This window comes from Callospermophilus lateralis, chromosome 7, assembly GCF_048772815.1.
Source record: "Callospermophilus lateralis isolate mCalLat2 chromosome 7, mCalLat2.hap1, whole genome shotgun sequence".
Lineage (NCBI taxonomy): Eukaryota > Metazoa > Chordata > Mammalia > Rodentia > Sciuridae > Callospermophilus > Callospermophilus lateralis.
This window is the reverse complement of record NC_135311.1, coordinates 61,905,616-61,966,563: the sequence shown is the minus strand read 5'-3', so window position 1 is coordinate 61,966,563 and position 60,948 is coordinate 61,905,616. Positions and strand designations below refer to the sequence as shown.

At 43.0% G+C, this 60,948-nt stretch overlaps 2 protein-coding genes and 1 pseudogene across 2 annotated transcripts in view; 2 read left to right on the top strand and 1 right to left on the bottom strand.

Annotated features, from left to right (window-relative positions):
• The first annotated feature begins 12,136 nt into the window (after nucleotides 1-12,136).
• Nucleotides 12,137-39,714, top strand: LOC143404323 (PRAME family member 6-like; annotated as a pseudogene).
• LOC143403907 (zinc finger protein 350-like) lies at nucleotides 35,040-36,929 on the top strand. The gene is given in 3 exon segments (XM_076862223.1): nucleotides 35,040-35,054; nucleotides 35,347-36,589; nucleotides 36,592-36,929. Coding segments are annotated over 3 exon segments (1,596 nt in total).
• A 20,848-nt stretch (nucleotides 39,715-60,562) lies between the features above and the next one.
• The window catches only part of LOC143403993 (protein arginine N-methyltransferase 6-like), an 8,468-nt gene continuing 8,082 nt past the window's right edge, over nucleotides 60,563-60,948 (bottom strand). The window contains exon 2 of the mRNA XM_076862349.1: nucleotides 60,563-60,908. Coding sequence (XP_076718464.1) covers nucleotides 60,660-60,908 — 249 coding nt within the window. The 3' untranslated portion in view covers nucleotides 60,563-60,659. The remainder of the gene's footprint in view (nucleotides 60,909-60,948) is intronic.

Below are 60,948 nucleotides of genomic sequence, written 5' to 3'. Positions count from 1 at the left end.
GGGATGTTATAGTGAATATTATATTGGATATGATTCAGAGGTAACAGTATAAATTGCTTTTTACAGTCACCTTGGGCCAAGTGTGATGGGAGGATTAGCAACTTGGGAGGCTAAGACGGGAGGATTGCAAGTTTGAGGCTAGGTTAAGCAACCTAGTAGGGCCCTAAGCAATCTAGTAAAAACCTGTCTTAAATTTTTAAAATTGATGGGTTGGGGATATAGCTCAGTTTGTAAAGTGCTTGCCTTGCATGTACAAAGCCCTGGGTTCAATCCCTAGCACCACACACACACACACACACACACACACACACACACACACAAAGTTAATAGTAATAATAGGGTTGGTGATGTAGCTCAGTTGCAGAGGGCTTATCTACCATGCTGGAAGCCCTGGGTTCCATTCCCAGCCCTGAAGAAAGGAAGGAAGAAAGGAAGGAAGGAAGGAAGGAAGGAAGGAAGGAAGGAAGGAAGGAAGGAAGGAAGGAAAGAAGGAAAATTAGTATGGTTCAAGGCAAATCCTGACACTAAGAACATGTTGGTATGTTCCTCTCAAGTCTAAAATTATTCTTTTGTAGCAGTAAATTGCCCACATTGATGTTCAACAGGTGGTAAATTTTTCTACAATACTAAATAATGGGAAAGATATTTTCTGTAAAGATTTCAGTAAAACACGATAGAATACCAGACTCTTCGAATTTACTCTAATCCAATCAAATTCTATGACTGCCAAGAGAAATATAGTCTGCTTTCATACTGTAGTATGAATAATGTGAGTAAATAGAAGTTCTCACCATTTCTGAAAAAAGTTAGTGATAAGAACTGTTAACTACATTCCTGAATTGAAATAAAATATGGATATAAATTTATTCATAGTAAATGGTGTTAGTAAATCAAAAACAAATTATCCAAACAGTGTTATTAAGTAACTAAACATCCAGAGAATCACTTTTCACATTGTACAATAAAACCAAGAATTTTTTCCCCAAGGAACTACGGAACTACATACACAATTTTTTCTACAAATTAATATAGCATTGATATATTAAGAATTTATATATATATTATATATGTGTGTGTGTACAAATATGTGTGTGTGTGTGTGTGTGTGTGTATATATATATATATATTAGTTGTGAGTGGACACAATGCCTTTATTTTTATGTGATGCTGAGGATGGAACCCAGTGCCTCACCCATGCTAGGCCACAACCCCAGCCCTAAGAATTTTTATTGTTTTGACCTAATAATTTAATGTAGGTATATATCTTTTTGAGGAAATAGTGATGGAAACATAGGTCATGTATTAGGATATTTATCATAATCTCATTTACTATGATTAAGTAAACTGACAAAAACTTAAATATCTAATAATTGGAAATAATGAAATAATTTATGATATATCTATAAGATGGAATATCACAAAGCCATTTTAAATCATGCTATCAAAAGGTATTTAAACAGCATTTAATACTTTGTTAAATTTTATGTATCTGAAATCCTTTCTGGAAAAAATTATGGCTGAAACAAGGTAGTAAGGAAGGTAATATACACTGAATAACATTATAAGCAGTAGGGGGGAAAGCAGTTACAAAATTGTTTAAACAATTTTGATCTCAATATTTTTAAACAAAAAGCACAGGAAAAAAAACGTCTTTTTTATACATTCTTATAATTGGTGAAAGTCATTACAGCTACAACATAAAAGAATAGATTAAGAAATAGTTGCATGTAGAATTAAAACATGAAATAAAATACTTAGTGTCTATGAGAATCATCTATAAACCTTTACAAGAATGATTACATTTATCATCAGGAAAATGGTGACATTTTAAGCATGTGCAAATATCAGAGACTAGCCAATTGGACATATTTAAACAAACTGCCACCCATTACATTTATACAAATATTGTTTTTCTAATTACACAAAGACTCAGAGAACTTGCAGTACAAAGGTTAAAACTCATCTAACATCTTTAAAACAGTATTTGAATAAATAGTCTAACTTCAGAAAAAAAGACAAGCATTCCCAAAATGAGTATTTATATAATGTACACGTAAATTCAATAAACTATGTAAATTGTGAAACACCAGAGAAAAATTAAAGGAATAAGATATAAATGAAATAAACACTTTTTAATAACTAATTTTATTTATTAATAAGTGGAAGTCTTTCAACTCTCAGTAAAAATTAATATTGATACTGTCAGTGAAAACAATGTGATTAAATAAATTTCATTATTTTTAAAGGTCTTTAATATTCTGTGATAAAGTGATTCAAAGTTCAAAGTTCTATATTTTGATAAGTGGTTTTAATGGCCTCAAAGGTGGAAAAAATATTGTACAATGATATCCAAATGCAAATAAAAGACAATCTTAGTGCTGTGTTCATTAAACCATATATTAATCTTTTTTCTCAATTGTAGATGGACACAATACCATTATTTTATTTATTTATGTGGCACTGAGAAGTCAAAACCCTGTCCCCATGATATTAATCTTTAATCACATTCACCAACTGTATAAAGACTTTTGCTGAAATGCTAGTGAATTTATATTTTCTCTGACATCAACAATTGTTTTTATAAGCTAATCACACAAAATTCTGAAGCATGACTATAATAAACTAATGATGTGAATACCAATTGAAATGTAAATATATTTCCTCTTATTAAAATGGATTAATTTATCTCAATTCAGAAATTGATAAGGGTTATTTTAAGGTATAAACAAAAAGAGGGATCCATGGATTAAAAAATATTAAAAGGTTCTAAATATAAAAATATGTTTAGTAAAAACATGTTTCAATGTAAGAAAGTCTTTTTGTGGTAAAATATAATTATAATATATCTAAGTAAACAATAGGGTCTATGTAAGTAATATAAACATCTTAAATAAAGGATAAATATTAAAATGTTTTTTATAACTAAGTTGTTGATATATGTAACACAAATAGTTAAAAGTATTCAAGGTTATTTCCTAAGAGAAAATATTAATGTGCTGATATAAACAAAAGTTTGATTCACATGTTAAAATGACAAACACTTCTTAAAATATTAAATACATTGTGTCTGTTAAATTTTATTCTCTAAAGCAACTAATTGGACAAATGAAGGTTTGTACATCTCTGGTGAAACAGCAACTGTTATTTTAGAGTATTCTTCCACATTACAGAGTCTAAAACTTGGTTAATATAAAAATATAAATAAAATTGTAGTACACTACACTTCTCTACATATTCAATTTGCTTGCTTACATTGGCTACACCCGCAAATCTCCCTTTTGTGGTTTTTTGGCTTAAATATGAGGCATAACTAAAGGAGTTATCTTTGCTTTTATTTTATTTTACTTTTTTAATATTTATTTTTTAGTTTTCGGCAGACACAACATCTTTTTATGTGGTGCTGAGGATTAAACCCAGGCCACACCCATGCCAGGCGAGCATGCTATCGCTTGAGCCACATCCCCATCCACTATCTTCGTTTTTAGAGAGGTGAGTGTCTCCTGCTGGCCAGCAATAAAGGCTTAATTGGAATGGCAATATGTGGTCTGAGAGTAATTGGAGGTCTTGGTATTGGTATAACGTTTATCCAGAGGAATTTTGCAGTCTGAGGCTATTATTCTCTTTTAATTATGGCACTTGCTCCCCAGTGCAATGTAAACTCTTGAGGGTTTTAAATGCTCTATGGCCAGGTACTGAGGTGCACACTTAGAATTCTAGTAACTTGGGAGGCTGAGGCAAGAGGATCAGATATTCCAAGCCAGCCTGGGAAACATAGTCAGACCCTGTCTCAAATAAAAATATAAAAAGTGTTGGGGGTGTAGCTCAATAGTAAACTGCCCCAGGCACATAATCCCCAGTACTACACACACATATTGAAAAACACACACACACACACACACACACACACACACACACACACACACACACACACAGAGTTCAGCAGCCTCCTGCAGGCCAAGTGATTGCCATCAGATTCAGACAACTCAAGGGAGCCAATACTGACCATGTAATGGCTTAGAATATTCCGTGGTCACAGTGTCCCAGCTGATGATGCTACTGTGAACGAATGCAGAATCAAAATGAAATTTATGTACCAAAACCTCACAAAAGTGGAGGGCAGGGGACCATGCAGGAGAAGGTCCTTGAGCTTGAGAGTTTGATAATTGACTTTCAGGAGGACTCTGCGAAAACCACAACTTTACACCAAAAAAATTGCTTCTAAACTCCGAACTTTCCAAAGAAGATCATAGGATTTTTATCATTGGCTCTCAAGAGATTAATAAAACACAGAATATGACCTGTAAATTCCAAGAAACTCCACTAGAGACTTTCTTCTGTACTGCAGTGGAGTCTATTATGGTTCATTCTCAAGCACATTTTGAAACCGGTGGGCAAATGATTCCAAAGACAATTAAAAAGAGTAATGGCTTCCACGTGGAATGTTAAGTTGAACATTTCTCAAACAGATGCTCTTTTAAGCCAGGTGAGGTGGGCCATGCCTGTAATTCTAGATTCTCAGGAGCCTGAGGAAAGAGAATGGCAAGATTCAGGCCAGACTTGGCCAATTGGCAAGCCTGTTTCAAAATAAAACAAAGAGAACTGGGCAGGTAACTTAGTGGTAGAGTGCCCCTGGTTCAATGCTCAGTACAGAAGGAGGGGAGAGTAAGTTTTTAGGATTCAAGTTGGTTTTATCAAGTTCTCTGATTACATGGGAAAAGTAAAACTGAATCATCTCTGTTAAAAGTTGACGTATTATTTCATAGGACATAACTTTCTGTATTCACTTTAAATATCTTTCATCACTCTGGTTAAATAACTTATCTTTTGTAATGATCTGGGACCCCAGGTTTCATTAAGTTTTTTAAACCTTTTGAGATTATTGACTAACTTCTCTATTATGAAAGTCTACATAGTCATTTGACCTTGAGCTAACATTGGGATGTTCTAGAGAACTTCATAGTTGCTCAAGGGATTTCAAGAAAAGAGACATTAAGGCAATTAGCCTAATTTGATATGATGGGAAGTCCTGTCAAATATGACATAACTTTTTCAAGTTATATTTATTTGGATACTTTATTAATATTTGCTTTAAAATGGCAAAAATTCATAAAAAATCTCATATGTTTTCAGACATTATTCCGGACACTATATAAAAATGTATTCCAATCAAATCACCTTGTTAATAACTGGTTATTGTAAATTGCCAACAGATTTTAAGCCATGAAGATTCAAAATGTTTATCATCGATAGTTATCATTTGGGCTGGGGATGTGGCTCAAGCCCTTGCGTGCTCACCTGGCATGCGCACAGCCCTGGGTTCGATTCTCAGCATCATGTACAAATAAAGATGTTTTGTCCGCCGAAAAATAAAAAATAAATATTAAAAAATTCTCTTTTTCTCTCTCTCTCTCTCTCTTCCCTCTCTCTCTTTAAAAAAAAAGAGTTATCATTTGGATGTTTTCCCTGAAGAAAACTAAAATCAGATTAATTGATTAAGAAGAAAAAAACCACTAACAAGTTTACTTTAACACAGGTCTCTCATCTATCTATCTGTCTGTCTGTCTATCTATCTATCTATCCATGTATTTGTTTATTCATTTATTTATTGTTTCTAGGGGTCAAACTCAGGGCCTCATGCATGCTAGGCAAATGCTCTCTTTTCAAAATTCTAATTCAAAACAGGGTGTGGTGGTGAACACTTTTAATCCCATCTGCTGTGGTGTGAAGTGATAAATACAATCAATAAGTGTGTCACCGATAGGTTATGTAATAGTAAAAAAATACAGATGATGGATATAAAATTTTGAAAAGTGAGATAAGACAATTATAAAGCAAGAACTCTTATAGGCAGGCCTGAGACTCCATTTTGCTGCCTCCTATGAAAAACTGTTATAAGAGCTGTTTCTGAGAAACTGAAATGGCAGCTGTATTCTTATTTTTAAAAAAAAAAATGCATTTCTGTACTTTGTACCCCACAAATTGTACCCTACTCAGGATGCACTGGTGGACATGAAGAGCTATATCCTGGGTTGAATGCTATTGTGGGTCTACATGACTTTGAAGTAGATTGTTATCCTGATGACTCTCACCCAAATTCAGGATGTGACTGACTAGCACCTGATTGAACCCAAGACCGTGATCAAATGAACTTGAAAGCTAATGTGCTGGCTTGCTGATGGAAAAATTCTGATCCTGCCTAGAGCCCACAGGCCCCACTTATTAATGTTTGAAGTTCTATGATTGGCTAGCTTACATAAAGATAAGCAAGTCACTGAGTTGTGGATTTTGTGCTTATATTGTCTTTGGATGGATCAGAAAGCTGCCATCCTCTCACAGATCTTGAGACTCTGTGGTGGGTGACAGTCCCTAGTCAGGTAAGTAGAGCTCTCTTTTGATTTGAAATTCAGACTTACAATGCTTTCTGGAGGGACTCCCCATAACACCATCTATTTAGCAGGCTAAGGCAGAAGGATCTCAAATTCAAGGCCTGTCTCAGTAATTTAGTGAGAAACTGTCTCAAAAAAAAAAAAAAAAAACTTAAAAAAATGTCCTGGGAATTTAGCTCAGTGGTGTAGTTCTCCTAGGTTCAAACCTTGTTACCCAAACTGAATATATGCATAATTTAGTTAACTAAATAATTAATTAATAAAAATCAAAAAAGGTGAGGAAGCTCTCCTGGGTTTAATCCCCAGTTCCAAAAAATAAAAATTCATAAATTCAGGGCCTAAATATTTTTTTAAAATGATCACCTGTACTCATAAAATTTCTGCAAAAGTCTAACACTTCATAGAATAGTAAAGGCCAAAGCTTGGAGATGAGAAACCCAAGGCCTAATGAATAGGCAAAATTGAATTTAACAGTGATTTCCTGGTGGAGGGACATTGAAAGCCACTCTCTCCAAACCCATGTTGTTGTTCAAATGTGGCTTAATGAGTTTAAACATTGATTCCTAGTCATCTCTTAATTCCCTCCAATGGGGGCTGGACCAACCAGGAAAAGTCCATCCTGGCACTGAGATAGAATCAAACCCTAACCATTATGTGATGCATCCAGAGGAAAAAAATCTTCATCCCAAGGGGGAAACATAAATGGTGCTCAAATCAACAGGATGTAACTGTGTCAAATCCTGATGAAGGGGAAGCAGGGTGCTGCAAAGGGAAGGTCCCTGGGCAGCCCTGCATGATGGCAGGAACTATCACAAACCAGTCAGCCCTATATCCTCAGCTGTGCATAAAATAATCCCAAACCCTCAGCCCCCATATTTTCTAAGAGGATACCTGGCCAGTCACCACCTATTGTCCTTGAACTGAGGCCACCCTTGGTACTGAATCTGTGGAACCAGTGATAATTGATTCAAAGCTGCCTTTGACACCCTGTCTCCCTTTGCCTTCTGGATGGGGCACTGACTCATCTTTCTTGAAGTGTCCTGCATTCCTGCCCTATTATGACTGACTACACTTTTCTTTGGAGAGACACTGTCTGTTGTGATATAGGTTGACTGTAATTTTGACCTGCCTTGTGCACTAAGTCAGGGGTAATAAGAGAAGCCAGGGCTGTGGCATGAAATCACCCTTTCAGCTGGTGACACACAGATAAATTCCAGAGAAACTTAAAATTAAATCAGAGTGTAGATTTCAAATATTTTAGAGCATAAAAACCAGAGATGGTGTTGGATGTAACCTTAATCCTATATATCTGCACACTCACATGAAATTAAATGTGTTTCATTTGTGGTAAGTTAATATCTGAAACAGAAACCAAATATAACCTTAGCCAATTGTAATTATCCAACTTACATATGACTATGTGATGTGAGCTGGGACATTTTCCAACAAGATACCCCCAAAAGACCATCACGGTTTAGATGCTGTGTCTCTTAACAGCTCACATGTGACAATGTTTTGGAGGATAAATGATGGTTTATAGCCATAACCTAGCCAGTGAATTAATCTCTGGTGGGATTAACTGGGAGATAATGGGGGCAGGTGGGCTGTGGCTGGAGGAAGCTGATCTTTGGGGTGTGAATATGGGTGTAGAGTTTGTATCTGCAAGTGGCCATCTCTCTCTCTGCTTTCTGGTAATGTGAGCCTCTTCCCTCTGGCACAAGCTTCTGACATGATGTTCAGTCTCAACTTGGAGGTGCTGTCTCTGGATTGAGGCCACTGAACCCAAGCCAGCCAAATAAATATTTCCTCCTCTGTAGTTGTTGTCCTTGGGTCTTTTAGTTACAGCACCATAAAGCTGACTAAAACAAAAAGACCAAAAAAACAGAAATGCAATTGTCTAACCGCCACCCATGAAACCATTCCTTTTACATGTTCCCTGGAAGTGCTCACCTCACATGGCTCATCCAAGCATTCCATCTCTTTCTGTCTCTCCTTCCTCAATTTTAGAATTTCATTTTACACAGACTCTTGAAGTTTTCCTTTGCTTGTGTTCTTCTCCCAGGCTAAAGGCCTTGGAAAGTGCCTGGGGCCAAGGTTTTGTGGGAGAAGTGCCCTGAATAAGTCCCTGATTCTGAAGGAAGGCTCTCTAATTGGTGGCCTCCCTGAAGTCAAGGACACCTGCTGTCCAACCCTGTGTCTTTCACTCCAATATCCCAAGTTGCCCACCTTCCACCCTCAGTGGCTTTCAGACTTTGCCAAGTCTGATGGGGCATGGTGGCCCATTCCTGTAATCACAGCAACTCAGAAGACTTGATAAATGGGGATGGCAAGTTTGAGGCCAGCCTCAGCAACTTAGGGAGGACCTAAGCAATTTTGTGAGACTCTGTCTCCAAATAAAAGCAAAAAATAAAAAAAAGGGCTGGGCATGTGGCTCAGTGGTAGAGATCCAATGTGTTTCATCCCTAGTACAAATAGAAGACATCTTGCCCTAAGTCTAGAAGACTGATTCTACCTTCCCTTGTGCTCTACCTCCCTTAGTGTGCTCAGATTTACTGCAAGTTAACTTGACATTTGTGTGACTGTTGGAAACATGGTTTCCATTCTGTAATCTTTGTGGATGAAACTACTGTCTTCAAAAAGCTGTTTTCTCTCTGGAATTTTCAACTATTTTTGAAAATTATTTTTTCAAATAATTTTGATATGGCAAAGATCCCTGTAGAAAGGTATTTTCCAGTAATGTTTTTCTTACGTTAGGGATTAAGTACTTTTATATCTCACAGTAGAAACAGGAGGGTCACATATGGACAAAATTGAGTCCATGATGGGGAGTGCATGGACAAAAGCATCACTGACTCTCAAATCTCCCTGATTCTGTGCTCTTGCATGACCATCAGATTCAATGAACTAATGCAAGGAAGAAAATCCCAGCATTATTAAGTGGGTGGAGATTTTGGAAGGTGATCACATACTGCTTTCTGATTGGATGCTGATCAATCAGGTGGAGGTGGGGGCGTGGCCAGAGAAGTCCTAAAAGTTTCTGCAGAGCCAGAAAAGAAGCACAAGAGTCTTGCAGCCTAAGGAGACACATCCTGACCTGCTGAAGTTCAGAGCACCTGCACACCTGGCCAGATCCCGTATGTACCTCACTGGCCTAAGGACCAGCGCCTTCCCTCCTCACCTGTGTGGATTCAGGAACAATTTTGTTACGGTATTTTCTCATGAACCAACTTAGGCCTTCGATTTTGCCTCTTGGTGTGGTTTTGCCTTTATGCTAAATATTAGGATTTTCATTTTGGTTTATGTAACTTTCAAATTTCCTTTTTCATTTTTTTTTTTTTTTTTGGTACCCGGTATTGAACTCAGGAGCACTCCACCACTGAGCCACATCCCCAGCCCTGTTTTGTATTTTATTTAGAGACAGAGTCTCACTGAGTTGCTTAGCACCTGCTCTTGCTGAGGCTGGCTTTGATCCCTTGATCCTCCTGTGTCAGTCTCCAGAGCCCCTGGAATTATAAGTGTAGGCTCACACGCCCAACTTTTATTCATTTGTTTAATTTTTGTTTTTTAAGGTTTATATGGACAATATAATTTATTTATTTATCTATTTATTTATTTGGTTGTGTGGTGATTGAACCCAGGGCCTTGTATATTGGAGGCAAGCACTCTAATAACAGAGGTATATCCCCAGGTCACCATTTATTAATTTTTATGTGCTGCTGAGGATCAAGCCCAGTTCAAGCCCCAGCCACTTTTTTCACCAAGGAGATTGGATTTCTATTTTATTCTAATTGATTGCAATTCTATTTTCTGGTGATGGAAATATTTATATTGCCTATATTTTATTGTGCCTATAAATTATACTCTATTGCTGGGTGTGGTGGCACACACCAATAATCCCAACACAAGAGGTTGAGGAGGCTGGAGGACTAGAATTCAAAGCCAGTCTCAGAACACGAAATTCTACACAAATCAGTATGACCCTGTCTCCATCTGAAATACAAAATAGGCTTAGGGAAGTGGCTCAGTGGTTGAGTGTCCGAAATTCAGTCGCCAATATCAGCCCCTAAAAGACTATAATGTATGGCCTATGTGGTTTTGTAATTTATAATTTGTTTAAACAAAATAAACCAAAAGCTTAAAATAATCTCATGGAATAGTTCATAGACTCTGCTCTGATCTGTTTGTTCTCTTCAACATCCCCCTAAGATGCCAGCATCTCACATGTGTAACAGATATTCATGAGACTCTGTTGTAATTTCCAAGTGTTTTATAATATGGCCACAAGCTTTATAAATGCTCATTTTTTTAAAAAAATTAAAATGAATGTCACCCATATAAGGGCCAGTCCATTTCCAGCCATATAGTTGTTGAATCTAAAAGCCTACTTTTTAGGTCACATGACACTCCAATTCCCCTTTTAAAAGGACTAAATAATAATCCAAAGCTTTCAACCATAAGAGTGAGGTGTGTTTATAGACTTCCCAGTACCCCCTTCCCAGAGGCTGGCAATGGATGGGATAGTGGCCTTTTCTCTGAACCATTTTCCAGAATCTTTCTTCTTTCAGACTCCCCAGGATGAGCATCCAGTCCCCACCCACGCTGCTGGAGCTGGCAGGGCGCAGTCTGCTGAGCAACAAGTCCAGGGCTGTCCTGGATCTGGAGGACCTGCCCATAGAGCTCTTCCCACCACTCTTTGTGGAGGCCTTCAGCAGGGGACACACTGAGGTCCTGAAGAAAATGGTGCAGGCCTGGCCCTTCACCCGCCTGCCCCTGGGGGCCCTGATGAGGAAGTCACAGCTTGAGATGATTCGAGTGGCTCTGGAAGGGCTGGACATGCTGATTGCCCAGCAGGATCACCCCAGGTGAGGGGGACCTAGGTGGCCTGGAAGGGAGCACCCTTGGGGCCAGGGAAGGGATGGGTATAGGAGGGAGAATGGGTGCTGAATTGTGCACCACAGGCTTCCAGTGCTGCCAGAAAGGAGGGGTGGAGAGGCCTTGGCCATGCTGAGCCCCATCTGGGAAAGGCTTCCAGATGTGGACGTGCTTGTGGCAGCTGTGGTGACCCATGAAGGAGGCTGTACCTGCCCCTGCCTCAGTCTGCACAAGTAGGGACACCAGGCTGCATTGGATGGAAGTGGATGGAGAAAAGTGAGACAGAAGGAAGAGGTGGAGCAGGGGGCAGCAGCTGAGAGGTGAAGGAAGGGGCCTCAGGGCTGAGACTCTGCTGTCGTCCCTGTAGGAGGTGGAAACTGCAGGTGCTGGATTTGCGGAATGTTCCCCAGAACTTCTGGAGGATGTGGTCTGGAGCCGTGGTTGATGCCTGCTCCCCAGAAGACATTAAGAAGAATCGAACATTGAAACTTGGTCCAGCAATGGCAGCTAAGCAACCCTTCAAGGTTTTCATAGACTTGAGCCTCAGAAAAAGACCCCTAAATGAATTCCTGACCCACTTGTTCCTGTGGGTCAAACAGAGAAGGGACAGGCTGCACCTGTGTTGCAATAGGCTGAAGATCTTTGGGAAACCCACCAGCCACACCAGGAAGGTCCTGAGACTGTTGCAGCTGGACTCTGTCCATAAGGTGGAAGTGCACTGCACCTGGGCAGCCTCCACCTTGGCTGCTTTTGCTCCTTTCTTGGGCCAGATGAGGAACCTGAGGAAGCTGCTTGTCTCCCAGGTCTATGTGCCTGCCTACACCTCCCAAGAGGAGCAGGAGCAGCTGCTCGCTCAGCTTACCTCATAGTTCCTCAGGATGGACTGCCTGCAGAAGTTCTGTGCCAATGCTGTCTTCCTCCTCAAGGGCCACCTAGAACAGGTGCTGAGGTGAGTAAGGGGGGGTGAGCACCCTCTGCAGACCAGTTACAGGAAATTTGCACCTACCAGCCACTGACACTCTCATGGTTAATAAGTCACTGGAAGGTAAATAACCTATCCTTTTGTTCCTATTCAATCCTGAAGCTAGATCCCATAATGTGCACTGGAACAGACTCCTAAGTGAGTCCATAGTAGGGGAAGTGCCACCATGCTGGGAATCCAGTTGGGAAAGACAGGAGCTAGGGATGGTATTGATGTTTCCTCCATGGGAGGCCTGTCCAAATAAGGTGGTGGAAAGTGGGTAGAGAAGAGGGCTTGGAAGGAGGGAAGCCCCCACACTGACACCTGTCAACAGGGAAGCTCTGTGATCCCCAGCTGGGAGCAGAGGACCTGCCTCTATACCCACTTGGGGAAGGCTGTTCTGAACTCCAGGTAGTGATCCTGGGTATAAGGGTCAGGAGCAGGGGTGGAAATCTTGCTGAGGATATAGGGTGTGAGCCTCTCAGATGGTTAACCCCAGGGGATTTTGTTACATCCTGCCCAAATTTGTTCTTTATACATGACTCCCCATGACCACCTGTGGCCAGACCTGTGACTTTCTGCTTGGCAGTGAGGAGGGGACACAGAGATGTGGACTCATCTGTTCACAGGAGATGTGGTGAAAGGCTCACCCTGACATGGGGTGATGTGAATGACCAGATTCTGCAAAAGGCAGCATTCTGATTGTCAGATCACCAGGGTGACTTTGGGTTTGGGCCAATTTGTCTTCTCCCTCCTTGACATTGCTCCTCAGTACTAACTGTCTGGTTTTTCCTTAGGCACCTGAAGACCCCCCTGAAGACCCTCTCAGTAACCAACTGCCCACTGTCAGATTCTGACTGGAATTATCTTTCCCGATATCCAAACACCAGGCAGCTCAGACACCTGAAACTGAGGGGCATCAAACTGACCAATTTCAGTCTGGAGCCCCTCCAAATCCTGCTGGACAGCACTGCAACCACCCTGAACATTCTGGACTTGGAAGCTTGCGGGATCACTGACTCCCAGCTCCAGACTCTCCTGCCTGCCCTGAACCGCTGCTCCCAGCTTGTGGTCTTGAGCTTCCATGGGAACTGCCTCTCTATGTCAACCCTGAGGGACCTGCTGCTTTACACTGCCAGGCTGAGCCAGTTGAGCATAGAGCTGTACCCTGCCCCTGTGGAGAGCTATGATGCCTGGGGTATCATCCACCCAGGGAGATGTTCCCAACTCTGTGCTGAGCTGACAGCAATAGTGAGGGACTTTAGGCAGCCAAACATCCTTGTGTTCTGTACTGTCCCCTGTCGTCATTGTGGCTCCAAGTTCATGTATAACCAGGGCCTCATTCACTGCTCCTGTCCAACACCTGCCTAGTTGGGTGTGTTTCAAAAGCGTACTTCTAGGCAATTGGAGTTATAACCAGGATGTAAGGTCACCTTATAGGGAACACAGAGTCCTCCATTTCAGACATTGCCTGGAGTGTGGATGGGGAAAGGAAAGTACAGCAGGGGGCTCCATTGGAGGGAAGCCTGCCAAGGACAGGACCTTTAGGACATGTGTTTTTATAGAGACATACATAGGGACCTGGATTTCTAGAATGGGATTTAGGCTTGATGGGCACAGAAAGAAGCTATTGTGTTTCATGACTGGTCCATAAATAATCAGAAATGAACAGAATCTCAAGGTTAGTCTTCTGACGTCTTCTGCATTGGATTTACCTGGCTTCTTAATGAAACACTGGGATTCTCCAGGTGCTGTGGAGAAAGAAGGCATGGAGTGCTTGGTGAACAATGAGTTCAGCCCCAAGAAGTCAAGGTATCAAACTGAAATCTGGTCATGATATGTGGTTACTCTGTGGCTTAACACATGCAGATTCACACAGATGGATTGGAACATGAGCCATTGCAAGAAAACCTCTTCTCAGTGGACCTCAGTGCCACCCAGACATGGTGGCCCTTCCTCATGGGTCTCCATGTAGACCCAGAAAACTCAGGTCCCAGTCTCTTGATGTGCTGGGCAAGGGTATCTGTGCACAAGACAGGCCCAATTGTCTCACTCCCAATGCCTGCAGGAGGTGTCCATGCTGTACATTGATCAGAGCCTCTGGGCCTCACCAAACCTTGCCTGTAATCCACCTAGGTAGTCTGTCCTCATTTAAACTAGTGGTGCCCCTTGAAGGTATCCAAAATACCTTTCAGCAAAATAGTAGAATCATATATGTAGATAACACTTGAAAATATTTCAAAATGAAACTGAATCAATTACAAGCTCTGGTGGGTGGGAGTTGCACATAACTGACAGATCTTGCCCTAACACTTCCTTCCACTGAGGACTGCACTGATGGTGTTGTGGAGCGACCTTAGCCTTAGTTTCCCATCCAAGGATGAGAAGGAGGTCTACTCAGTCTTCATGTGAGGTGTTCTAAAGCTGTTGTGGACATGTTTTAATTATGGTTAGAATAATCCCCCACACATAGTGAACTGCAACCCACTTTGATGTGTAAACAGAGTGCAGCTCACTCTTGGAACTGGTAGCAGAGTCTGGGCCAAGCACAGCTGGCCTCTCTGTCACCCACAGAGTGATCTTTGTGCCTTGATCCTTCTTTATGGCACTTTCTTTTCTTGGGCTCTAAGTCTAGCTTGCACTTGTGGGGCAGGCGGAAAGTTCTGAATGGCATTCAATTTGTTGGATTCTAGGATCAAATAAATTCAAGGAAAATCTGCATAATGAGACCTGTCATCGTGTGTTTTTTTAAGAATTATCATGACTAAAAGGGGTCTTGAAGATATTCTGGTGCCTCCAGACCCCTTGAACACTGGAAGGGTTGTGAGGGCACTTTGTTTTCCCAGATGCCTAGGGATAAGGCACTCAACTCCCTTTGAGTTCCTCATCTTTTGACTCTAGGTTGATTTGTGCTTTGAGATAGCACACAACTATAGGAAGTCATAACAAACAGGACCGGGTTTGTAAGGGAGGCCGGGTCAGGAAGTGGGGACTGCGTTTCACTCCTTGGCTACTGAATAATGCAGAGTCCTTTGTGCACCTGTATCCAAAGACTCTACAGCCCCTTCTGGAACACTGGCCAATTTTACCTCCACAATTTAGAAACCCAGAAACCTTGATATTCTAGAGAAATGAGTGAACTTCATCAAAGCTAACTTAGGGAGCTGGAGACATTTCTCAGTGGTAGAGCACTTGCTAGCATGTGTAAGGGCCTGGGTTCCATCCAAGGCATCAAAGAAATAAGTAAACAAATAAATAAATCCAAAAATCATGTGACTACATTGGGAAGGTTTAATTGGAATAGAGCTGTCTATCTTTTGGAAATATTCAAAAAGAAAAATCCAGAACCCACATGAAAACAATGGAATGCATTTTTTAATTGGTCTGGACAGGTGGGTCAAATTGATGTTCTGAAAGATTCTCTGCCAAAAACAACTGCAAAAGCTGGCTTGGTGTTGCTCAGCTGTAGTTCCAGCAGTTCAGGAGGTGAGGCAGGAGGATGGTGAGTTAAAAGCCAGCCTCAACAATTTAGTGAGGTTGTAAACAAGTTTGTGAAACCCTGTTTCAAAATCCTACCTGGGGATGGGACTCATTGTTGTGGCACCCTTGAGTTCACTGCCTGGTCCCCCAAACAATAACAAACAAGTCTGAAAAGCCGGTTGCAGTGGCACATGCCTGGGATCTCAGCTACTCAAGAAGTTTTATGATTTTATTCCTTCTCTCAATTTTACAAACTGGGGAATGACTTATCCTTATTTTTTCCAGTCCCTTGAGATGCAATATCGGGCCATTTATTTAAGATCTATTTTCTTAATAAAGGTATTTCTTGCTGAGGACTTCCCAGTTAGAATTGCTTTTGATGTATCCCCAGGTTTGAATATGTTGTGTGGTCCTGTTCACTGGTCTGCAGGCATTTTACACTTTGATTTTAATTTTTATTTATTTTTCTTATTTCTTACATACATGACAGACAATGTTTTGATTTCTTCAATGACCCATTGGTTGTTGGGAAACACGCTGAAGAACTCTCATGCTTTGTAACTGTCCAGGTGTTCCCACTGCTATGGATTCCATTCTTATTAAATTTATGGAGATTTATTTTCAGAATAAATGGAGAATGTGTCTGTGCTGTTGAGAAGGATGTTTGCTCTGCAGTGGTTGGGTGGGATGGTCTGTAAATGTCTACTGTGTGCAGAGATGATCTGTCCAGTGCTGAAAAGGGGAGTTGGAGCCCCCACTGTTCTTACTGTGTTGTAGTTGACTTCTTCTTTTACATTCCAGTAATATCTGTTTTGCACATGTGGGTTTTCGGGGGTCAGGTACATGTATGTGTACAATTGCTGTCTCGTGTTGCTGAATTGACCACTTTATCATGGTGCCATCACCTTGGGTTTTTTGTTATTGTGTTTTAATCTGTAGTCTATTTTATCTGTCAGGAGTCTAGCCATTCCTGCTCTAGGTTCATTTTCTTCATGTGGAATATTTCTTCCATCCCTTCACTTTCACTCTGTGTGTGTCCTGAGGTGAAGTGACTTTCTTATAGACAGCAGGTAACTGAGTGCATTAAAAAAAAGAAAATACATTCTGTCACTTTACATCTTATAATTGGGGAGTTTAATCCCTTTAAATTCAAGGTTTTTGATTGAAAGATACAGAATTATTTCTGACTGGTCTTATTCATTTTTAGTTACTTTTTCTGATTTCTCTTTAGATCATTTTCTCTGTTTTCCTCCCTTACACTCTAGTCTGTTTCTGTGGGTTGGTGTTTTCTTCTGGGATAAGTTTGGATTTCCTTTTTTGTCATTTGTGAACATGCTGTCATTTTTGTTTTTTCCTTTGGGCTTCCTCTGGGATTTAGAAAATTTTTATAGTCACCAAAGAGCATTTTAACCTGAACAGAACCCGCTCTGCTCTGATACCACTACTCTGGATTCCATCTTTTTCCTTGTAACATTTGCTTTGGTTGCCTTAGTTTCCTTCTCCTGGTTTTGTGCATTCCTTAACCTCTTACTGTGGCCATGCTTAACACTCACCATTTTGTTTTTAACTTTTCTATTAGTTATTTGAACGTTTAAATGTCCCTGATATGTAAGTCAGGCACACTGCTGTATGCATGTAATCCCTCAGGAACCTGAGGCAGAAGGTCCTAATCAGGATGTCTGTGGGGTCTCCAAGCTGTGGTCCAGGCTAGCTGTAAGGATGGCCTTAACCTAAAAATGGCCTAAGCCTAAGAAATTCCAGTTGAAAGTGAACCTGCAGGTCCACCAGGCACAGCCTCCCGAGCCCTCTAGTATGAATCAGGCACAGCCCGATAAAGACAACTCTGTGCACGACCCAGTCGACACTCAGAGTGCAGTCATGGTAATTTGCCTTCACCCTGATGGGAGTCAGAGGTGAGAGGTCAGGGCAGAAATTGACAAACCAGAGGTCGTGACCTGAGAATGTAAGAGGTCACTATGAAACACAGTAATAGCTGATAGGGACTGAAAAGGTGAGCAGAGCCCCAACATTTAGTAGAAATTATGGAGCAAGTGAACAGACATTCAGCCAGCTGCACTCATGGCCACATGCTGGAGAGCCTGATGAGGTCCTGCACTAATATCCCAACTTTTGTCATTATCTGCCTGATCCTCTGCATCGTCCTCACCGCTCTCAAACTCTACAGCCACATCTTTACCCTGGTGAGAATGGTGACTTCCTCTTAGTCTCCTTAACCAGCTGTCACATACAGCCCAGGAGAAGCCTCCATCGGTTTCTGACCTGATCACTGTGGTCTGAGTGAATGAGCATCTGCTGGACTTCAACCCTAAGACTTGAGACTCTAAACCTGGCGCTTGAGCTGAGCATGCAGAGTGAATGTCGTTCAAGAGTCTGGCATGATTAAGTGTTTGCTGTGCTCAGAGTTAACTTAGAATTTTTAGTTTTGAATTGATTGTGTGTATTGCAGTGCCCAACATTAAGGATTATCATTTTCTTGATTAAGAACCTATACAGTAAAATTGTATTGAGTGATTTGAGTGAATAAGGCATTGAAAAAAGCATTAGTGTGAGAATATGATTTATTTCTCCCCTCTTCTGCAGATGTCACACCTTTGCCCATCCCAACACTAGCCAGCTTCCCTTGGTCCCTGCCCACTTCCACAGCATTGTCCTAACTCTGCCAATAATATTGTGGGCTTTACAACATGCTTACTGTACATTCTTTCTGCTTAAATGTACCTGGGTTAGTTTTTGATACTAAGAACCATGGTTGCCAGTCACAGTGGCACATGCCTGTAATCCCAGTGGATTAGGAGGCTGAGATAGGAAGATCATGGGTTCACAACAGCCTCAGCAATGGCAAGGCACTAAGCTCATCAGGGAGTTCCTGTCCCTAAAATATACTCACAATTGTGCTGGGGATGTGGCTCAGTGGTCAAGAGCCCCTGAGTTCAATCCCCGGAACCCACCACAAAACCAATGATTGTTGATGTGTGAAAATATGTAGGGTTCAAGTGACATAGAGAGTAACAAATAAGTGAAAATTATACTCCCTAGCCCAAGGCCAAGTACAGTGTTCATTTAGTACCCACAGTAAATTGATTCCAGAACCACCCCTTTGTATACCAGTGCACATGTTCAATGTCCAGGTATAAATGATGCACTGTTTGAATATAACCTATGCATATCCTCTGGTGTGCTTAAAACCATCTCAAGGTTTTTTATAACATTTAATACAATGGGAACATTATATAGCAGTTTACACTGTGCTGTTTAGAGAATAATGACAAGAAAAAAAGAGTCTACACATTCAGCACAGATGAACGTATTTTCAATCATGTTTAATCCAAGGTTGATTGAGTCCAAAGATCCAGACCATACAGCCTCAGAGTCCAGATGAGAGACACAATAGCACAGAAGTGTGAGCAGAGGCAGAAGCAAACAGAGACATAAGTTACAGAAGATGATCAAAATACCAGGAAGAGCAGCCTTGAGAATTAGAAGCACTGCAGCTCTGACATCTGCTTGGTGTTGGCACAAAGAGACCTACACCCCTAAGGCCACCAAGGGCATTTCTGAGAGACAAATAAGACTAGCAAAATGCACCTGGTATATTATATTCAGTGCCTAGGTTTCAATAATAAAGGGAATTGTGTCTCTATTAATTTTTCAATGAAACATTCCAATGTTTCATCTTACCTCAAAGCAATAAGCTTCAGAAATCAGGAACTGAACAAATAGGAAAGGCATAATTAGCCAACATGTTGTATAAACAAACTATTCATTTCCTATAACTTGAATTTACTGAATTTAAAAAAATGCTAGACTGTGGCTCAGTGGTTTAGTGTCCTTGGGTTCTACTCCTGGTACCAAAGGGAGAAAAAAAAGAAGAGGAAAAGAAAAAGAGACTTGGGTACCTTGTTCTTTTGCTGAATAAAATTTTGGTGGGGAGTTTTAAAAAATGTCGATTGTTGTGTACACAGTTGCACATGCTCTAATTCCACCAACTCAGGAGCTGAGGCAAGAGGATTGAAAGTTCACTGACATCCTGAGCGAGTTAGTGATAACCCCTCTCATTTTAAAAAATAAAATATACTAGGGATGTGGTTCAGAGTTAAAGTACCCCTGGGTTCTATCCCCAGCTTCTCCACAAAAGCGGGAGTTTGGGATGTGGTTCAGTGTGTAACAGGGGTTTGCTTGATGCTTTCACTAAATCCCTTGTGGCTTTGAATCTTACATATTTTTTTTTCTTTCTTCCAAGTCTTCTCCTTAACTTTCTCCTCCCTGATCTTCTTGTCCCTTATGTTCTCCTTCCTGGTTTCTTCTGTCTAATCTAATTTTCTCAGAATCTCCTCTTTAAAAACAACCTGTTCAGCACTAATCTCTAGGGTATATAAAGAACTCAAAAAGCTAAGCACCAAAAAAAAAAAAAAAACATGTAATCCAATCAACAAATGGGCCAAGGACCTGAACAAACACTTCTCAGAAGAGGATATAGAAACAATCCAAAACATATGAAAAGATGTTCATCATCTCTAGCAATCAGAGAAATGCAAATCAAAACTACTCTAAGATATCATCTCACTCTAGTCAGAATGGCTCCTATTATGAAGAGAAACAACAATAAGTGTTGACGAGGATGTGGGGGAAACGGCACACTCATATATTGCTAGTGGGACTTCAAATTGGTGCAGCCCATACGGAAAGCAGTATGAAGATTCCTTAGAAATCTGGTAATGGAATTACTATTTGTCAGTGTTATTACTCTTCTCAGACTATACCCTTAGGACTTAAAAACAGCATCCTTCAGGGACACAGCCACATCAATGTTTATAGCAGCACAATTCACAATAGTTTAACTGTAGAGCCAACCTAAATGCCCTTCAGTGGATGAATGGATTAAAAAAATTGTGGCATATATACACAATGGAATTTTACTCAGCATTAAAGAGAATAAAATCATGGCATTTACAGGTAAATGGATGGCATTGGAGAAGATAATGCTAAGTGATGTTAGAAAATCCCCCCCAAACAAATACCATATATTTTCTCAGCTTTAAGGAGACTTACTCATAGTTGGGTAGGGTGGAGGACCATGGGAGGAATAGATGAATTCTAGATAGGGCAGAGGAGTAGGAGGGAAAAGAAGGGCACAGTGGATTAGCAAGGATTGTGGAATGTGATGGACATCATTATACAAATACATGGATGAAGACAAGAATTGGAGTCAACATACTCTATATACAACCACAGATATAAAACATTGTGCTGTATACATGTAATAAGAATTGTAATGCATTCCGCTGTCATCTATTTTTTTTAAATCAATTTAAAAAATAACAACCTGTTCCTCTGATAGTCATAATGACAGCCTTTGGGACAGAAGACCATCATTTTTTTTTTTTTTGCTACCAAAATAGTAAACATTCCCTTTCCTTTTTCTCAAAACTGTGTCCTCATTATTACATTAGCATCAGGGATGAGAACAGAGCAATTGGCAACAAGTGCTTTAGTGGTATAGGGAAACTGAGCTCAAAACAGAACCTTTAGAGGGTCTACACTCAGACAGTCTTCCCTAGTGACCTACAGCCAAGTAGTAGCACATGCCTGCAAACCCAGCAATGCCAGATGCTGAAGCAGGAGAAGTACATGTGGAAGGCCAGCTTCAGCAAGTTAGCAAGATCCTGTCTCAAAATAAAAAAAAAAAAAAAAAAAGGAGGGGGAGATGTAGCTCGGTGGTAGAGCACCACTGGGTTCTGTCCCCAGTACCAAAAAAGAAGCAAAAAATGGTGGCACATTGTTTTTGATGCAAAGAGAATATCACATTTCTTTCTCTTCAAATGACCAGAGGTCTGGACTTAGTGTCTCTACATGCAGTTTCCCTTTATCACAATAGTTTTGATTTCTGCTTTGGTTTAGATCATATGAAACTTCTTTCCTTCTGTTTTTCTTTTCCTTTTTCTGTTGTATTTTTTGTTTTGGTTTGGTTTTGGTTTTGGTTCTGGGGATTAAATCCAGGCACACTACACCACAGAGCTACATCTACTTTTAATTTATATATTTTCATTTTAAGAGAGGGTCTCAATAAGTGGCTTAGGGTCTCATTAATTTGCTGAAGCAATTTAATCCTTGCTTAAGCGATTTGATCTTCCTGCCTCAGCCCCAAGTCATTGGAATTACAGACATGTGCCACCACACTGTGCTAAATTTCTTTATTTCCCCTTTACAAATATGTGTGGGTGTTTTACCGGGTATTGAAGCCTAGGGATCTCTGTTACAGCTATATCCCAGGCTTTTTCATTTTGTATGACAGTGTCTTGTTAAATTGCCAAGGGCATTGCTTGAACTCATAATCTACCTGCCTCAGCCTCCCAGGGAGTCAGGATTACAGGTTCAGGTTACCAAACCTGGAATGACACAATATTTTTCATAGGCTGGACTCTATTCTGATCTATTTCTTTCCCAGGACTCCACTCCAAAGTGGCACGCTGTCACGTGTATAACAAAAACATGACAATGGAGCCTCATCTCAGAGTTAGCATTTTCCATCTATACTTGAAAATGTTATCACATACTATATGTGGCTTTTAGCATTGCTTACATTTAAACAGAGGATGTTGGTACCTCTCTGTAATCCATCTATTCAAGAGGCTGCAGCAGGATGATCATGAGTTTGAGACTAGTATGGAAAATAAAGTGAGATCCTGTCTCAGCATAAGACAGGCCTGGATCCAGATGTGGTGGGCCATGATTGTAATCCCAGTGGTTTAGGAGGCTGAGGCAGAAGGATCACAAGTTCAAAGCCAGCCTCAGCAAGTTAACAAGGCCATAAGCAGCTTAGTGAGATCTTGCTTCCAATAAAAATTGAAAAGAGCTGGGATTGTGGCTCAGTGGCTAAGTACCCTTAGTTCAAACACCAGTAACAAAAATAGAAGAAGATGAAGAATGGAGAGGAGAAAGAGGGGTAGAAGGAGAATAAGGAGGAGGAGAAGGAGAGAAAGAAAATAAAAACAGCTAAGGGCGAATGGACAACCCTGACTAATGACAGAGTCCACCCACAAGCTGCCCATTCCCTCTACTGGGCACAATGACATCTGGCTCTAGAACCCAGCAGTAGATAGTTAATAAAAAGTTATTTGCTAGGAAAAGGGACACAATGGGAGAAGCCTGCTAGCTACTGGCTCATATGACACTAATTTCTAGGTGGCTCTTGCTTCAGATTACACTTTTCTGTGATTGGCACTGACTGTGGAGAGAACAGGCATGAAAATTAATTCAAAACCAATCTCCCCCACCCCCAAAAGTGATTTTCTGTTTGTTTGTTTTTGTTATTGGACAGTGTAGAGGCTGGTGGTGCACCTGGGTAGAGGCAACTTGGAGACCCCTGGGGAGATGAAACTAGAAACTGGACCCTGGTTGTTGGTGAATCTAGCTTTCCTGCTGGGTGTTGTTTCCTCCTGGACTAGAGCTCCTGTGATCTCTGGTGCAGGCAGAATCTGGATGCATGTGACCTCTGGGAACTCTGGGCCTCAACTCCCCAAATCCCCCCAAGGCCAGTCTTACTACCCTTGCCATTGCAGGTCTCTTCCCTGCCCAGGAGAAGCTTTACTCCTCTGTGTGGTGCAAAAGAGCGACCTTGGGTCAAGTTGCCCAGGGCCACCTCCATGGTCTACCAAGCTGCCTGTGGTCACTCAAGTAAAAGCCAGTCTTTTTCACCTTGGTGGCAATGATTCCTCTGATGGTGTCTCTGTTTCTTGTTAATTCCATCTAGGGAGCATGGTCCTCTCAACAGCCTTCTGGAAATGGAAACAAACCTCAGGCCAAGTTCCAACCCTGCCCATGCCTGCCAATTGCCACTTATCAAGCCCTGCCTGGGGCCACCGCTCCAGCCCCAGCTCCCTGCTCTCCTCTAGTTCCAGGTGGACTCCTATGAGCCTTCGGTGGGAACCTCCCAGCCAAACATCCTGGTCATCCCCCCACACCTTCTTTCACTCCAGTGGCTTGGGTCATAAGATTATCTCCAGAGTCCTGACAAGATATCAGACTGAAAGACTGTAGGACAGAAAGGACAGGACACTTGGGATTTGGAAAAAGCCTGGACAAACAAAAACTTCAGAGAAGACCCAGGAAGACCCCTGAGGAGGAAAGTTGAATTGTGTTCTGGTTGGGATGGCACCTACCTGGGTTATGGCAACCCTGCTAAAACCAATCATTGTCAGAGGACCTTAGCAGCCAGAAAGGGCTTCTGAATCTGCATTTTGTCAATGGTTTTTTATAATTGAAAACATGCTAGTTATCAGAATACACACACACACACACACACACACACACACACACACAGAGAGAGAGAGAGAGAAATATATCCATTTGAAGGATTAATTGGATTATAGCTCTCATAATCTGATCACTTCACCTCTTGCATTAACACAGAGGCTTTGGAGGACAACTTATATCCAAACCATATCAGAGACAGTTGCCTTTGACACTTATCTTCTGCTCCCCAACTTCCCAAAGAACTCACAGTTCCCATCTCAGGGGATTATGCAGACTGGACTCTCCTATTTAACATACAATGGGACCCCAACCTGGGTGTTGAGGTCCTGAGGAGACCAATGGAGTTCCTCTTTCAGAAGTTCCTCAGGGAGGAATAAGGCCTTGTCATTTGTCTATGTTCCATTAATTCTTTTCATCTTTGATGAGCAGGACCACCTCAGGAAGAAGGCCAGGAAGGTTTTGTAAAGTCTATATTTGTTAAATTCATGATTTTGATCTGATACACCTAGGTTAATATGCTTTTCTGATTACATTCTGCTTTGTTCTAAGGCCAATTTACAAGGGTTAATTCTCAGTCTAATAGGTTTTTAACAAATACCTACAAGGCTTTTGTTTGTCTGTTTTGTGCAGGGGCACCAGTGTACTGTCCATCTACATATATTGCCATGTCCACATATATTTAGTACTAAAAATTGACATATGAGCTCATAAATTAAAATTTAAAAAATGGATCCAAATACCTTTGCTTCATATGATTTAAAAGGTTCAATTGAAATTGGGTGAATAAATAAAAGTCCAAATTTTTTTAAAGTTACTAATGCACAGTTTCGTTTCTAGGTGGTCAAACAGTAAATAAAATGTTAATGTCTCTTAAGTGTCTAATATCCATTGTCGCTAGGATTTTTCTTCAATGGGAAAAATTACAAATGCTCTTCAATGCACTTGTCTTATACCTTTTTTAAAAAAAATGTAAATTAGATTTGACCTATATGAAATTAATCATGGATGTGTTTGTTAGAGACATCTGATTGGTTTACAAAATTTAAATGTTAACTATTAAATGTAATATCAAATAATCAAACTTTTTAAGTTCCATAAGGTAAAATATTTAAGCATTGTTGGTGTTTTCATATTTTGGTAAATTTAAAAAAATTAAATTTACTTTACATTATCCCCAAAACAAGGTTACTAAAAGTTAAAAGTCCCAGCGGGTATAATTCTATATACAAATAGCCAAGAGGTTTCAACTGCATTTCAATTAGAGTACTAAAAATATATTTCCTCTTGTTAAAATGGATTAATTTATCTAAATTCAGAAATTGATAAGGGTTATTTTAAGGTATAAACAAAAAGAGGGATCCATGGATCAAAAATTATTAAAAGTTTCTAAATATAAAAATATATTTAGTAAAAAACATGTTTCCAGGTAAGAAAGTCTTTGTGTGTTAAAACATAATTATAATACATCTAAGTAAACAATAGGGTCTAAGTAAATAATGTAAACATCTATAAATAAAGGAGAAATATTAAAAAAAATTTTTATAACTAAGTTGTTTATATATGTAATACAAATAGTTAAAAGTATTCAAGGTTATTCCCTAAGAGCAAATATTAATGTACTGATATAAACCAAAGTTTGATTTACCTATTAAAATGAAAAACACTTCTTAAAATATTAATTACATTGTGTCCCTTAAGTTTTATTCTGTAGAGCTACTAACTGGACAAATTAAGGTTTGTATACCTCTGGTGAAACAGCAACTGTTATTTTAGAGTATTGTTCCACATTACAGAGTCTAAAACTTGGTTGATATAAAAACATCAATAAAATTGTAGTACACTACTCTTCTTTACGTATTCAATATACTTGCTTACTTTGGCTATACCCCCAAATCTCCCTTCTGTGATTTTTTGGCTTAAATATGAGGCATAACTGAAGGTGGCATGCTACTCTGACCATCTCACTTTTATAGAGTAGAGTGCTGCTGGCCAGCAATAAAGGCTTAATTGGAATATCAATGTGTGGTCTGAGAGTTATTTCAGGGTCTCGGTATCGGTATAACATTCATCCAGAGGAATTTTGCAGTCTGAGGCTATTATTCTCCTTTTAGTTATGGCACTTGCTCCCAGGTGCAATGTAATCTTTTGAGGTTTATAAATGCTCTATGGCCAGGTACTGAGTTGCACACATTCAGTCCCAGTTACTTTGGAGGCTGAGGCAGGAGGATCAGAGATTCCAAGCCAGCCTGGTCAACATAATCAGACCCCCTCTCAAATAAAAAAATAAAAAGTGTTGGGGGTGTAGCTCAGTTGTAAACTGTCTCAGGTACATAATCCCTGGTACTACACACACACACACACACACACACATACACACACACACACAGTCCAGAAGCCTCATGCATGCCAAGTGATTGCCATCAGATTCAGAAAACTCAAGGGAGCCAAGACTGACCATGTAATGACTTAGAATATTCCGTGATTACAATATGCCAGCTGATGATGATACTGTGAAAGATTGTCAAATCAAAATGAAATTCATGTACCAAATCCTTACAAAAGTGGAGGGCAGGGGACCATGAAGGAGAAGGTCCTTGAGCTTGATAGTTTGATAATAGACTTTCAGGAGGACTCTGCCAAAACCACAACAATACACCAAAAAATGGCTTCTAAACTCTTAACTTTCCAAAGAAGATCATAGGATTTTTATCATTGGCTCTCAAGAGATTAATAAAACGCAGAAGGGTACCTGCAACTTCCAAGAAACTCCAGAGAGCCTTTCTTCTGCACTCAGTGGAGTCTATTATGGTTCATTCTCAAGCACATTTTGAAACTGCTGGGCAATGATTCCAAAGACAATTAAAAACAGTAATGGCTTCCACGTGGAATGTTCCAGTTGAACATCTCTCAAACAGCTGTTTTTTTAAGCAAGGTGAGGTGGACCATGCCTGTAATTCCAGATTCTGAGGAGCCTGAGGAAGGAGAATGGCAAGACTCAGGCCAGACTTGGCCATTTGGCAAGACTGTCTCAAAATAAACCAAAGAGAACTGGGGAGTTGGTACCTGGTACAATGCTCAGTACTGGAGGAGTGGAGAGTAAGTTTTTAGGCTTCAAGTTGGTTTTATCAAATTCTCTGATTACATGGGAAAAGTAAAACTAAATCATCTCGGTTAAAACTTGAAGTATTATTTCATAGGACATAACTTTCTGTATTCACTTTAAATATCTTTCATCACTCTGGTTAAATGACTTATCTTTTATAATGATTTGGGACCCCAGGTTTCATTAAGTGCTTTAAACCTTTTGAGATTATTGACTAACTTCTCTATGATCGAAGTCTACATTGTCATTTGACCTTGAGCTAACATTGGGATGTTCTAGAGAACTCCATATTTGCTCAAGGGATTTTTAGAAGAGAGACATTAAGGCAATTAGCCTAATTTGATATGAGGGGAAGTCCTGTCAAATATGACATGACTTTTTCAAGTTATATTTATTTAGATATTTTATTAATATTTGCTTTAAAATGGCAAAAATTCATAAAGAATCTCATATGTCTTTAGACATAATTCTGGACACTATATTAAAATGTATTCCAATCAAATCACCTTGTTAATAACTGGTTATTGTAAATTCCCAACAGATTTTTAACCATGAGGATTCTAAATGTTTAGCATCAATAGTTATCATTTGGGTGGGGATGTGGCTCAAGTGGTAGTGTGATCACCTGGCATGCACGAGGCCCTGGGTTCGATCCTCAGCATCACATACATATAAAGATGTTGTGTCCGCCAAAAAATAAAAACAAATAAATATTAAAAAACTCTCTCTCTCTCTCTCTCTCTCTCTCTCTCTCTCTCTAAAAAAAAGAGTTATCATTTGGATTATTGCCCGGAACATAACTAAAATCAGATTAATTGATTAAGAAGACAAAAACCACTAACAAGTTTACTTGAACACAGGTCTTTCATCTATCTATCTATCTATCTATGTATTTATTTATTCATTTCTTTATTTATTGTTGCTAGGGTTCAAACTCAGGGCCTCATGCATGCTAGCCAAATGCTTTATCTTTTCAAAATTGGAATTCAAAACAGGGTGTGGTGGTGAACACTTTTAATCCCATCTGCTGTGGTGTGAAGTGATAAATACAATCAATAAGTGTGTCACCGATAGGTTATGTAATAGTAAAAAAATACAAATGATGGATATAAAATTTTGAAAAGTGAGATAAGACAATTATAAAGCAAGAACTCTTATAGGCAGGCCTGAGACTCCATTTTGCTGCCTCCTATGAAAAACTGTTATAAGAGCTGTTTCTGAGAAACTGAAATGGCAGCTGTATTCTTATTTAAAAAAAAAATTGCATTTCTGTACTTTGTACCCCACAAATTGTACCCTACTCAGGATGCACTGGTGGACATGAAGAGCTATATCCTGGGTTTGAATGCTATTGTGGGTCTACATGACTTTGAAGTAGATTGTTATCCTGATGACTCCCACCCAAATTCAGGATGTGACTGACTAGCACCTGATTGAACCCAAGACCGTGATCAAATGAACTTGAAAGCTAATGTGCTGGCTTGCTGATGGAAAAATTCTGATCCTGCCTAGAGCCCACAGGCCCCACTTATTAATGTTTGAATTTCTATGATTGGCTAGCTTACATGAGAATAAGCAAGTCACTGAGTTGTGGATTTTGTGCTTATAATGTCTTTAGATCGATCAGGAAGCTACTGTCCTCTCACAGAGCTTGAGACTCTGTGGTGGGTGACAGTCCCTAGTCAGGTAAGTAAAGCTCACTTTGATTTGCAATTAAGACTTAGAGTGCTTTCTGGAGGGACTCCCCATAACACCATCTATTTAGCAGGCTAAGGCAGAAGTATCTCAAATTCAAGGTCTGTCTCAGTAATTTAGTGAGAACCTGTCTCAAAAAATAAATAAATAAATAAAAATGGGCTCAGAATGTAGCTCAGAGGTGTAGTTCCCCTGGGTTCAAACCTTGGTACCCAAACTGAATTCATGAAAAATTTAATTAACTAAATAATTAACTAATAAAAATGAAAAAAAAAAAAACCTGAGGATGTAGCTCAGTGGTAAAGCTTTCCTAGGTTCAATCCCCAGTGTCAAAAAATAAAAATACATAAATTCAGGGCCTAAATATTTTTTTAAAATGATCACCTGTACTCATAAAATTTCTGCAAAAGTCTAACACTTCATAGAATAGTAAAGGCCGGAGCTTGGAGATGAGAAACCCAAGGCCTAATGAATAGGCAAAATTGAATTTAACAGTGATTTCCTGGTGGAGGGACTCTGAGAGCCACTCCCTCCAAACCCAACTTGTTGTTCAAATGTGGCTTAATGAGTTTCAACATTGATTCCTAGCCAGCTATTAATTTCCTCCAATGGGGGACTGGACCAACCAGGAAAAGTCTATCCTGGCACTGAGATAGAATCAAACCCTAACCATTATATGATACATCCAGAGAAAAAATCTTCATGCAAAGGGGGAAACATAAATGGTGCTCAAATCAACAGGATGTAACTGTGTCAAATCCTGATGAAGGGCAAGCAGGGTGCTGTGAATGGAAGGTCCCTGGGCAGCCCTGCCTGATGGCAGGAACTATCACAAACCAGTCAGCCCCAACCTCAGCTGTGCATAAAATCCACCCAAACCCTCACCCCCCTCCCATGTATTCTAAGAGGAAACCAGGCCAGACACCACCTATTGTCCTTGAACTGAGGCCACCCTTGGTACTGAATCTGTGGAGCCAGTGATAATTGATTCAAAGCTGCCTTTGACACCCTGTCTCCCTTTGCCTCCTGGATGGGGCTCTGACTCATCTTTCTTTGGGGGTGCTGCATTCCTGCCCTATTATGTTTGAGCACACTTGTCCTTTGGAGAGCCACTGTCTGTTGTGACTTAGGTTGATTGTCATTTTGACCTGCCTTGTGCACCAAGTCAGGGGTAATAAGAGAAGTCAGGGCTGTGGCATGAAGTCAACCTTTCAGCTGGTGACACATAGACAAATCCCAGAGAAACTTAAAATTAAATCAGAGAGTAGATTTCAAATATTGTAGAGCATAAAAACCAGAGACAGTGTTGGATGTAGCCTTAATCCTATATAGCTGCACACACAAATGAAATTAAATGTTTTTCATTTGTGGAAAAGTATTATGTGATACAGAAACCAAATATAACCTTAGCCAATTGTAATTATCCAACTTACATATGATTATGTGATGTGAGCAGGGATATTTTCCAACAAGATACCCCCAAAGACCATCACGGTTTAGATGCTGTGTCTCCCAACAGCTCACATGTGACAATGTTTTTGGAGGAGAAATGATTGGTTTATAGCCTTAACCTAGCCAGTGAATTAATCCCTGGTGGGATTAACTGGGGGATAATGGGGGCAGGTGGGCTGTGGCTGGAGAAAGCTGATCTTTGGGGTGTGAATATGGGTGTAGAGTTTTTATCTGCAAGTGGCCCTCTCTCTCTCTCTCTCTCTCTCTCTCTCTCTCTCTCTCTCTCTCTGCTTTCTGGTAATGTGAGCCTCTTCCCTCTGCCACACGCTTCTGCCGTGATGTTCAGTCTCAAATTGGAGTTGCTGTCTCTGGATTGAGACCGCTGAAACCAAGCCACCCAAATAAACATTTCCTCCTCTGTAGTTGTTGTCCTTGGGTCTTTTAGTCACAGCACCATAAAGCTGACTAAAACAAAGACAGACCGAAAAAACAGAAATGCAGTTGTCTAACCGCCACCCATCAAACCATTCCTTCTACAGTTTCTCTGGAAGTGCTCACCTCACATGGCTCATCCAAGCATTCCATCTCTTTGTGTCTCTCCTTCCTCAATTTTAGAATTTCATTTTATTCAGACTCTTGAAATTTCCTTTTGCTTCTGTTCTTCTCCCAGGCTAAATACCTTGGAAAGTGCCTGTGGCCAAGGTTTTGTGGGAGATGTGCCCTGAGGAAGTCCCTGATTCTGAAGGAAGGCTCTCTAATTGGTGGCCTCCCTGAAGTCAAGGATACCTGCTGTCCAACCCTGTGTCTTTCTCTCCAACATCCCAAGTTGCCCACTGCTTCCACCCTCATTGGCTTTCAGACTTTCCCAAGTCTGATGGGGCATGGTGGCCCATGCCTGTAATCACAGCAAATCAGGAGACTTGAGGAAGGGGGATGGCAAGTTTGAGGCCAGCCTCAGCAACTTAGGGAGGACCTAAGCAATTTAGTGAGACTCTGCCTGCAAATAAAAGCCAAAAATAAAAAGGGATGGGGATGTGGCTCAGTGGAAGAGAGCCAATGGATTTCATCCCCAGTACAAAGAGACAAAAGAAATCTTGCCCTAAGAAGACTGATTCTACCCTCCTGTGTGCTCTACCTGCTTAGTGTGCTCAGATTTTCTGCAAGTTAACTTGACACTAGTGTGACTGTTGGAAACATGATTTCCATTCTGTAATCTTTGTGGATGACACTACTGTCTTCAAAAAGCTGTTTTCTCTCTGGAATTTTCAAAATATTTTTAAAAATTATTTTTTTTCAAATAATTTTGATATGGCAAAGATCCCTGTAGAAAAGTATTTCCCAGTAATGTTTTTCTTACATTAGGGATTAAATACTATTATGTCTCACAGTAGAAATAGGAGGGTCACATATGGACAAAATTGAGTCCACGGTGGGGAGTGCATGGACAAAGGCATCACTGACTCTCACATCTCCCGATTCTGCGCTCTTGCATGACCATCAGATTCAATGAACTAATGCAAGGAAGAAAATCCCATCATGATTAAGTGGGTGGAGACTGGGGAAGGTGATCACATACTGCTTTCTGATTGGATATTGATCAATCAGAATGAGGTGGGGGCGTGGCCAGAGAGGTTCATAAAAGCTTCTGCAGAGCCAGAAGAGAAGCACAAGAGTCTTGCAGCCTAAGGAGACACATCCTGACCTGCTGAAGCTCAGAGCACCTGCACACCTGGCCAGACCCCGTAAGTCCCTCACTGGACTAAGGACCAGCACCTTCCCTCCTCACCTGTGTGGACTCAGGAACAATTTTGTTCCGGTCTTTTCTCATGAAACAACTTAGTCTTTCGATTTGGCCTCTCAGTGTGGTTTTGCCTTTATGATGAATATTAGAATTTCCATTTTGGTTTATGTCACTTTCAAAATCCTTTTCTTTTTCTTTTTTTTTTTTTTTTTTTTGGTACCCGGTATTGAACTCAGGAGCACTCTACCACTGAGCTACATCCCCAGCCCTGTTTTGTATATTATTTAGAGACAGGGTCTCACTGGTTTCCTTAGCACTTCTCTTGCTTAGGCTGGCTTTGATCCCTTGATCCTCCTGTGTCAGTCTCCAGAGCCCCTGGAATTATAGGAGTAGGTTCACACGCCCAACTTTTATTGATTTGTTTAATTTTTGTTTTTTAAGGTTTATATGGACAATATAATTTATTTATTTATCTATTTATTTATTTGGTTGTATGGGGATTGAACCCAGGGCCTTGTACTTGTGAGGCAAGCACTCTAATAACAGAGGTATATCCCCAGGTCACTATTTATTAATTTTTATGTGCTGCTGAGGATCAAGCCCAGTTGGAGCCCCAGGCACTTTCTTCACCAAGGAGATTGGATTCCTATTTCATTCTAATTGATTGCAATTCTATTTTCTGATTATGAAAATATTTATATTGTGTGCCTATAAATTATACTCTTTTGCTGGGTGTGGTGGCACACACCAATAATCCTGCCAACTCAAGAGGTTGAGGAGGCAGGAGGACTAAAGTCCAAAGCCAGCCTCAGAACACGAAATGCAACACAAATCAGTAAGACCCTGTCTCCATCTCAAATACAAAATAGGGCTAGGGAAGTGGCTCAGTGGTTGAGTGTCCGAAATTCAGTCGCCAATATCGGCCCCTAAAAGAGTATACTGTATGGCCCAGGTGGTTTTGTACTTTTATAATTTGTTTAAACAAATTAAACCAAAAGCTTCAAATGATCTCATAAAACAGTTCACAGACTCTGTTCTGATCTGTTTGTTCTCTTCAACATCCCCCTAAGATGGCAGAATCTCACATGTGTAACAGATATCCATGAGACTCTGTTGTAATTTCCAAGTGTTTTATAATATAGGCACATGCTTTATAAATGCTCATTTTTAAAAAAATTAAAACGAATGTCATCCATATGAGGGCAAGTCTATTTCCAGCCATATAGTTGTTGAATCTAGGAGCCTACTGTTTAGGTCACATGACTCTCCAATTCCCCTTTTAAAAGGACAAAATAATGTTCCAAAGCTTTCCCCCATAAGGGTGAGGTGTGTTTGTCGACTTCCCAGTACCCTCTTCCCAGAGGCTGGCAATGGATGGGATAGTGACCTTTTCTGTGGACCATTTTCCAGGATTTTTCTTCATTCAGACTCCCCAGGTTGAGCATCCAGTCCCCACCCACGCTGCTGGAGCTGGCAGGGCGCAGCCTGCTGAGCGACAAGTCCAGGGCTGTCCTGGATCTGGAGGAACTGCCCATAGAGCTCTTCCCACCACTCTGTGGAGGCCTTCAGCAGAGGACACACTGAGGTCCTGAAGAAAATGGTGCAGGCCTGGCCCTTCACCCGCCTGCCCCTGGGGGCCCTGATGAGGAAGTCACAGCTTGATATGGTCCAAGTGGCCCTGGATGGGCTGGACATGCTGATTGCCCAGCAGGATCACCCCAGGTGAGGGGGACCTAGGTGGCCTGGAAGGGAGCATCCTCGGTGCCAGGGAAGGGATGGGTATAGGCAGGGAGTATGGGTGCTGAATTGTGCACCACAGCCTTCCTGTGCTGCCAGCAAGGAGGGGTGGAGAGGCCTTGGCCATGTTGAGCCCCATCTGGGAAAGGCTTCCAGATGTGGACGTGCTTGTGGCAGCTGTGGTGACCCATAAAGGAGGCTATACCTGCCCCTGCCTCAGTCTGTACAAGTGGGGACACCAGGCTGGATTGGAGGGAAGTGGATGGAGAAAAGTGAGACAGAAGGAAGAGGTGGAGCAGGGGGCATCAGCTGAGAGGTGAAGGAAGGGGCCTCAGGGCTGAGACTCTGCTGTCGTCCCTGTAGGAGGTGGAAACTGCAGGTGCTGGATTTGCGGAATGTTCCCCAGAACTTCTGGAGGATGTGGTCTGGAGCCGTGTTTGATTCCTGCTCACCAGAGGACTTTAAGAAGAATCGAGAGAAGCTGGTCGCCCAATTGCAGCGATGAGACCACCGTAGGTCTGGAGAAAGTCACGTCGTAGCTGCTGGCCGACCTGGCCGTGGCCTTCAGATCTCAGTAGCGACTCTGCTGCCCTCCCGCCTGACAGCCGTGCTTTCTGCTCTGCCAACAGAGTCTGTCACGCTGAGGGACCTGGCCGGGTGACCACAGCACAATTTATTAGCAGTTCTTGCTCGGCCACGATCCTGACTCCTCAGAACCAAAACAATTACATGAAGGAGGAAGTTTCAAGACTGCAGTCTACCATGCGGCCAGCGCAATGGTTTCATTAATGAGGTTCTTGGCATAAAAGTTAGCTAGCGAGATCGAAATAAACACACAGACTCAGTTACCTTTTTCTATGACCAGGTCCGAGACGGCTCCCCTCTCTGGTTCCCTCCTCTAACCGCCCGGCAGGGCAGCAAGGATTACTCAGGGCTAGCAGGAGAGAGAGAGAGAGAGCACGCCAGGGAGTAGCCTTTTATTGGGGAGCAAGAAATTCAGGGGATAATTCCATCCAATGAAGGTTGAAGGGGGGGCCGCACTCCAAGGTCAGGGTCAGTGATTGGGCCTCCGGGGTCAGTGGTCAGTTACACCCCCACATGGACAGGTTCTCTCAACAGGAGAGGGCCGGGAAAGCTCCGACACAGCCAGAGCGCCTCAGACCCTAACCGGGAGTCACCCAGTCACGTGTGAGAATGGCTTCCGACACTGCAGCATTAGCATTTCTGGGGACAGCTTTGATTGAAGAGTGAGGTTTCTGAATAAGCATTTAGAGCAGGTCTGGAAGACCCCACAGCAGAGCATCCCAGTGACCAGCTATTTTCCAAGAACAGAAGAAAATGATCCAGTCCCAGGTCCAAGGGCTTGTCCGTGCAGAGATGTGTCTGGCCACTGCCCTGAAGAGCCAATCATCGCCCCTGACCTTGGAATGCTGCCCCCCTTAACCTTCATTGGATGGGATTTTCCCTGGAATTTTTGTTCCCCAATAAAAGCCCACTCCCTGGCATGTTCTCTCTCTCTCTCTCTCTCTCTCTCTCTCTCTCTCTCTCTCTCTCTCTCTCGCTAGTCTCTTCTGTAAACCTTGCCTCCACATTAGGTGGCTGGTGGCAGGAGCTAGCAGAAGCCGTCTCGGAGCTGGTATTAAAGGAGTTGCTGATGATGGAGGATGTGACCGTGAAGTTCACCTGGGAGGAGTGGCAGCTCCTGGCCCCTGCTCAGAAGGACCTGTATTGGGACGTGATGTTGGAGAACTGCAGGAACCTGGTGCCCATGGGGTGTCAAGCCAGCAAGCCTGATGCCCTCTCCAAGTTGCTAGGAGGAGAACCAAGGACAGTGGAAGTTGCAATCCATGAGGCAAACAGTCCAGAAATCTGGGAAATTGATGATCATCTACCAAAACTCTTACAGAGAGAAAGCAAGGTGAACAAGATGGTACAGTGGCATGAACACAGTGCCTTTGAAAATTCTGCTCATCAGCACAGAGCTCAGTTTCTACTAAGGCAAAAGCATGGTATATTTAACTTACATGAAAAAAATATGAAACCAAACTTACCTTTGGTTGACCAGAGCAGACACTGTGAAATAAAGAACTTTGCTGAGATTTCTAGAAATGGGGAATCCTTTCTTCATGTTTCTTGTGAACAACTTCATACTGAAATTAAATTCCCTGCAAATGGAAAACTCATCGGCACTAAATCTCAGTTCACTTGTCCCAAGCCTCAGAACACTCAAAAAGTAGAGAAACCTCATGTATGCAGAGACTGTGGGAAAGCCTTCATCAAGAAGTCTTGGCTGACTGATCATCAGATCATCCACACTGGTGAGAAGCCCCATAGATGTCATCTGTGTGGGAAAGCCTTCTCCAGGAAGTTCATGCTCACAGAACACCACAGAACCCACACAGGTGAGAAACCTTACACATGCACTGAGTGTGGCAAATTCTTTCTCAAGAAATCATGGCTCAACATACACCAGAAGACTCATACTGGAGAGAAGCCCTATATATGCAGCGAATGTGGAAAGGGCTTCATCCAGAAAGGAAACCTCATCGTTCATCAGCGAATTCACACAGGTGAGAAGCCTTACACATGTGGTGAGTGTGGGAAAGGCTTCATCCAGAAGACCTGCCTCATAGCTCATCAGAGATTTCACACAGGGAAGACTCCCTTTGTGTGCAGTGAATGTGGAAAGTCCTGTTCACAGAGGTCAGGGCTCATCAAGCATCAAAGAATTCACACAGGAGAGAAGCCCTTTAAATGCAGCGAGTGTGGGAAAGCCTTCACCACAAGGCAAAAGCTCATTGTCCATCAAAGAACTCACACAGGAGAGAGGCCCTATGGCTGCAGCGAGTGTGGGAAGGCTTTTGCATACATGTCTTGTCTGGTTAAGCACAAAGAATACACACAAGGGGAAAACAGGGAGATTCAGGCAAGGTGGAAAACCCCACAGATGGAGACAGCTCATTGCATACCTGTGATGACCACCAGGAGAAGAGCCCTGTTAACTCACTGACTACTCAGGTGCCTTCTGAGGCCCCTCAGACAGCAGTGAACGTCAGTGGGCTCCTCACTAACAGGAATTTGGTCTTTGGGGGAGAGCCAGTGGCCAGATGTACACCCTCAGGGGACAGCATGGAATTCACACAGGAGAGAAACCTCACAAATGCAGTGAACATGGTTGTTCCCCCAGTAATAAATTATGTATTATTTTATGTCACAGAAAACCCATAGGGAGAAGCTCAGATTCATTTATGTGGGAAAGGATTGAGCAGAAATTTCTAGTTCACTAAATGGCTGAAAGTATATACAGAGACCAACTATAAAATGCAAAGCTGGGAAAGAGTGATAGATTCATCCTTCCTAAATGCTGTGTTGTTACAGAGGCACAGTGTGATGCTAACCACTCAGACACGTAGGTACCAATTGCTGTTTTGTCAATTAAATGAGTGAAGGACGACTGAGTTTATTTAAATAGAGAAAATACGTACAGAAATGTTTAAATCAACATCTCAAATGTTTCCATGAATGAAAAATCATAAGAGATGGTTGAAGGAAAAGGGTTAGAATTGATGTAGGACACACACATCATCTCACTTTCCCCTGACCAATGTGAAGGAGTAACTGAAAACCAGAAAGTCCATGAAACTTGTAGAACTTCTACAGAGGGACCTGTGAAGTGTCAGCCTTCCCGTGAGTTAATGTGTTGACCTAGCAGGTATTTGACACTTACTTCCTTTGTACCTGAACCTGTCCTGGGAGCTGAGGTTACAGAGGCAAACAAAACAAAACGTTTTGTCCCTGGGAGGAGCACTGTGGTAGTTGGGTCATCCTTAAGAGGTATCTTCACACTCCAGCTGTTCTAGTCAGAGAATGTGAACATCTGCATAGGTGACATGGACACGATTCAACTGATGCAAGGGGACACAATGACTTATAGCTCAAAGAGCATCTCATTTTGAGGGATGAGATGGACTATTTTTTAAAATGTATATTTTGTTAGGGCATTATAATTATATATAGTATTTATAATTATACATAGTTGCTTTATATAATTTTGATCAGTACTTTCTATGTATACATGAAGGTGAAATTTTCTTTGGTACCTTTTAAAAAAAATTTTTTTTTTTTAGTTGTAAAAAAGAAGAAGAATCGAACATCGAAACTTGGTCTAGCAATGGCAGCTAAGCCACCCTTCAAGGTAGTCATAGACTTGAGCCTCAGTAAAAGACCCCTGGATGAATTCCTGACCCACTTGTTCCTGTGGGTCAGACAGAGAAGGGACAGGCTGCACCTGTGTTGCAATAGGCTGAAGATCTTTGGGAAACCCACCAGCCACACCAGGAAGGTCCTGAGACTGCTGCAGCTGGACTCTGTCCAGAAGGTGGAAGTGCACTGTGCCTGGGTGCCCTCCACCTTGGCTGCTTGTGCTCCTTTCTTGGGCCAGATGAGGAACCTGAGGAAGCTGCTTGTCTCCCAGGTCTATGTGCCTGCCTACACCTCCCCAGAGGAGCAGGAGCAGCTGATTGCCCAGCTAACCTTGCAGTTCCTCAGGATGGACTGCCTGCGGAAGTTCTGTGCCAATGCTGTCTTCCTCCTCGAGGGCCATCTGGAACAGGTGCTGAGGTGAGTAAGGGGGGGTGAGCACCCTCTGCAGACCAGTTACAGGAAATTTGCACTTACCAGCCACTGACACTCTCATGATTAATAAGACACTGGAAGGTAAATAACCCATCCTTTTGTTCCTATTGGATCCTGAAGCTAGTTTGCATAACGTGTTGGAGCAGATTCTTAAATGAGGGTCCAGAGTCTTGGAAGTGCCACCTTGCTGGGAATCCAGTTGGGAGGGACAGGAGCTAGGGATGGGATTGATGTTCCCTCCGTGGGAGGCCTGTCCAGCAAAGGTGGTGGAAAGTGGGTAGAGAAGAGGGCTTGGAAGGAGGGATGCCCCCACACTGGCAACTGTCAACAGGGAAGTTCTGTGCTCCCCAGCTGGGAGCAGAGGACCTGCCTCTATACCCACCTGGGGAAGGCTGTACTGAACTCCAGGTAGTGATCCTGGGTGTAAGGGTCAGGAGCAGGGCTGGAAATCTTGCTTTGGATATAGGGTGTGAGCCTCTCAGAGGGTTAACCCCAGTGGATTTTTTTACATCCTGCCCAAATTTGTCCTTCATACATGACTCCCCATGACCACCTGTGGCCAGACCTGTGAATTTCTGCTTGGCAGTGAGGAGGGGACACAGAGATGTGGACTCATCTGTTCACAGGAGATGTGGTGAAAGGCTCAACGTGACATGGGGTGATGTGAATGAGTAGATTCTGCAAAAGGCAGCATCCCAAGTGTGGACCATTGTCAGATCACCAGTGTTACTTTGGGTTTGGGTCAATTTGTCTTCTCCCTCCTTGACATTGCTCCTCAGAACTAACTGTCTGGCTTTTCCTTAGGCACCTGAAGACCCCCCTGGAGACCCTCTCAGTAACCAACTGCCCACTGTCAGATTCTGACTGGAAATACCTTTCACGATATCCAAACGCCATACAGCTCAGACACCTAGAACTGAGGGGCATCAAACTGACCAATTTCAGTCTGGAGCCCCTCCAAATCCTGCTGGACAGCACTGCAACCACCCTGAACAGCCTGGACTTGGCAGCTTGCGGGATCACTGACTCTCAGCTTCAAGCCCTCCTGCCTGCCCTGAGCCACTGCTCCCAGCTTGTGATCTTGAGCTTCCATGGGAACCACCTCTCTATGTCAACCCTGAGGGACCAGCTGCTTCACACTGCCAGGCTGAGCCAGTTGAGCATAGAGCTGTCTCCTGCCCCTCTGGAGAGCTATGATGCCTGGGGTACCATCCACCCAGGGAGATGTTCCCAACTCTGTGCTGAGCTGACAGCAATAGTGAGGGACTTTAGGCAGCCAAACATCCTTGTGTTCTGTACTGTCCCCTGTCGTCGTTGTGGCTCCAAGTTCATGTATAACCAGGGCCTCATTCACTGCTCCTGTCCAACAGCTGCCTAGTTGTGTGTGTTTTAAAAGCATACTTCTAGGCAATTAGAGGTATAAGCAGGATGTAAGGTCACCCTAGAGGGAACATAGAGCCCTCCATTTCAGACATTGCCTAAAGTGTGGATGGGGAAAAGAAAGTACAGCAGGGGGCTCCATTGGAGGGAAGCCCTCCAAGGATAGGACCTTCAGAACATGTGTCTATAGAGACATAAATAGGGACCTGGATTTCTAGAATGGGATTTGGGCTTAACGGGCACAGGAAGATGCTACTTTCTTTTGGCTCGCCCATAAATTGTTAGAAATGAACAGAATCTCAAGGTTAGTCTTGTGACATCCTTTGCACTGGATTTACCTGACTTTCTAATGAAACCTTGGGATTCTCCAGGTGCTGATGGAGAAAGAAGGCATGGGGTACTTAGTGAACAATGAGGTTTAGCCCCAGGAAGTCATGGTATCTAACTGAAATCTGGTCATGATGTGTGGCTACTCTGTGGCTTAACACATGCAGGTTCACACAGGTGGATTGGAACATTCTATGTAGGCATTGAACATGAGCCATTGCAAGAAAACCTCTTCTCAGAGGATCTCAGTGCCACCCAGACATTCAGTACTGGTTCTTCCTCATGGGTCTCCATGTAGACCCAGAAAACTCAGGTCCTGGTCTCTGTGTGTGCTGGGCAAGGGCATCTTTGCATAAGACAGGCCCCATTGTCCCACTCCCAGTGCTGCAGGTGGTGTCCATGCTGCACATTGATCAGAGCCTCTGGGTCTCACCAAAACTTGCCTGTCATCCACCTAGGTAGTCCGTCCACAGTTAAAACTTTGGTGCCGCTTGAAGGTACCCAAATTCCCTTTCAGCAAAATAGTAGAATCATATAGGTAGATAACACTTGTAAATATTTCAAAATGAAACTGAATCAATTACAAGCTCATTTGGTGGGGCGTGGGTAGCACATAACTGAGAGATCTTCCTCTAACACTTCCCTCCACTGAGGACTGGGCTGATGGGGTTATGCAGCAAACTTAGCCTTACTTTCTCATCCAAGGATGAGAACAAGGTCCACCCAGTCTTCATTTGAGGTATTCTAAAGCTGCCTGTGGACATGTTTTAATTATGGCTTGAATAATTCTCCACACATAGTGAACTGGAACCCACTTTGATGTGTAAGCAGACTGCAGCTCACTCTGGAACTGGTAGCAGAGTCTGGGCCAAGCACAGCCTGCCTCTCTGTCACCCACAGAGTGATATTTGTGCCTTGCTCCCTCTTTATGGTACTTCCTTTTCTCGGGCTCTAAGTCTAGCTTGCACATGTGAGGCAGGCGGAAGGTTCTGAATGGCATTCATTCTGTTGAATTCTAGGATCAAATAAAGTCAAGGAAGATTTGCATAATGAGATCTGTCATCATGTGTTCTTTTAAGAGTTATCATGACTAAAAAGGGACTTGAAGATACTCTGGTACCTTCAGACCCCTTGAACACTGGAAGGATTGTGAGGGCACTTTGTTTTCTCAGATGCCTGAGGATAAAGCACGCACCTCTATTTGAGTTTCTCATCATTTGACTCTAGGTTAATTTGCTCTGTGAGCGAGCACACAACTGTAGGATGTCATAACAAACAGAACCTGGTTTGTAAGGGTGGCCAGGTCAGGAAGTGGGGACTGGGTTTCACTCTTTGGCCTCTGAAAGATGCAGAGTCCTTTGTGCACCTCTATCCAAAGACTCTACAGCCCCTTCTGGAACACTGGCCAATTTTATCTCCACAATTTAGAAAGCCCAGAAACCATGCTATTCTAGAGAAATGAGTGAACTTCATCAAAGCTAACTCAGGGAGCTGGGGACATTTCTCAGTGGTGGAGCACTTGCTAGCATGTGGAAGGGCCTGGGTTCCATCCAAGGCATCACAGAGATAAGTAAACAAATAAATGAATCCAAAAATGATGTGACCACATTGGGATGGTTTAATTGGAATAGAGCTGTCTATCTGTTAAAAATATTCAAAAAGAAAGAACCACAACCCACATGAAAACAATGGGATGCATTCTTTAATTGGTCTGGACAGGTGGGCCAAATTGATGTCCTGAAAGATTCTCTTCCAGAAACAACTGGAAAAGCTGGCTTGGTGGTGCTCAGCTGTAGTTCCAGCAGGTCAGGAGGATGGTGAATTCAAAGCCAGCCTCAGCATTTTAGTGAGGTTGTAAGCACGTTTGTGAGACCCTGCTTCAAAATCCTACCCGGAGATGGGGCTCACTGATGTGGCACCCTTGGTTTCACTGCCTGGTCACCAAAACAATAACAAACAAGTATGAAAAGCCAGCTGCAGTGGCACATGCCTGGGATCCCAGCTACTCAAGAAGCTTTATGATTTTATTACTTCTCCCAAATTTACTAACTGGGGCATGACCCATCCTTATTTTTTCCAGTCCCTTGAGATGCAATATTGGGCCATTTATTTGAGATCTGTTTTCCTAATGAAGCTATTTCTTGCTGAGGACTTCCCAGTTAGAATTGCTTTTGCTGTATCCCCAGGTTTGAATATCTTGTGTGGTCCTGTTCACTGGTCTGCAGGCATTTTACACTTTCTTTTTTATTTTTATTTATTTTTTTATTTCTTATATACATGACAATGTTTTGATTTCTTCAATGACCCATTGGTTGTTGGGGAACATGCTGAAGAATTCCCATGCTTTGTAACTGTCCAGGTGTTCCCCCTGCTATGGATTCGATTCTTATTAAATTTACAGAGATTTATTTTGAGAATAAATGGAGAATGTGTCCTGTGCTGTTGAGAAGGATGTTTGCTCTGCAGTGGTTGGGTGGGATGGTCTGTAAATGTCTACTGTGTGCAGAGATGATCTGTCCAGGGCTGAAAAGGGGAGTTGACTGGGCTGGGCATGTGGCTCAAGCAGTAGCGTGCTTGCCTGGCATGCATGCTGCCCAGATTCCATCCTCAGCACCACATACAAACAGATTGTGTCCGCAAAAAAAAACTAAATAATAAATATTAAAATTTTCCCTCTCTCTCTCTCTCTCTCTCTCTCTCTCTCAAAAAAAAAGGGGGGGGAGTTGAAGCCCCACTGTTCTTACTGTGTTGTGGTCGACTTCTTCTTTTCCATTCCAGTAACATCTGTTTTGTACCAAAAAAAAAAAAAAAAAAAAAAACAAGTAACCCAATCAACAAATGGGCCAAGGAGCTGAACAGGCACTTCTCAGAAGAGGATATACAATCAATCAACAAACGTATGAAAATATTTTCATCATCTCTAGCAATCAGAGAAATGTAAATCAAAACTACTCTAAGATATCATCTCACTCCAATCAGAATGGCAGCTATTATGAAGACAGACAACAATAAGTGTTGGCGAGGATGTTGGAAAAAAGGCACACTCATATATTTCTGGTAGGAATGCAGATTGGTACAGCCAATACAGAAAGCAGTATGGAGATTCCTTGGAAATCTGGGAGTGGAATTACCATTTGACAAAGCTATTACTCTCCTCAGACTATACCCAAAGTACTTAAAAACAGAATCCTACAGGGATACAGCCACATCAATGTTTCTAGCAGCACAATTCACAATAGCTAAACTGTGGAGCCAACTTAGATGTCTTTCATTGGATGAATGGATAAAAAAAATGTGGCATATATACACAATGGAATTTTACTCAGCATAAAAAGAGAATAAAATCATGGCATTTACAGGTAAATGGATGGCAGTGGAGAAGATAATGCTAAGTGATGTTAGAAAATCCCCCTCAAAACTAATACCAAATATTTCTCAGCTTTAAGGAGGCTGACTCATAGTGGGGTAGGGAGGGGGACCATGGGAAGAATAGATAAATTCTAGATAGGACAGAGGAGTGGGAGGGAAAATAAGGGTGCAAGGGATTAGCAAGGATGGTGGAATAGAATGGACATCATTATACAAATACATGTATGAAGACAAGAATTGGTGTCAACATACTTTATATATAACCAGAGATATAAAATATTGTGCTGTATACATGTAGTAAGAATTATAATGCATTCTGCTGTCATTTATTTTTTTAAAAAAATCAAGTAAAAATATAACAACCTATTCCTCTGATAGGCAGAATGACAGCTTTTAAAACTCCGCACCCCAAAATTTTATTCAGCAAAAGAACAAGGTACACAAGTCACTTTTTCTTTTTCTCCTCTTTTTTTTCCCCCTTTGGTACCAGGAGTAGAACCCAAGGACACTAAACCACTGAGCCACAGTTCTAGCATTTTTTTTTTTAATTCAGTAAATACGAAGTAGTGGGGAATTGCTCCTCCAGGCAGGAGACCCCTCCCACATGGGTGTCAGAGGGAGATCTTATACCACTGTAGCCATGGTAGAGGGTACTTTCTCCTTCAGGTGGGTGACCCCTCTCATCTGGGTGGCTGGGGAGTTCCTATACCACTGCAGGCGGGGTAGAGGGAACTCTCCCCTCCAGATGGAGACCCCTTCTATCTGGGTGTCCTGGGTAGAGGGGACTCGAAGCTCCAGGAGGGAGACCCCTCCCACCTGGGTGTCTGGGTGAGCTCCTATACCTCTGCGGCCAGGGTAGAGAGGACTCGCCTCTCCAATCGGGAGACCCCTCCCACCTGGGTGTCCAGGGGAGCTTGATTACTTCAGCATCCAGAGTAGAGGGGACTCGCTCCTACAGGCAGGATCCCCACCCAGCTGGCTGTCAGAGGGAGCTCCAATACTGTTACAGCAAGGGTAGAGGGAACATGCTCCTGCAGGTAGAAGATCCCTCCCACCTGGGTGTACTAGGAGCTCTTATATGGCAAAAGGTAAAGTAGAGGGGACTCGCCCTTCCAGGCGGGATACCTCTCCCACCTGGGTGTCAGGGAAGCTTGTATACCGAGAAAGCCAGGGTAGAGGGGACTCTCCTGTCCATGCAGAAGACTACTCCCACCTGTGTGTCTGCAAGAGCTTGTATATGTTCACAGCCAGGGTAGAAGGGACTCACTGCTCCAGGAGGGAGACTCCTCTCACCTGGCTATGGGGGGCCTCCTATACCCCCTAAGCCAGAGTAGAGGGGACTGGACTCTCTAATCGGGAGTCACCATAACCTGGGTGTCAGGGGGAGCTCCTATACCACCAGAGTCAGAGTAGAGTGCACACGCACCTCCAGTTGGAAGACCGCTCCCACCTGGGTGTCAGGGGAAACTCATATACTGCTGCAGCCAGGGTAAAGTGGACACGCACCTCCAGGCGAGAGACCCCTCCCATCTTGGTGCCAGGGCGAGCTTGTATTCTGCCTTAGCCAGGGTAGAGGTGATTCGCCCCTCCAGGTGAGAGACCTCCTTTCACCTGGTTGTCAGGGGGAGCTCTTATACTGTTGCAGCCATTGTAGAGGGGACTCACCCCTCAAGGCAAGAGACCACTTTCCCCTGGGTGTGGGGAGGAACTCATGTATCTCCACAGCCAGGGTGGAGGGGACTCGCCCTTTCCAGTGGAAGACACCTCCCATCTTGGTATGGGGGGGAGCTCGTAAACCACAGCATCTAGAATAGAGGGGATTCGCCCCTCCAAGCAGGAGACCCCTCGCACCTTGGTCTTGGGAAAGCTGGTAAACCCCTGCAGCCAGGGAAGGGGAAAATCACCCTTTTAGGCCAGAGACCCCTCCCACCTGGGTGTCAGGTGGAGCTCATATTTCCCAGCAGCCACGGTAGAGGTAACTTGCACCTCCAGGGGAGAAACACCTCCCACCTATATCACCTTAGCCAAGGTAGAGGGGACATGCCCCTTCAGGCAGGAGATCCCTGCCATCTTGGTTGGTAGGAGGGATCTCTTAAACCACAGCAGCCAGAATAGAGGGTTTTAAGCAGGAGACCACTCCCACCTGGGTGTCTGGGAGAGCTGGTAAACCCCCAATGGGTAGTGGGAAGTCACCCTTCTAGGCGGGAAACCATTCCCACCTGGGTGTCAGGGAAAGCTAGTATACCCTTGCAGCCAGGGAAGTGGAGACTCACCTTTTCAGTCAGGAGACCCCTCACATCTGGGTATGGGGGGTGCTCCTATACCAAAGCAGTCAGAATAGAGGAAACTCACCCCTCTAAGCAGGAGACCCCTTCCATCTGGGTGTCTAGGAGAGCTGGTACACCCCCTCAACTAGGGTAGAGAGAAGTCACCCCTCTAGGTGGGAGTCCCCTCCAGCCTGGGTGTCAGGGGAATCTCCTTAACCGCTACAGCCAAGGTAAAGAGGACTCGCCCTTCCAGGTGGAAGACCCAATCCACCTGTGTGTCAGGTGGAGCTCATATACCCCAGCAGCCATGGTAGACGCGACTAGCACCTCCAGGCGAAAGACACCTCCCACCTGAGGGAATGGGGGTAACTCCTATACAGCCTTAGCCAAGGTAGAGGGGAATCACCCCTCCAGGGGGAAGACACCTCCCACGTGGGTGTCTGGTGAAGTGGGGATCTTATACACCTGCAGATGGGGTAGCAGCAAATCACCCCTCCAGGCGGGATACTCCTCCCTCCTGGGTGTCTGGGGGAGCTTGCATACCACTGCAGCCAAAACAGAGTGGACTCGCTTCTCCAGGAGAGAGACCCCTTCCACCTGGGTGTCCTGGGGAGCTCCAATACCACTGAAGCCAGGGTAGAAGTGATTCCCACCTCTAGGCGGGAGATCCTACCCACCTTGGTGTCAGGGGGAGTTCCTATAACCTTTGTAGCCAGGGTAGAGAGGAATTGCACTTCCAGTTGGGCGACCCCACCCATATGGGTGTCTAGGTGAGCTCCTATATCTCCACAGCCAGGGTAGAGAGGACTTGTCCCTCCAATAGGGAGACCCCTCCCCCCTGCGTGTAGGGGGGAGCTCCTACACCATCACAGCCAATGAAGAGAGGACTCACCCCTCCAGGCGGGAGACCCCGCCCACCTGGGTGTCAGAGGAGTTCCTATACCACTGCAGTTGGGGTAGAGGAAACTCTATCCTCCAGAAGGGAAACCACTTCCACCTGGGGAGCTCCTAAACCGCTGCAGCAGGGTACAGAGGACTCTAGCCTCCCGGCCGGAGAATCCTCCCAATTGGGTGTAAGGGGAGCTCCTATACTGCAGCAGCCAGGGTAGAGGGGACTCCCAAGTCGAGGCAGGAGACCCCTCTCACCTGGATGTCAGGGGGAGATTTTAAACCACTGCAGTCAGGATAGAAGGGACTTGTCCTTCCAGTCGGGAGACCCTCCCACCTGGGTGTCTGGGTGAGCTCCTATACATCCGCATCCAGGATAGTGGGGACTTGCCCCTTCAATCGGGAGACCCCTCCCTCCTGGGTGTCCAGGAGAGCTTGATTACTGCAGTAGCCAGGGTAGAAGGGACTCGCCCCTACAGGCTAGAGACCCCGCCCACCTGGGTGGGGGTGGGGGCTCCTATACAGCCACAACCAGGGTAGAGGAAACACGCCCCTGCAAGGGCCACTCCTCCCACCAGGGTGTACTGGGAGCTCTTGTCTGGTAAGAGCTAAAGTAGAGGGGACTCGCCCTTCCCAGCGGGATACCACTCCCATCTGGGTGTCTGGGAGAGCCTGAATATTGCTACAGCGAGGGTAGAGGGGACTCATTACTCCAGGCAGGAGACCGTTAGCATCTGGGTGTCTGGGGGAGCTCATATACCCCTGCAGCCAGCTTAGAGGAGACTCGCCCCTCCATTCTGGAGAACCCATATCCTGCAAGTCCTGGCAGCTCCTATACAGCCAGAGCCATGGGAGTGGGGACTCGACTCTCCAGGTGGAAGATCCCTCACACCTGGTTGCCATTTGAGTTCATATAGAGGACTTGCCATTCAAGGCGGTAGACTCCTCCCACCTGGGTGTAGGGGGGACCTCCTATACCACTGCAGCCAGGATAGAGGGGACTCGTCCTTTCAGGCGGAAGACCCCTCACATCTGGTTATGGGGGGCCTCGTATACCACAGCAGCCAGAACAGAGGGGACTCTCCCCTCCAAGCAGGAGACCCTTCCCCTCTGGGTGTCTGAGAGAGCTGGTACACCCTCTCAGCCAGGATAGAGGGACTCACCCCTCTAGGCGGGAGACCTCTCAAACCTGGGTAACAGGGAAAGCTCCTTAACTGCTGCAGCCAGCATAGAGTGGACTCGCCCCTCCAGGCAGAAGACCCCTCCCTCCTTGGTATCAGAGGGAGTTCATATACCCCAGCAGCCAGGGAAGAGGCAACTCGCACCTGAGGCAAGAAACACCTCCCAAATGGGAATGGGAGTAACTCCTATACCTCCTTAGCCCGGGTAGGGTAGAGGGGACTCCCTGCTCCAGGTGTAAAACCCATCTCACCTGGGTGTCAGGTGGAGCTCATATACCCTAGCAGGCAGGGTAGAGGCGACTAGCACTTACAGGCAAGAGACACCTCCTACCTGGGAATGGGGGTAAATCCTATACCGCCTTAGCCAGGGTTGAGGGGACTAGCCCCTGCAGGCAGAACACCCCTCCCACCTGGGTGTCTGGTGAGCTCATATATCCCAGCAGGCAGGGTAGCGGCAACTCGCACCTCCAGGCGAGAGACACCTACCACTTGGGGATGGGGGTAACTCCTATACCGCCTTAGCCCGGGTAGAGGGGACTCGCCCCTCCAGTCTTGTGACCCCATAATTTGGGTGATGGGGGAGCTCCTATACTGCCAGAGCCAGGGGAGAGAGGACTCGACCCTCCAGGCGGAATATTTGTTCTACCTGGTTGTTCAGGGGAGTTCATATACTCCCACAAGCAGTGTAGCGGGGTCTCGCAACAGGAGGCAGGAGACCCCTTCCATCTGGGTGTAGGGGGACCTCCTATACCACTGCAGCCAGGGTAGAGTGGCCTCGCCTCTCCAGGCTGGAGTCCTCCCACCTAGGTGTCAGGGGGAGATTGTTTACCAAAGCAATGGTAGAGGGAACTCGCCCCTTCAGGCGAGAGACACCTCCCTCCAGGGTGTCAGTGAAAGCTAGTAAACACTTCAGCCAGTGTAGAGGGGACTCGCCCCTTCAGGCGGGAGACTCCTCCCATCTAGGTATCGGGGGAGGAGCTCATATACCTCAGCAGCCAGGTAGGGGTAACTGGCACCTCCAGTCCAGAAACACCTCCCACCTGGGAATGGTAGTAGCTTCTATACCGCCTTAGCCAAGGTGTAGGGGACTCGCCCATCCAGGCGGAAAACCCAATAACCTGGTTTTCGGGAGGCGGGTGGGAGCTCCTATACCGCTAGACCCAGGGGAGAGGGGACTCGACCCTCCAGGTGGAAGATTCCTTCCACATGGTTGTCAGAGGAGTTCATATACTGCCACAATCAGGGTAGAGGGGACTCTACACTCAAGGTGGACGACCTCTCCCACCTGGGTGTAGGGAAACTCTTATACCACTGCAGCCAGTATAGAGAGGACTCACCTCTTCAATCCAGAGACCCTACCAGCTGGCTGTCAGGGGGAGGTCCTTTACAGCCACAGCCAGGGTAGAGGGGAATCATACCTCCAAGAGAGAGACCATCCAACCTGGGTGTCAGGGAAAGCTAGTAAACCACTGCAGCCAGGGTAGAGGGACTCACCCCTTAAGGAGGGAGACTCCTCCCATCTGGGCATGGAGGATGGCGCTCCTATACCATAGCAGCCAGAATAGAGGGGACTCACTCCTTCAAGCAGAGACCCCCTCCCACCTGGGTGTCTGGGAGAGCTGGTACACCACCTCAGCCAGGGTTGTGGGGAGTTACCCCTCTAGGCGGGACACCCCTCCCACCTGGGTGTCAGGGGGAATTCCTATACTGTTGTAACCAGGGTAGAGCGGACTTGCCCTTTTAGTTGGTAGACCCCATGTGGGTTTCTGGGTGAGCTCTTATCCCTCTCCAGGAAGTGTAGAGGGGACTCACCCCTCCAATCGGGAGACCCCTCCCACCTGGGTGTCCAGGGAGGCTTGATTACTGCAGCAGCCAAGGTAGAGGGGACTCCTCCTTCCAGAAGGCAGACCCCTCCCACCTGGGTGTGAGAAGGAGATCCTATAACGCCACAGCCAGGGTAGAGGGGACTCGCCCCTCCAGGCGGGACACCTCTCCCACCTGGGTTTCTGGGGGAGCACTTATTCTGCTGCAGCCAGGGTAGAGGGAACTGGACCCTCCAGGAGGGAGATCCCTTCCACCTGGGTGTCCTGGGGAGCTCCTATACCGCTGAAGCCAGGATAGAGAGGACTTGCCCCTCCAGGCAGGAGACTCCTCCCACAGGGTGTCAGGGGGAATTCCTACGCTGCTGCAGCCAGTGTAGAGCTGCCCTTCCAGTCGGGAGACCCCTCCCACCTGGCTGTCTGGGTGAGCTCCTCTACCTCTGCAGCAAGGATTAAGGGAACTCCCCCATCCAATCAGGAGACCCCTCCCATCTGGGTGTCAGGAGGAGCTCCTATAACCCCTCAGCTAGTGTAGAGAAGACTCACCTCTCCAGTCAAGAGACCCCATAACCTGGGTGTTGCGGGGACCTCCTATACCTCCAGAGTCAGGGGAGAGGGGACTCGACCCTCCATGCGGAAAATCCCTTCCACCTGATTGTCAGGGCAGTACATATAGTGCTACAGGCAGGGGAGAGGAGACTCCCACTCGAGGCGGGAGACCCCTCCCACCTGGGTGTAGGGGGGACCTCCTATATCACTGCAGCCAGGGTAGAGAGGACTTGTCCCTCCAGGCGCAAGACCCTTCCCACCTGGGTATCTGGTGGAGCTCTTATACCCCAGCAGCCAGGGTAGAGGCCACTCACACCTCCAGGCGAGAGACACCTCCCACCTGGGAATGGGGATAACTCCTTTACTGCCTAAGCCTGGGGAGAGGGGGCTCGCCCTACCAGGTGGAAGACCCCTCCCACATGGGTGTCTGGCGTGGGAGGGTTCTTATACAACTACAGCTGGGTAGCAGCGACTTGCCTCTCCAGGCCGGTGTCCTCTCCCTCCTACAGTTAGGATGGGCCTCTTATACCCCCTCAGCCAGGGTTGAAGGGACTCGCCCCTTCAGGCTGGAGACCTTCCCATTAGGGTGTGTATGGGGCGGGGGCGGAACTCATACCACAGCATCCAGGGAAGAGGGATTCGCCCCTCAAGGCAGGAGACCCCTCCCACCTGAGTGTTGCAGGGAACTTGTATACCACCTTAGCCAGGGTAGAGGAGACTAGCCCATCCAGGCGGGAGACCCCTCCAACCTGGCTGTCAGCAGGAGCTCATATATCACCACAGCCAGGGTAGAAAATACTTGCCCCTCCTGGCAGGAGATCCCTCCCACCAGGGTGTCAGTGGGAGCTCATACAGCCACAGTCAGGCTAGAGGGGACTCGCCCCTCCACGTAGAAGACACTTCCTACCTGTGTGTCAGCGAGATCTCATATACCACCACAGCCAGGGTAAAGGGGGCTGGCCCTTCCAGGCAGGAGACCCCTCCTACCTGTGTGTGGGGGGAAGATCCTATACCAACACAGCCAGGGTAGAGGGGATTTGCTCCTCCAGGTGGGAGATCCCTCCCACTTGGGTGTGGTGGGTGGAGCTCCTATACCCCTGAAGCCAACGTAGTGGGGACTCCCCCTCCAGACAGGAGACCACTCCCACCTTGGTGTCAGGGCGAGCTGTTACACTACCACAGCGATGGTAGAGGGTACTTTCCCCTTCTGGTGGGAGACGCCTCCCTCCTGGGTGTCTGGGTGGGGAGCTCCTATACCCCAGCAGCCGTGTAGAGGGGACTCGCCCCTCCACGTGGGAGACCCCATAACCTGGGTGTGGGGGGGGAACTCCTATGCCGCCAGAGCCAGGGGAGAGCGAGAAAGTCAGCACTATTCAGATGACCTCCTTGGCCATGGAGGACCTCCAGAGTGTCATGGTTGGGACTCCCGCTATGGCTGGGGTGCTACAGCTCTGACAAGAGGATGACCGAAGGCCGGGGCCTCCCCCCATCCCCAGAGGGGGAGGAGTCTGGGCCACGCACAACCCGTGGCTGGAGGAGCATCAGGTCCGGGACTGGCAGGGTGCCTTGGATGCCAGCACCTTGGGCTGGGAGAACTCCATGGAAAGGTGCTGAGAGGGGCCTGTCTGGGGCTTCGGGGCCTGGGCATGGCGGGCCAAGGCGATGTAGCTGGGTGTGGCGGCTTCACACATGCTAGACATTCCCAGGGTCATGTGGTGCCTGGAGGCAGACTGGATGGTGGCGAAGTGGCCAGAGGACATGGCCAGCAGAGTCCCACACCCCACCCTAACCCCCACCCATACCCCCCACTTCACCAGAAGCTATTGAAGCCCAGACACCAGGGCTCCGCAGGAAGGTGGAGGCCCCGCGAACTGGGTTGAGGGGGAGAATTTTTTTCCATTTGCAACAATGTAGATAAACCTGGAGGATATTATGCCAAGTGAAATAACCCAGACACAGACAAATACTGCTTGATCTCACTTATATAGAGTCTAAAAGTCAAACTCATTGAAGAAAGTAAATTCATTTGGCTACAGCTATAAAAATTCATCAATTCCACACTTTCTAGAAAGAACAATACAGACGCAGAAGACACAATAAAAAATGAAACAAAAATTGCTAGATTAATCCAAGGAAAGAACTCATAATGAAATTTTGAGAACACACACCCAGTCTAGAAAAACAAAACACCCCAATTTCAATAAGATTAAAAATCCTGCATGTCCAGAGCCACAGTTTAGTCGGAATGACTCCTGGCATTTTGCCAGAGGGAATGGTTGAAAGGTGACCTTGCCCGGAATAGGGCTGCTCTGGGATTAGGGCGAATCCTGCTGCCTCTGGCACTTTGGAGTTCCTATGGAGTTCTCTTGGTTTCAGGAGAATTGGCACAAGGACCCCGGTGGAGGGAGTGTGTTCCTGGGACGTGAGAGTAGAGTGCTGGTGAGAGTTCTGGAATAAAGAGTTGCTGTTTGAACCTACAAGGCTATGTGGCGGCTTGGTTATTTTGTGCCCAGCCAGACTTCCGCACCTGCGAGGACATAGGAAATTAAAATCAATTTATGAACTGTGACCTACTGAAAAAGGTAAAACTAAAAAGAAAGTGAAAGGAAATGGGGTTGGAGTAGAGGAAGGAAGACAAGATGGTACATAGTGGATTTTTAGGGCAATGGAACTATTCTATCTGGCACTACATAGTAGTACTGGATGGTGGATACATTCTGCATGGTACTGTATGATGGATACATCTCATCACACTTGTTAAAAGAGTTGGGAATGTAGCTTTGTGAATGAAGGATGACTAAGCATGAGATTCAATCCCAGTCCTGCAATTATAAAAAAAAATGGAGAAAGCAACAAGGGAATATAGAACTCAGAAGTTGATGTGAACTGTGGCGGCTATACCTAGTCCAAACTATGCCTTTCAGAAGAAGGTAAAAATGTTTCTCAGAGATGCATAAAACTAACACCTTTCTGAATAAGACAAAGAAATGTACAATAACATGAAAAAAAATAAATAAAAAAGTTAGCTCTTAAAAATTAAGAAAAACTGACGTTATCTGTTATTTAAAAAGTGCTGTATATTTGAACAAAAAGTCTTTTTGCCCTTTGTGAATATTCTAAGAACACAGGTGAAAATAATAGCTGTGAACACTTTCTATAGTCACATATTTTATAATTTTAAGGGCAGTTTCCTCAAGAAACTTGTGGCTCTTAGTGTATATACCACCGTGTTAACTGAGGCATTGCTTGCAATAGCCAAGATACAGAAATAACCTAAGTGTCCCCCCACACATGAAGGGATTCTTTAAAAAGGTGATATGGTGGAATACATCCACAATGAAATACTATTCACCCTACAGAAACAGGAAATTCTGCATTTATAACAATATGGATGACAGTATGTTAAGTGAGGAGATTATGTTAAGTGAAATAAGCCAAGTAGTGGGAGAAAAAAAAAACCTATGCTCTCACTTAACATGTGGAATCTAAGAGTCAAAATCATAGAAGTGGAGAGTACAATGGTGTTTACCAAGTCTCATGTGTGTGGCAGGGAGGCAGGAGGCAGCCAGGAGGGTAGATGGGGAAAAGGGGAGACTTTGGTAAACAGGCATGAGGTTAAGTTAGATAAGAGGAGGGCTATAGTTAGCAATAATGTGTGTTTCAAAATAGCTAAGACAGAATTTTTAAATGCTCTCATCACAAAGAAATGACAAATACTGAAGTGACGCATATGCTAATTTATCTGAAACATCACATGGTACCCCATAAACATATGTGAGTAGTTTATTAATTAAAAATAAATCTATAAGAAGGAATATTTACTGGTTATTTTAGATACACATAAAGCATTACATAAACCACAAAATGTTATGATTTAAGACTTCACTCCAAAGCTTTCCTTATGTCCCTGCTTAACATATTTCTCTTGTTCTGCTAAACTCCTGGAGTCTTCTACCTGTAGGTCTGTAGTAGTTGCATTGTAAAGAAAAGATACAAGAGCAAGGGATAAGAGTTCAATGTAATTTTGATATGTATTATGAAAGTATTTTGCTGGCATTACCACAAAAGTTCTTATCAAAAGAGAAATACATAATTCTAGAGGAATAAAATGTATGGGGTTTTTCTGTAACAGCAATATTAAGTAGTGAAGTCAGAAAAGCCTGTATGGGCCACCAAGACATTCTTGGAGAGACAGATAAGGAAAAGAATGCAAAAGGTTTACATTTTTGAGATTAAGAATGAAAGAGCTAATATGACACAGTTGGAGCATGACAAAACAGCACAAAGAATGCTGCACACTTTAATGTGAAGCTCCATTCTGGCTGTATGGGTTATCCTTACAATAATGATATCACAAGCATACAAACTCCTGCAGCTGAAGTAAATTACCATCAAAGAAACAGCAACACTTCTAGCTAGCTCTACTTTGAAAGAAGGTCTGGGGAGGAGCCTGGAAGGGCTCTATCTACACATCTGTGAAAGGATGAGATTCCAAGGATGCTATATATAAAAGGCCTATACTGAGCGTACATGCTGGGGTATTTCTTTAGTGGCACAGTTTTTTTCCTTTTTGTGTCATGAATTTTATTTTCAATATTTTTATTGGTGTATCATAGTTATACACATTGATGGGATTTTTTGTTACATATTCATATATACACAAATTATAAAAATATAATTTGGCCAATATCATTCCTTAGCACTTTTCCCTCACTCCCCTTCTCCCACTCCCTGGTCCCTTTCCTCTTTTGAACTCCCACTGATTTTTTAGGAGATCCACCCCAACTTTTGTTTTCCTTTTACTCTCTAGCCTATACATATCAGAGAAAAACAACAATCCTTGATCTTCTGACTTTGGCTTATTTTGCTTAACATAATAGTCTCTAGTTCCATCCATTTTCCTGCAAATAACATAATTTTATTTTTATTTATGGCTCAATAAAGTTTCATTGTATATGTAGACCACATTTTTTTAATCCATTCATCTGTCGATGGACACCAAGGCTCCTTCCATAGATTGGTTATTGTGAATTGTGTTGCTATAAACATGGATATACATGTCATATAATTAAAGTCATCATATCCTTATAGTATGATGACTTTAATTTTTTAGGATAAACAGTGAGGATTGGTATAGCTGAGTCATATGGTGGTTCCATTTAAGGAATCTCCATACTGATTTCCATAGTGGTTGTACTAATGTACAATCCCACCAACAGTGTAAAAGTGTTCCTTTCTCTCCACATCCTCTCCAGCATTTATTATTATTTGTATTCTTAATGACTGTCATTTTGACTGTTGTGAGATTTGCATTTCCCTAATTGCTAGTAATGTTGAACATTTTTTCATATATTTGTTGGCCATTTGTATTTCTTCTTTTAAGAAGTGTCTGTTTAATACATTAGTATGATTATATTTATTAATTGGGTTATTTGATTTTTTGAGTTCTTTATGTATTCTAAATATTAATCCTCTCTCAATACAGTAGCTAGGCAAAGATTTTCTCCCATTCTTTAGGTTCTCTCTTTCCATTCTTAATTATTGCCTTTGGTGTGCAGAAGCCTTTTAATTTGGTGCCATCTTATTTATTAACTCTTAGCATTATTTCTTGAGCTTTTGGGGTCCTATTGAGAAAGCCATTTTCTATGCCTGTATGCTGGAATGTTGATCCTATATTTTCTTCTAGGAGCTGCATTGTTTCTGGTGCAATGATGGCACAGTTTTACTGTGGAATCTCCTGCTGATAATGATCACAATTGGTACAAATAAGCTTTATATTTATGCATGACATTGCATTACTTGACTTCTGACACCACCTCTCACATCTAGGAAACCTCAGAGTGAAAAGGTAGGTGAGTTAGAGAAACTACAAAAAAAAAAAAATAATTAATTAAAACATCTTCTTAATTATTTTGAATGCTAAACAGATGTTTCTTTGAAGGCAATATAATACAGCAGAGAGTTATATAGCAGCTAGGTTTTATACAAGTTGGAGTAGCAAAAACAGTTTTCAAATTCATTTTGATTTGTTACCAGCTGATATATTAGTTTTCTCAAATGAGAAAATGCTAAGTGCTAAAGTTTTAGTTATTACTGATTTCCTGGTTGCTGAAGGAAGCCTGGCACTTTATTAGTATAATGAATTTAAAATTCTTAACTTGTTTAATTGCAAATACATATTATCTGTATTATTAGCCTGATAATTATTTTTCCATTAGTAGAAATTTTAAGTGTCATTTATAGTGGCTCATTTACAGTTGCTTATAAAAGATTCTTTATTAATTTAGTCTAAAGCAAAATTTTAGGACCAATTACCTTCTTTTGCAAGCTCTATGAACAATCTTTTGTATGGAAAATAAAATGGCTCTGGTACTTTGTGGATACATTGGGTGGTGTTAGAGCTGCTGTCTTTATTTGACAAGAACAGTCTAAGCAAGATATTCAGGTGAGCTTGCTAGAAGTCATTTATTAACAATAAGGAATGACCAAAATGCACAGATGAGACATAAAGGTGATATTTTAAAAATATAAAACATACTGGAAACCTGAACAGGTCAAAAAAGATTAACAATAGGAGATAAAATGTTAATAATTTGTTTAGACATCAGCACTAGAGAATTCCCAGAAACTCCTATTAAAATGTGGTTGCAGTCTGTGGACAAAAAAAATATAAAATTTTATATAATTTTATATATTTTATATAAATAAATATGTAAATATTTAAATATATAAAATATATAAAATTTCAGAGATAATGTTACTAAATGAGCTTATTCTAATGCTATGCTACTGATGACGCATATGAAACAAAAACAAACATGCAAACTCTAAAATCAACATTATTTGCAGTTCTCATTTCTTCAGGTTAAAATAGGTCTTGAGTGTAAGTCAGATTCTAAGCCACAATGCATGGAAATACCAAATGATTAAGAGGAGTCTGAAAATTTCTTCTGAAACTAACTACCAAGGTTAAGACAAAAAAGAAAAAAATGTAAAACAGCAGATGGACTTGCAATCTTTAGTTTGTTTTTAATACTTGTACCCTTATTCTTTCTCTCTCTCTCTCTCTCTGTCTTTTTTAGTTATTAATAGTCCTTGATTTATTTATTTATATGTGATACTGAGAATCAAACCCAGTGCCTCACACATTCCAGGCAAGTGCGCTACCGCTGAGCCACAATCCCAACCTCCTATTTTCTCTTATGCTATACATTGGCCCAAACAATGTTCCAGTTTCTATCTTAATACATTAAATAAAATTGCTACTTGTTCTTGTTTTCCCCCTTTTACCTCATTCCATTTTTCTCTTTCTCTTCATCAACAAACCTCCCAAAAGTACAGTTACACATTATGCTTCTGAGCTTCATCACCTGCTCACTCACTTAGTCCTGGAAACCTGGTTTTTGCTCCTAGGACTCAATGAAAGGTCTCCTTCAGATCTCGCTAATATATTGTCAAATAAAGACAGCAGCTTTGACACCACCCCATGTATCCACACAGTGCCAGAGCCATTTTATTTTCCATATTTTTATTGATGTATCATGCCCCTCATTTTTCTGAAACAGGTCTCTTTCTACGAAAATTCCATCCTCTGGCCCTTGGGTATTGTTCTATTTGCTATCCCTCAACCACCTACATACCTTTATATACCTTACTTGCACCTTACATTCAAAGATCAAAAAAAAAAAAAAGTATAAAAAATAAAAGCAGTAAATTGGAAACAACAGGGATATACAAAATGAAAAATCCTTATTTTACACTCCAATACTGAAGGAATATTATGTATGGCACTTTTAAAATAACATATGCTAAAGTTCTCAACAACATGAAAAATGCTTATTTTAAAATGTCAGTTTTAAACAAAACAAGTTAAAATACATGTATGCAATTTAGTTTCAACTATGTAAAGAAAGAATCCGAGGAACCTAGAAAGCTATACTCCAAAATGTTAATAGTGATAACTGCTGATGGGTAACATTTTTCCTTCTTGGTAAATTTCTGCATTTTCCAAATTTTCTATATTGATCTCGTTATAATTTTAGACTTAGTAAAAAAGTGAGCTCAACATCATATTTCTGGGATGGGATTATGGCTCAATGGTAGAGAATGCTTGCCAAGCATGTGTAAGGCACTGGGTTTTGATCCTCAGCACAACAGATAAATAAATAAATTAAATTGAGGTATTGTGTCCATCTACATCTAAAAAAAATTTAAAAGTTCATATTGGCTACAGAAGTAAGCCCAATTTGCATGTTGGCATTCACACAAAATCTAACCCTCAATACACTTTCCATTCTTGTCCCTAACTATATCCCAAAACATTCTCTGATCTCTTGCTGGAAACTACATTTTCAGCATTTTTTCATGGTTCTGTCCATGTCTTAGCAAATCTGTCAAAAGTAGGAAATGTCAACCCTGAAGAGAATCACCTAAGAAAAAAAGAAATTATTTTATTCAATCAATAATGGATATATTGGTAGCAATAATAAACATAAAACTCACTGGCTAACATGACACAGGATAACATTTGCTCTTGAGTATAAACTGCCAGACAAGTTAAAAATCACTAATAGAATTTAGATACATAATCTGATCCTAAAAAAACTAAACTTAATAAAAATAATAGCCACTATATAGATTATGGAAATCAAGATAAATCAGAATAATAAAATCTTTATACATTGTACAGATAAGAGAATAAACACCAAGAAAAATAATTTCATTGTATTAGAAAAAGCAAAAAAAAAAAAACAAGTATTTTAATTCCTGAAACAGTATCTAGTAGATATTCAACAGGTATTTGTTAAATAAAAGAATGCACTTGTCCAAGGAATTAAATTGTGCCTGATGGGAATTAGTCAGAAAACACTTGTCTTTTAAAACAACTTTGATATAATTCACATAATAGTCAATTTATCTATTTAAAATATGTTTTTAATGGTTTTTAGTATATTCAGTATGTGAAATCACCATAATCAATTTTAGAACATTTTTGTTACCTCCAAAAGAAAGCTTGCACTCATTAGTAGTCATTCTGTACCTCCCTCCCTCCAACCCTTCAGACTCAAGTGACAACAATTTATCTACCATTTGTTTCTAAGATTTTGCTTTTTCCAGATATTTCTTTTATTTTTATTTTTAGACTTAAATACTTTAATATGCAATGAAGAAAAGAAAATGCAAGTTACAATAAATAAAATGCTAGAGTATTTAAGAACACAGTTCCCACACTTTTTCTATTAGCATATAAAAACTACTAATATGCAAAAACCATACCTTTAGTCCTTTGAATTGCCCTGAAGCTATGTTCTGAGGGGTTTGTAACACTTAAGAACTGACATTAAAAAGGCAAAAAGCATTATAACTCATAAACAGCACACAAATCTTACTTAATCTCTAAAAATAATAGGAATGCAAATGTTTTATTTGCCATAAAGATAAGGAGGGAAACATCAGTGGAATGAATTGGACAACATGACTCACACTTCATTACAAGCCATTTTCCCAAATTCACAACTTTCACATTTGGGTGATCTTAAAAAAAAAAAAAAAAAAAAAAAAAAGTTGAAAAAGAAAAGAAAGGAACTTTCACTAAATATAAATAGGTCAAGACATTTAATCCCTCCACATGTTTAAATTGACTACACTTTTCTAGCTGGGAATGTATTTTCCTTATTTTAGTGAGCTTAAATAATGTACCCATGGTAATGAATAAGGCCTGGGTTTAGGTCCAGAAACCTTCTCTATCAGCCTGTTTCATAATTACTCCAATATTATGGAACACAATAAGACTTTTTCTTGGTTCAGTTTTAATAGTAATAAGAATTTTTAAAATCCATGCTACTTCGCAGTTTTTCAGACTTTTTTCTCCTAAATGTGGTATTTTGAAATTCTTAGGTATGCTATATAATTATATAAAGTCCATTTCCATGTGTTCATAAACTTTAGCACCCAATAAAAGTAGTAGGAACTGGGCTATATAAACTACTTCCTCATCTCCACCCCTTAATTACCAGTAATGAGTTTTATTTAGGAAACAATGAGGAACAAGTACCATAGCCTACAGGCATCTAGCAATGGAGGGAATTCAGACAGAAATTTAGGCTCTGGAGAGGTGAAGTCATAGTGGAAACTTCTGGAGTGGAACTGAACTCTTATACCCTTTTCCCAGCTGCAGACTTAGATAAGGTGTGAGGTGTTTAGTTTGTGCATGGACCCACCATAAACTGACATTTTATCCATCTTTTTTTTTCCTCCATGAAAGAAAAGAAATGGAAATACACGTGCTTGTTACCACATGCTTTTAAGGCTTAAAAGCCTACAATAAGCATGCTGTATCCGTGGTTGAGGAGATCGCTTTATAAATTGCCAGAAGAATCTCCTCTAATGAAGACTGAAGTCACTCTCCCTCCCCAAGAACCATGAGGGAAAAGAGACAGTCCCCTACTTGCACATGGCATCTCCCTTTCTCCTCCGACCTCCCTATTCCTCTCCCAAACAGGCCAGGCTGCCTTGGGAGGTGACTGGGAGAAAAAGCAATGCTCAGTCCCCCATGGCAAGGTCTTTGGTCTTTTCCTCCTGGTCCCCCATTTTGTAGCGCAGCAGAAAGCGCAGGTGAAGAGGGTTGTCCTGGGAGGGCAGCAGCGTGATCTCTGCTGAAATGACCCTGCCTTGCTCCACTTGTACTGTCTCCTTTAGGTAGAGAAGTGCCTGCTTCCGAAGTGTGGCCCGGTGAAAAGGCGAGATGGACAGCACCAGGGGTTTCTCCGAATCTCCTGCAGGGAAGGTCACCTGGAACCAAAAGGCCAAACCATGCATGGGCACCCAGCCA